Source organism: Eulemur rufifrons, chromosome 19 (assembly GCF_041146395.1).
Source record: "Eulemur rufifrons isolate Redbay chromosome 19, OSU_ERuf_1, whole genome shotgun sequence".
Taxonomy (NCBI): Eukaryota; Metazoa; Chordata; class Mammalia; order Primates; family Lemuridae; genus Eulemur; species Eulemur rufifrons.
Window position 1 is genome coordinate 48,063,123 of NC_091001.1, and position 71,749 is coordinate 48,134,871.

A 71,749-nucleotide genomic window follows, 5' to 3' on the forward strand; every position below is an offset into this window, starting at 1 on the left:
GTGAGCCTCCTCTGCCAACAGACGGCCTTCCTGTGATGTTTTTGCGATGTCTCTTTCCCTCCTTTGTTTTACTCCTGCTTCTCTCCGTGATTGCTCACAGGAAACATTCCTAGAAAAACCTCAAGGGACCGACTTCCTTTGTGCTTCAGGGCAGCAGACGGAGTCTGTGTTCTGTTGGCTGCAGCTGTGCCCAAGCCCCTGGCGGCCTGTGGAAGGGACAGAGCCTCTGGAGGACCAGGCGGCAATCCAACAGGAGGTGAAGCCCACCATGAGAAAAAGACAAAGACCATGCTTCAGTCTGTAAGCCTGGGCCTGAAAACCCCACAGCAAGGCTGTGTTACGGGGTGAGGGACTCCTCACCCCTCCTGACACACAGACATCCTCGGGCTTGGCTGCTACTGACACCTTCCTTCCTCCTTTCCTTCTGGCCACCTACAAAACAGTCACATCAGCAGTGCCCCTAACAGCTTCAAAGACACCAGGCCCTCGGGGAAGGCACAGCTTCTGTCTTGGCGTGGGATGAGAGCCATTTGGCAGGCAAAAAGAAACAGGCCATCTGGAGAGGCCTCTGAGACCTCAGTAATTTGAACCAATGACTCCCCTCATTTTTATTTATTGCAAAAAACAACATTATAACAACATTAAAGGAAATTTTTTAAAAAGGAAGAAAAGATTACTCACGATCCTACCACCCTAACACAACTGTTTTCTTTTTCCAAGTTCTCTTCCAGTTTTCGGCCACGTGATAGGAGTTGGCACACAATCTGTCCTCTTTTTTATTTTTTTCACTTAACGTTGTATCTTAAGCCTTTTCTGGTGTTGACATATAATCTGCACGTTGGCCTCTTTTTTCCCCTTGCAAATATTCCAGCCAATTTAATTGAGGCATAATTGATTCCTTAAGCCTTGGGGATTTTTTTTGTCCCCTTGAATCTTTGAGGTTGGGTCTTAGCAAAGCTGTAAATGAATGGAAGTTTATGTTTTGGGCCCACGTGCATCCCTCACAGATCTTCCTTCTTCCCTGCTAGCAATTTTAGCCCACGAGTTCTCTTGCCATATCCCGGTCCCCAACCTGCTCGCTAATGTTGTGCCTCTATTCAGTGGGCTATTAAAAAAGTAGTAATATAGGTTCTATTTTTTTCTCAATGTGAAAGCAATACATGCTCATGTTGTCCAATTGGGAAATACAGAAAAGCAAAAGAAGATAAAAATCTGCTATAATCTTGCTACTCATGATCATAAGCTGCTGTTTTGACCCCACTTGTGGGTCCTAGCTCCTTTTCTTCCTAGACTCCACTCTGTCTTCCAGTTTCATTTCAGAAGCTAAGTTGGGTTGCACTGATGATGGCTGAATGAGTAAACCCTAGAAAGTGTATGATCCTGAAGCCTTAGGTACCTATTTAGGTAAAAAATATGCACAAATAGGTACACAGTGGATCAGCTGGGGCACTTGACGTTGGCTAGTTTAAACCACAGAGGAACCACTAAGATAATAACATTTAGTTATGTAAGATAATAACATAACTAAATGTTATGTAAGATAACATGAGGAAGGATGGGGTTCTGGGCTATTTGATCTAATCTAGTGACTCAAAAATGTCATAAAAGAAATGGTTTCTAACCTCTCTCCTCTGCTTCCCACAGAATTACTTTCTTCCTAAAGTAAGCTCTTCTTGTAGCCCCAAATGTCTGTCTTATCAGCAGTTCTGAGGCTACTTACTGCCTGGCTCTGGGCTAGTAGGAAATGAAAGCATCTCTTCCCCACAATCCAGTAAATTCCTGAGACTTCCTCCAATTGGATTAATCTGGTTCCTATAGCCACCTAGGAACCAAATCTACTGGCAAGGAGCATGGGACTACTCTAGGTGGCTTGGACCACCAGGCAGGTCTCAAACCCCTGTCTCAGGACCACTTTACACTCTTAGGAGTTACTCAGGATCCCAGAGCATCTTTTAAACATAGGTTTTACCTCTTGGTATTTGTCAAATTATAAACTAAAACTCAGAAATTTTAAAAATATTTATTAATTCATTAAAAATAACAAATCCATTACATGTTTGCACAATATATTAATAAAAATTAACTTTTCCAAAATAAAAAGATTAGTGAGAAGAATGGCTTTTTTCTTTTTAAATATTTTTGCAAGTCTTTTTAAGTCTGGCTTAGTTGAAGACAGCTGTATTTTCACATCTGCTTCTGCATTCAATCTGTTGCAAATTATAAATATTTCAGTTGAAGTATATGAAGAAAACCTGGCCTCACATTAATAAGTATTGGAATACATATTGGATGTGTAGTGGAAATAAATAATTGGAAAGGGATGAGTATTTTAATAATCTTTTGTGGATTAATAACCTAATTTTGGATATTCATCTTTGATAATATACCAAAACTCTACAAGAGGTAGTTTCTTAAATGTTTGTTGCACTGTGGAATCTGAAACCTTATCTATAAACTTCTCATACTTTTAATTATAACCCATTGTCTGCCTTGTGCCTTAAATGGATCTTTACTCATGTATGATTTTGTAATATTTGCATTAACCATTTGGAAAGCAATGATTCACTGAGTGAATGTAGGTCTTCCAGCTGTTAATGTTATACATTATCCAATATCCAAAAATCACATTCATTAATAAAAACCATTGATCTCATTAGAAAAGTTCTTAAATATTGAGAAGCTGTCAAGCTCATGGTGATGCAGGTTTTCTAAAATTCTAAATTTCTCTTGAAAGTTGGATTTTTTTCATCATTGGCAACAAATAGTCAATTGTTTTCTTTGAAGACACAGGCTCACTTAGTTCATTTTCAAGATACCTACAAATACTCAAGTCAGAATAATCATAGTTTATCACACATTTTCTCAAGTCAAAATGGTGTTCCATGAAGAAAAATAGCTAGTTCAGCTTGCAATTCAAACAATTAATGCGTACTTTTTCTTAGAAAACCATCTTACTTAGACAACCATCTTACATCAGTTTGTAGCAAATATATTATGTATATTTTCCCTTTTGTCATATAAAATATTTAAAAGATACGTACTCAAGGGTAGAGATTTTAATAATTTTGGTGCCATTGCTTTGATTTGTGAGGGTGCCAGCCATTTTGCCCACCTTCGCTTTTGCACAATGAGAAAGGTAAATAATATCTTAGATTACTATGAGAGAGTTTTGACTTCAAAGATTTCCTGAAAGATTCTCATGGATTCCCAGGGGTCCTTGGACCATATTTTGAGAACCCCTGGCTTAGACCAGAGCCCACTCATAGAGCTGAGAGTGGGGCAAACTTACCTAGACATTATGCTAAGAGTTGTACCACATGGCCAAGCATGGTGGCTCACACCTGTAATCCTAGCACTTTGGGAGGTGGAGGCAGGAGGATCTCTTGAGCTCAGGAGTTTGAGAGCAGCCTAAGCAAGAGCAAGACCTTGTCTCTACAAAAAATAGAAAAATTAGCCAGGTGTGGTGGCACACACCTGTAGTCCTGGCTACTCAGGAGGCTGAGGCAGGAGGATCACTTGAGCCCAGGAGTTTGAGGTTGCAGTGAGCTATGATGACACCACTGCACTCTGGCCAGGGTGACAGAGCAAGACTCTGCCTAAATACATAAGTAAATAAATAAATTTAAAAAGTTGCGTCACAAAGGGGGGAGGGTGGATCGATGTTGGGAGCAACCACAACACCTTCTATGAGAATGACCAAAATAATCAGCAAAAGTAAAGTATTACTTCTGTATTTATAAGTAGCCTGAGTGACTCTTTACTAGTCAGTGTCCAGAAGCTTCTCTGAGACCTGCCACTGACTTGGAGAGACACCAGTAAGGCTTTGAGAGTTGGAAGCTGATCCCAGTCTACAGTTTGGAGATCTCTGTTTTAAACCAGAATAGTAGGTAAGGATGGCTCTGTGGCTGGTGGAAAGGTAGGTTGGAGGTAGGGCTCACCTTGCTGTACAAGTGGGTCAACCTCTTCTCCCACCAAATGTGGGTGGGGGGAATGAGGTAGTGGTTGCTTAACAGAAGTCTTGTGAGGCTGGGACAGGAGGAAGCCTCAGGTTCCCTTTCTTCCTCACCCTCACCTTACATCTGTCCTTCCAAGCCGGGGTACCGCTGACTCTTTGGCAGCCATAATGCTACCAAGGCCTGGCTTTACTAGCAAGGGGTATCTGGGAGAGAAGGGGAAGAGCAGGGGAGGCAAAGAGAGGTAAAGTGTTGGATCAAGCAGGCAGGCCTCGGACTGGTCTCCCAGAGTAAGAGCGTGAGGTGGTCAGGAGTCTCCTTGCAGCTGTCACTGGCACAGGCAGCTGCTCTGCCTGGCTAGCCTTGGCCGACCCACTAGATTTAGATCGCCCAGTGACAACTTTTCCTTCAGTATGTTCAGAATGCTCCCAGTGTCCTCAACTTAAAATAATTCAGAAATATTTTTTTTTTTTTTTTGTTAAAATCCCTTTGGGAGGTGTGAAAGCAGAGTCCTCCCATTCTTTCTTTTCCAAAGCTTTCGCTCCTTACCTTGATTACCCAGGTAGCACTCTTTTTTACAGCACCCCTGCTCCTACCCAGCAAAGAACAGAGACATCTCCAAACCAGCTGTCCTGTGCAAGCTGTTGCAAAAAATAGTGACGAAGCTGTCGGTTTATGCAAATATATTTGGCTCAGGGTCTAGGATTTTCCATTTCAAACTGAGCAGGGTCCCACAGGCACACGCCCCACGGTGCTCTGCGTCCTTCTGAAAGGAAATTCTGAAAGCAGACCAACTCAGCTGGCTTTCACTAAAGAGTCGTCAAGTCCTAAATCACAGGAGTGTTGCAGGCGCACAAAATACGCTCAGGTGTGTTTTAACATAGCAGTGGTTTAACTATTTTTAATGCCTGAATTTTGAGATTCACTAATATTCATGCTTTTAAAAATTGTACGACATTTGCCCCTCTCTGTAATCAACGGGGGGCTCGCCCTAGCCCGGCCTCCGTCCCAAGCGCGTCCCCGCTGGGGTCGCCCTGCTCCCCCTGCACCGCGGGGCGTAGGGGCCGCGTGCCCTGGGGGCGGGGGCGCCGCGGGAGCCCTCGCGCGCTCCGATTGGCCGCCCGCATCCTCGTGACGTCAGGCCCCGCCCCCACCCCTCCTCCGCACCCGAGCTGGGGAGCGGACTGCGCCGGGCTGAATGGGCACGAGCGCGGCGCCGGGGGCGGGCGGGGGCGCGGGGCCCGGGGCTGGCTGCCGGCCGGCGCCCCCTCCCTAGTATGCGGAGGAAGGCAGCGGGCGGCGTGGAGCGGCGTCCCCTGCAGCCGCGACCTGAGGCGGCGGCGGCACCTGCTGGCCGAGGTACGTGGCGCAGCCCCCTCCTCGGCGTAGCGGGGGCCCGCGGGCTGGGGGCTGCGGCGGCGACCGGTCCCTGCCCCGCCTGGCCGGGCGGGCGGCTCCGCCCCAGCCCCTGCGGGCAGCGCCCAGGGCGCGGCGCCCCCAGACGCGCAGGGCTGGGACGCGGAGAAAGGGTCGTGGCCCCGCGCCGCGTAGACCCGGCGGGGGCGCCGCGGCCCGAGCAGGTGTGGACGCGGCTGAGGGGCAGGGGCGAAAGGCCGGGGTGTCGGGTCTCGCCGCAGTGGCCCTTTTCCCCACCGCTTTCCGCAGCGGCTTGGGTTTAATTCATTGCTGGAAGCTTCTGAGCCAGCGGAGCCGAGTTAACTCATTTCCCCGGGACGGGCTTCGGGGACCCTCTGCAGGGTTACTAGCAGCTCCCGCAGCCGCTCCCTGCATCCATCGGAAGGCGTGATACGGTGTCTGGCTGTAGGAATTAGCCAGTGACCTTCCCCCGCCCCTTCTCTACAGCCAGCCCTGCGGAAGAGACGCATTTTGGCGACCTTTTGGTTTTTCGGAATTGTGAGCAGTGAGTGCCTGGACACGGGCGTGCATTCATTAAGCGCCTTTCGTGTGTAAGTAACGCACGGTTTTCAGAGTATCGAGGAGTCTAGCGAATAAAGAGAGATAAAGAGAGGCGGGTTCCTGCCCCTGCCCCACACCAGCTGGATGACCTTGGGAGACACTGATCCCCCTGTGAGCTTGGTCTCCTTCTGTGTTCTGGGAGGCTTAGCCTGCTGATGGCCCGGGTCCCTTCCAGGCCCTGGGTTTTTTGATCATAAAAATAAATTTGTAAGTGAAGAGGGTCCCGCAGAATCTCTAGTTGACTGGAAAGATGAATTTTATACCTCGTATCTTAATTCTTCATGTATGTGGCCTTGGCTTAATTATGATTAGAAGGGAAAATGGGTTTATGTGCTGCACTTCATCTGACACCCATGGGTTGCCTGCTCCTCTTTGCGCCAAGGGCCATGCTGGGTTTTGGGGCCGCAAAGAGGAAGGAGGTTTATCTCCTGCCCTCTGGTGTTTAGCGGAGCCCTTCCCTTGGCTTATGACTGCTAACCCTCTTCTATGGAAGGATACACCGTCCTGAGACTGTGGAAGAGGAATCTGTTTCTGCTGAATGAAGGGGCACAGACTCAAATATGGACAGGACAGGTTGTGGTTTCGCTTGTGTAATCCTGAAAGCTTGACAGCTCAGAGGTGTGTGACATTGCTAGTCAAAGAGCCAGGAATCCCATTGCTTGGACAGGGAGAAACTAATATGAACTGTAAGAGCACTGTATTCAGAATGTTCTGAGTCTTTTGACATGTATGTCTATTATATGGGTTCTGCTGTTTCAGTAAGATGAAATGATCCTTGGATATTCTCTGTTGTAATCAGTGTTTCTTCCTTTATGCAAGAAAAGAAATGGGTGAGATAGGAGGGCACAAAGGGGCTTTTGGAAAACAGAGAGGTAGAGAGGGCTGGCCAGAATAAATCCTAAAAGCTCGCATTTATGACTATTTTGAAAATTATAATTTTGGCACAAACTGAAAATTGTTCCCTGTTATCAAAATAAATTGGTGGTGAATTTTAAGGAACTATTGAAGGCAGAATAGGAACAAACTCTTTGTTCTTTGTTTTGTTGCCTCCAATTCTTGCCTCCTTCCCTTGCTGGGCCGTTTGCAGCAGTAAGGCGAGTTTATCTAGCAGGTTGGTTCTTGGGAGGTGGACAGGCAGTGAAAAGAGGTTCAGGGGTCCTCTGTGGGAGTCCATCCCAGGTGCTGTGGGACGAGATGTGTGTCTTGGAGCCAGCAGTTCCTGGGAGAAGGGGGAGGCTCACTCTACACACCCTTCTAGCTCCTGAGGAGCAATTTAATCTGTACTGCCTGTGAACACAATGGAGGATTGAGATCGCTCCCAGAGGGCATGCTCTGTGTTTTTAGTCTAGCTGGGAAGCTTTGGCAGAAATAAAACAACTGGGAATATGCCACGTTAATGATGCTACAAACTCCCAAACTGCTGAGGAAGGGGAAGCAAGGGTTGGATTGGTGTGGGTGGTGTAAGTTAGCAAAGGCATCGAAGGGGTGGGGGTGGTGAACTACAGGCCCTGGTATGGGAGGAAACCATAAATATGTTGGTGACACACAGGTTCTCCTGGGAAAGAGACCCAGTTTAAGGACACGTGCAGAGGATAAGCAAGTGAAATGCTTAAGGGAGCAGCAGAAAAATGAGCTTAGAGGGGTTTAAGGACACTACCAGGCTTGTCTTACCTGGATACCAGACAAAGTTACTTTTTAAGTATAGTATAGATACTAGAAAAGTAGATGTACCGTGAGTGTACTGCTCAATGAATGTTCCAATTAGAATATGCCCTTGCACTCAGTACTCAGATCAAGAAACAGGACTCCAGGAGCTCCCCGTGCTCTCCCCTCAGTCACTGGCTCCCCAGGGCCACCCCTGTACTGACTTCCTGCACTTGTACGGTACATAGATGGACTCCTACAGCATTTGTCTTCTTCCTTTAAGTGTAAGGTTCCTGAGAGTCACTCCTGATGCTGCCTGTGGTTATAGTGTGTTCACTCTCATTGCTGATAGTGACCATTGGGTGTATTGACCTTATTTATCCATGCATTGTCACTGGACATTTGGGCAGTTTCCAGCACGTGGCTGTTGCAAATAGTACTACTATGACCACTCTACTGCCTGGCCTTAGTACACGTGTGTATGCATTTCTGATGGGTCTGTTCCTGGGAGAGGGATTGTTGGGTCATGGGTGTGTGTGTGGTTCAGATTGGGCAGACACAGGCAAAGCTATTTTATTCCAGTTTTAGAATGACATTGGTAGTTCCTTGCTAGTAGCCGATATGGGCGACAGTTCTGAAGAGACAGAGGCAGGAGTCGTTGCAGCAGTCAGGATCAGTTTCTACCTGGCTGTGCAATGTATGATCTCAGTGTGGTCACCTGCAGGCCCCAGTCTCCTGGCCGGTCAGGCAGCAGGGCAGGCTGAGCTGTGGGGAGTCCTTAAGGAGGAGTTACTTTAGCCAAACGGCTTGACTTGATCTCAGCTCCCAACCTTCTTGCTGCAAAAAAACCTCTCCTGTCTGAGCTCTGTAATGTTGTACTTTCTGTATTTTGTGTTTGCTTCTCTGACCTGCTTTCCCTGTGTCTGCATTTCTGTTTAAGAATTCCCCATGACTTAGAGGGAAAGCCCATTTCTTGTTTGGGCTTTTGAGGTCATATAAGACATTTTTATTCTCTCGTACGGCATGGAAAAATAGCCAAGATTAAGTTATTGAATGGCTCACCCACTCCTTTACCCATGAATTCTTTCCTTTTCTCCTTCAATTTTTAACATCTAGAATTATAATAGTTAAATATCATGGGATAGGATTGGATAGGCTTGATAAAAATAACAACTTAGGTTAAAAAAAGCTCCACTTTGATGGAATAATACTTTTGTCTTTTGGATGTTAAGGCTGTTTTTAAGACGATGTGTCTTTTTCATAATTAAAGGCTTATGTGTATTGAGTTCTGAGCAGGGGCAGTTTTTCTAGTAAACATAAATAGTTTCTTCTTCCCTGGCCTATGCTTTTTCATCCTCTTCTGTCTTGTTCTTCACCCCTTTCTGTTTTTCACAAACATCTTTTTCTCATTTCTTATCTAGACTCCAGCAGAAGAGAATTTGCTTGTCATTCTCTGCAGTCAGGTTCTTAAGTCACCCAGGACTTGGTGACTGGTGTGGGCTTGTTGCTTATCCCTCCTCTGGATCAGCACTGTCCAATGGAAATACAACCAGACCCACACATATAATTTTAAATTTCCTAGTAGTTACATTTAAAAAATTAAAAAGAAACAGGTGGATCAAAGTTTCAATTTCCCAGAAAGTTTCCATTTCTAAACTCTTCTGCACCTAATAACAACTTCAAACTATATAAAATAAATTATTAATGAGCTACTTTATATTCTTTTGTTCAAACTAAATCTGCTTCTTACCCCGTACGAGTGTTCCCGCATGCTACCAAAAATAGGACAGAAAGAGTTAGATGCTTTACTAACTCACTTTATCCTCACCTATTATAGACATGTTATATGTATTAACTCAGTTTTCACTGTAGCTCTGCGAGTTTGGGACCATTACTATCCCCATTTTATAAAGGAGGCTGTTGAGGCACAGAGAGGTTAAGAAACTGTAGTGGGCAGAGCCGGGTTCAGACTCAGGCAGTCGGGCCTGGAGGTGGTAAATGAGGCAGTTGTATCCATGTCTTTGCAGCCTGTCATGTGTTCCCACCCTGCCCCTCAGAATGGCTCCTGTCACAATTGGTGAGGTGTATCTGAGGTGGCTCTGCTCCTTGTCAGGTGTGTGCACTCCCAGGTACCACCATCATCACTCGCCTGGGTCTTCACAGCAGCCTCCTAACCAGTCCTGCCTTGAGAGAGGTCTCTCCAAAATCCAGTTCCACTTTAAACTACCCCTTCATTTGCTCCTTCTTATTCTTAGTGTAAAATTCCAGCCCCCTGTAGCATGGACTGCTTCCTTTTCCAGAACTCTCAGTATATTGAGCCCTCCTGGGCTGGGCCCTTCAGCCACACTGCACTTGGAGTTCTCCTATGGGTGCCTGCTGTCCCTGCTCCGGGGGCACCTGCCTCCCCTATCCCACTCTCATTCCTACTCAGACCACTGCAGAAACATTTCCCCTTCAGGGAAGACGCGCGCGCGTGTGCGCGCACACACACACACACACACACACGCACACACCGTCTTCTAAAATGTCTTGTAACACTCTGCCCTCATGTCCAACATAGAATAAATTCAGAAGAAAAACTATGAGAATAATTATGTTGATGAAAGATTACTTCTCTGTTTTTAAAAATGAGATTATGAGTGTTTTTTGGAAGGAGGGACAGTGTCCGTGGTGCTTATGGCTTTATCCTCAGGCACATACTGCGTGTTTGATTAAAAACTGGTATGTCTGTTTGGGAGCCTGCCCAAATGCTGCTTTCCCAGATTTTTGGAGCCAAGAGCACAAGAGATGTGTGTGAGTGGGGCGTAAAAGGAAATCTTGTGTTTTAGTCATGCCTCTTACAGACCTAAATATATGTTTTTGGTTTTTAGAAATTTAAACATGTTTAACTCGTTCGTAGTTTAAAGTGACCCAAACAAAGTCTTCCTTTGCCTTCTGTACAATTCCTCCCTCTCCTGCCATCCCTGAATTACCAGGTCCTGTGAAACTCTAGGTTCCTCCTAATCACTGCCCCTCCAGTGCCTAGGATCATTGCTACTTTGCGGTGTGGGGTTTTATATGACTGGTGGTTCAGTTCCTGCAGGACAGATGGGATTATTGAATACCACAGTTGTTGTGAAAGCCGACTAGCAGGTTCCCCTCTTTCCCTTCTCCACCCACTTGGCCAGCTGCTCCCGCAGGGATGTTTCTAAGGTCCTGTTTGGTGATAACACTTTCACACTCCAAAATCTTAGGAACCTTTTACCTTTACCTTTTCTTTGTGGGACGGTGGGATCTTGGTTATTTTAGAATTTGCCTACAGACTTCCCTATCATCTCATACCCTGTATTTCCCATTATACTAAAGTTTAGAGAAAGGTCCCCACATTGGAGCCTGTTCATAGTGGGTCCCAGAATTGCTTTTGTTAACCGTCAGTTCTACTGACTTTCACTTTTTCCTATTAAATATTATTTATTCACCCCAACTACATGTATTTCCTTTAGGTTGAGAGGGAAATTTTCCATTAAAAATTTGGCTTCTAGATTTTGCTTTCTTTGTAGCATTCATGGGGTTTCCACAGACTTGTTTCTCCCATAGCGGATTCTGCATACACTGTATGCTGTCACATGGGCCCACCTGCCTGGGGAGCTATTACATAAGGAGTTTAGTTAAAGTTTGGAGGGACCCAAAGGGGAGGGGCAGTTCTATGGACAGGTGCTTTGGTTTGCTCCTAGTGTCATGTCTTGCTCCCTCTGGCCTCTTTCTCTTTGAGAGGTACCCCCGCCTCTGCCATTGAATCATCTTGAGAATGATGGCAGCATTTGTGAAGCCTTTCTGCATGCCTACCCCACACCCCCATTAGCGACCTGAATGTGCTATGCAGACTGGGTCTTGGATGGCCCAGTACTGTAAGAACAGCGTTCCCCACCCCCTCTCCCACCCCCTGCCAGCTCAGTCACTAAGTCCTGTGGCATCTTCCTCTTCTACATCTCTTGGTCAAACCCCTTCTTGCCTTCCTGGCTTTGGCTGATCTCCTCCATCACCCCTCACTGCAATGATCTCAGTGGCCTTATGAGCACCCCCCCCCCCTTGGCCTTCTTCATCCCAGTATGATCTCACCATTCTCCTGCTTAAGAACCATGTAGGGCCGTCCTCCTTTGGGCTAAGTTAGGAGGGCCTGGTTCCTTCTTAGCTACATCTTCTGTCCACTCTCCCCCAGGCCCCCTGTAATTTGTCCTCCTCATACCTCCCTCTCTGGGCATTTAGCATGCCCTTCCCTCCATCTGGAATGCCTGCTACTCTCTTCTTTCTGTCTCTAAGTCTTTCTCATCCTTCAAGGGCCCATTCATACATCACCTCCTCAGGGAAGCCTCCCCAATTTCTTCGGATGGAGCCTCTCGTTCTCTGCCCAAGATGCTCGAGGCATACTGTAGCTTCACTATCATAATGTTATTTGGTATTTTGAGTATTTGGGTATTTTCAGTTTTCCTGGCTAGATTATTCATTTAAAGAGGAAAAGGGCTGTATCTGATTTATTTTTATATTCTCAGTGCCTGGTCTATGGAAGGTGCTTATTAAATGTTTATTTAAAAGATTGCCATGTAAACAAAGCAAATTGTACAACAATACAGACTACCCTTTCTCAAATGAGGTTCTACAAGAGACTCTCAGGTAACCATTGTATGTTATAAATTAACTTCTGTGCTTCTGGAATGATTTCTAGTTATAGAACATCCTTAGGAGAATTGAGAAAAACAGATATCCCAGTCCTTTTTTGTGGTACTTCATTTCCCAGTGGAACCCATCTTGAAGAAGATTGGTATGAACAGCATGATCCCAAGTGTGACAAAATACACACGTGCGAAGAGTAGAGGCCGGTAAAGTATAGACCCGAATGTTAACAGTGAGTATCACTGGGTTGTAGGATGACAGTGATCTTTAAATGTTCTTTCTGCTTTCATATACTTTCTGAAGTTTCTAACTTTGTGATAAGAGTTTTAACAGTGTTTCTCGAGTAAGGCAAATCGGAGTTTCTAAACCTGGTCATGCCAGAGTATGAGGCGGTTGAGAGTTGAGTTTTGTTCTTAAATGTAGCTCCCTATGCTGTACCATGTTGGGCTGGGAATCACCAAGGTGAGCCCCTCAGCGTTGCCCCTGGAAAATTAGGCACTGGTGTGAGGATGACTCTAGCTGTCAGCTCTCAGGACCTGGGTGTCTCTTCTTGCTGCCACTGAGCACCTTGTGAATTGAAGGGCTGCGTTTCTAACACAGAGTATGATAGAGAAACTGTCATAGCAGCATACTCCCAACTCATCTATGCCATGCTCTCAAAAGCAAATCTAGAGGTTTTGTTTTTCTTCCTTAATAGCTCAGAGGGAACATAAACTGGAGTATTTGAATTAACTCTGATAGGAGTCTTACATATTAATTCTTGCTGATCAGCCCTAATTTCATTCCTGAGGTTTGAACTTGTTTGACCTCACACAGAATTTTATCCTTCTCCTGCAAGAATCTAGCAGGGGGCACCTGAACAAGTAGATTTGATGAGAAACAGGGTATTTACTGAGTCCCTAAGTATCCCTTGAAGTTACTTATTAATTACAAAGGGGAAATAGTACCTTGACAGTGGAGAAACCTGGCTTACACCACCTTAACCAGTTGACCAAATTAGACATCACCAGTATGGGGTCAAATCAACATCATGTGCCTCCTGAGAAAATGCTTTGAGAAGGGCACAGCATCACTTCCGTGATATTCCAGCCAAAAATGTGTAACTTGAATCTAATCATGGAGAAACATTAGACAAACCCCAATTGAGGGATATTCTACAAAATAATTAGCCTGTACTTTTCAAAAATGCCAAGGTCATGAAAGATAAAGGAACTGTTTCAGATTAAAGGAGGCTAAGGGGACATGTCAGTGAATGAATGCCACATGATTCTAGACTGGGCCCTGGAAGAGGAAAAAAAATTTTGTTGTCGTTTTTGTTCTCATTGGGACTACTAGAGAAATTTATATAAGGTTGTTAGATTAGACAATAGTATTGAATCAGTGTTAACTTTCTGATTTTTATCATACTGTGGTTATATAAGGGAATGTCTTTGTTTTTAGGAAATACTAAAATATTTAGACATAAGTGTTATCACGTCTTTAACTTTCAAATGGTTAAATAAATAATGTGCATAATTATATGCTAATATGACAACTCAAATGTAAAAATCTTAATAATTGGGGAGTCTAGTTAAAGGGTAGATGGGAATTCTTTGTACTACTTTTGCAGTTTTAAGTTTGAAATTATTTCAAAAAATAAAGTTTAAAAATTCTGCAGCCTCCAGGTCAGAAGTGCCATGGCCAGTCCAGCATCAGAAGCCATGATGGGGCTTCCCAGTGTCTGCCCTTTCTGTGGTCGGCGGCACTAAAGTCATTTCCCACAACACTGAGCTCTCTTCAAAATTTGTTTTACCGCCTCTGGTGTCATCAGAAAACAGGATAGAAGAACCACTAATGGTGTGGCTTCACTGGACCAGAAGGTTTCTTTTTCTGATGGCCTGTTTTGCTGCTGCTATTCTGGGAGACTTCACTCCTTGTAGTTGTCCTCAGGCATCTGGTCAACCAGCCCTGACCCACACATTTACCTGTTTAGACCTATAAGCTACTTGGTGAAAAGAGGTTTCCCAGGCAGAATGTAAGTTTTAGAATATATTTAAATGCAATTGAGGGTATTTATGCACAGAGATCAGGGCATTTCACCAAGGTGCTTTGGTGGAGCCCTTGACAGCAAATAATGCACAAGCCCTTGGAGGGTGCCTTTTACGCTCAGCATTGGCCAGTTAAAGGTGGATCCCTCTTTCCTCTGGTTGTATGTTTTGGCAGAAATCCTACATTTACTATGCATGCGGAAAGAGTCCTTTTCCAGCCTCCACTTTTTAATCCAGTTTAGGGCAACCTTCTACATATTTGGCTGGACTCTCTCCCGTGCCGAGGGGTGGCAGGGATTCTTGAATTCAGAGGATAATCTCTAAGTTGGTTTGTGGGTGGATCTGCTTGTCAGAATTTCCAAAGAGGAGTTTGCAAAGTTCCTCTGAGACTCCCCAGCCCCAGGGAACAGAATGTGGTAAGAATAGTGGCATGGCTTTTACTCCTCCTTCCTGTCTTTTCCTTCCATTCTCCCTCCCCAGAATTTCCTGTCCCCCAACCTCCATCCTCTTTTCTCCACTCCTGTTTCCCCCTCCAACTCTCCCCTTTTGTCTTCTGAAATCCATCTTCTCCCACTTGTTCAGCTTTCTCCTCTCCCCTAAATGTCTATAACATATTTGCATCCATTGAATATAAGCTTGTTGCCTGTTCTTACTTTGAAAAATAGATGAGTGAGGATCATAACATTTTAGTGGTGGAAGGGGCGATAGAAATGTTCTCACCCAACCCTGCTTTTTATGGAAGAGCAAACATCCTCAAAGAGGTTAAGCGATTTGGCTATTATCAAATAGCAAAACAGTTGAGTAGTTTTATGTTTCCTCTTTTCTTAAAGAAAAAAAAAATCAACAGATTCAGTTGTTTTTTTCATGGTGGTGGGTGGGACAGTCATTTAATTTTGTTCACCTCCCTTTCCCTCAGCATACACATACAGTGGGTCTTGTTTGAAAAAGAACCTTAATCCCTGTTCTCCATTTGCCTGGTGTGGTCTGGACACTTAATAAATGCCCAGTGGTTGTAATATTTGGACACATGGAAAGTCTGGTCTTCACATCAGCCTCTTGTTAGGATGGTGGTGAATTTTGGTTAACTTTTTGTAGGGATCTAGTTGCAGGCCATTTATCAGTGCATTCATTCATTCATCTGTTCAGTCTACAGGTGCTTGTGAAATGCCTTTTACATGCTAGGCACTTTTTAGGTTCCTGCATTATAGCAGTGAACAAAACAGAGTCCCTGCTTTAGGAATCTTATATTTTAGTGGAGAGAGCAGAGAATAGGCAAATATGTGTCAGTAATAATGAATGTCATGCAGTAAAGTAAAGCAGGAAAGTGAATCACAGGGTTGAGGGGTGGGAATGCTGTATTATAGAGGGTGGGTGGTCAGGGAAGGCAACTTTTTTTTTTTTTTGAGTTAGAGTCTCACTCTGTCACCCCAACTAGCGTGCAGTGGCATCATCATAGCTCACTGCAACCTCAAACTCCTGGGCTCCAGCCATCCTCCTGCCTCAACTTCCCAAGTAGCTGGGACTATAAGTGCACACCTCCACACCCGGCTTATTTTTCTATTTTTTGTAGAGATGGGGGTCTCACTTTTGCTCAGGCTGCTCTCCTACTGACCTTAAATGGTCCCCCACCTCAGCCTCCCAGAGGCTAGGATTACAGGTATGAGCCACTGTGCCCGGCTGGAAGACAACTTCTGAGTGAAAGCCAGAACAAAGATGGCAGGGAGACAGCCAGTGGAGGAGGGGCAGAGGGAAAGACAAGTTGAGCAAGAGGCCCGCTTGACTGAAGTGGAGTAAGGAGGAACGAGTAAGAGAGGTGGAAACGGGGAGAAGGCTCTGATTGGACCCTGAGAGAGTAGCTGCCCTCTTGACATCTTTGCCACTTCTGTAAAATCTTGGAGAAATACCATCTGTAGTTGCCAGGCACATTCTAGTTTTGGGAAATGTTTATGTATTTCAAAGGTTCAGAATTAATTGCCTTAATGCTTTTACACTTGTAAAAAGACAATTGAATGATACTGATGATGTATTCTCAACCCTGGAGGACTACCGGTTGATTTGAAGTAGATTAAAAAGCATACATCAGAATCACTGAAGTGCTTGCAGCTTGGTTGGTCAGAATTAGTGCAGTATAGATTGTGCATTCACTGAGCAACATTTTTTTTTTTTTTTTTTTTTTTTTTTTGAGACAGGGTCCTCACTGTGTCACCTAGGCTAGAGTGCAGTGGTGTGATTGTAGCTCATTGCAGCCTTGAACTCCTTGGCTCAACTGATCCTTCTGCCTCAGTCTCCCAGATAGCTAGGACTATAGACATAAGCCACCATGCCCAGCTAATTTTTTTTTTTTTTTTAATATTTGTAGAGACAGGGCCTTGCTGTGTTGCTCAGGCTGGTCTTGAGCTCCTGGCCTCAAGTGATCCTCCCAAAACACTGGGATTACAGGCATGAGCCACTGTGCCCAGCCATAGAGCAACATTTTAATTTTTTATTGCAGAAGATAGGTCCTTATAACTTTACTTCATTTGTAGGAGAATCTGAAAATCTTTAGGCTAAAATCTTTTGTTCATATATTTTTCTCCAGCTGTGAGAAACTTGCTGGTAAGCAGAGTTTCTCAAAGTGCTGCACCCACATAACTTGGGGGAACTTGCTTAACATACACATTTGGCAGCTTCACCTGGTCCTACCAGGTGGGATATTCTGAGGATAAGATGTGGGAATCTGCATAGTTTACAGCCTCCTCCAGTGGTTCTTGTATATGGTCAGGCTGGAGAATCCCTGGTGGAGACATTTATAGTTTAAACTGAACAAATATTAGAAACTGTTGGGAGATGGTTGGGTGTGATCTCAGCACCAGTGTTCTCACCAGCACTTTTCCTGTGGTTTTGATATCATGGGAAATTTCACGATCCTAAAAGACAAGTGAGGCCCTGCCCATCCAGTTGAAATGGAAAGTGTGATACAGTGGGGTATTTCCCCCTTTGGTGGTGGTGGTGGAGTGAGATGGTTAAAGGACCTCTGCTTGAGTTGTGCCGATCCAGGAATGGGTGTTTTCCCTCCGCGTCCATGCCAGCTGTTGACATGCTGCTGGGGCTCTGGCTTGGTGTGTTGGTTCAGGCCCATGTGCATCTCTTGGCTCACATACCATTGTACCAGTGAGGACGTGACCATGTATCTTGATGAGTCAAGATTTTTTGAGATTGTGCAACCCAAACAAAACAGAAAAAGATTAGATATTAAAACTCAAGTGTCGTCAGTTTTTAGCCCACAAGCCTTGATTTCAGTTTTGCAGTCTAAGTATCTTTATTGAGTTTAATAATAAGGCAGTGTTGAAATTTTGATATATATGATGACTTTATACTTTATCCCAATGGTGGTTAAAGTCAGGGGTGATTTTGCCTCCCACCGGACATTTGACAAAGGACACATTTTTGGTTGATAAAACTGGAGTGGAGAGGGAGGACCAGAGATGCTACTGGCATCTAGTAGGTAGAGGCCAGAGATGCTTCTGAACATCCTACAACGCACAAGACAGCCACCCACCACAAAGAATTACCTGGCCCAAAATATTGATAGTGCGAAGATTGAGAAACTCTACAAAAAGATTAATTGAATACCTTGTATCTGTTATATGTTAGGATTTTAAGTGAGCTGTAATGTTAAAAAAAAAAGAGTTCCACTGCTAAAACTAGTTTGAAATTAGTGAACTAGCTTGTACAAGGATGACAGTCTGCCTGGGTAAAGCAGAGAAGACAGGCTGACTTCCAGAATCACAGGAGAGAAGTAACATGTTAGCAAGCGCTCCCTAAGCCACATTTTAAGGCCCCGGGCTAGTGTGCTCTTGAGCATTTCTAACTAAACCTTTGGAGAAGTAAAGGGGGCTTCTGAGGAGTCATGAAGGTGATAGGTTAACATTCTGAGAGGCAGGCGCCAGTGGCTGGACTCGACCTGGGAAGGTAAGGCCTTTCCTGCCCCTTCTCACGACCCTGGAATGGGCACCGTCCCTTCCCCTCTGGAATAAGGACGCTCCTCGCTGCTCTTCTCAGCTTGTCAGAAGGAGAAGGAGCCTGGGACTGGGAGGTTGGGACCTGACCTTCAGCCTGGCCCCTGGAGTGACCCTGGGGCCTGGTGCTCGGTGCCTCAGTTTCCCCATCTAGGCAATGGGCCATATGTCCAGTGCTTCCAGTGTACCAGCTGGTCCAGAAGCTTTTAGACTTTAGAGGTCATTGAATTCAATCGTAATCTCCTCATAATCCCAGAATTTACAGATAGGGAAATAAAGGAACTAAGCACTCAGGTGACTAGTACAGGGTCACACAGAGTAAAGGGCAGACTGGGACTGGATTCTTGGTCTTTTGGTTCAGATAGTGAGCTGGTGGGTGAAAAGAACCTAAGCAGCCCTGAAGTGCTGTGGCATACATGTTGAGGAAAGTCCCCTTTCTAGAGTCCACCTGTATGCCACACAGGTGAAGTGCAGGAGAGCTGAGATATTCCGGGGTGGGTGATGGAAGGAGGAAACTTTGGAGGCAGAAAATCCCCAGCCACAACCTTGGCCTGGGTTTTGCTGAGTCTGCCTGTTACCAAAAGTTCGGTACTTGTCCCCAAGGCCGAATCAGAATGAAGAATGGGGACAAGTGGTTTGAAGAAAAGGAAAGAGAAGTTTATTCTAATAATTTGCCAGCAAACAATGAGGGTGGCAGACTAGTGTCTCAAAAGACCACCATCCCCACTTTAAGCAGAAGTACAAAGTTTCTAAAGGGGGGTTTTCAGCTTCGAGCTGTTTAACTATAGTTGGTGGTTTGGGTTGATCTTGTCTCTGATCAAGACAGATCTTGTGACCTTTGTCCGGATAATTCTGTTGAACCATCTCCTGTGGTTTAAAATACTAGAAAACAAAGAACATTTTCTGCCCCTTTGATTACTGCACTTGGACAGTAATGCAGATTTTAATTCCCAAAAATGGTGAGGAGTTTTAAAGAGACAACTCGTAAAACATTTTGCCCTTTTTCAGACCTTTACCTGTTACATTCCTGTGAGTCCTAAACCAACATCAATTGTTGCCAAATCCTCTGCCTCCAGTTTCCACCTTCTCTGTATCTTACATAAGTATTTCTTTGGTTAACCTGGTATCATTCTTGGAACAATCTTGGTGGGGGGGCCTGGCTTAGCCAAGGTATGGATAAGCACAGAATGCCCCAGTGTAGCTTCCATTTCCACAGATCTCACTGGAGTTCTTACACTCGGGGCTTCCCCTCACAATCAGGTTGATACTCCACACAGGTGTCCCCTACCTGAATGTTTTACTCTGTTAGCATGAAATTGAAGTGATTGGTAGCTCCCTTCAAGGGTACTTTGCACTTCTTGGCACATCCCCTGTTCTGCTTTTTATTACAGTTTGCATACTGCTAAATTGTAAGCCTTTGTGCCCATAGTGGGGTCTCATAATTATTTATTAGATTGAATAATGGAATTCATCCTTGATCTCAAGTTTGAATTAAGCATTTTTATTTGTTTTGCTTAAGCACACAACTTTTAGATATTTTCATAAAATGCATTGACCCCTTGAAGTTTGACCATGAAGCAGAAGTTTTAACAATTCCTTTCAGCAGTTTTGCGACAGAGATGACAATCTATTTATATAATAGAAGTACACCCGTACTAATCTATGCTGGTGAGTGCGTTTTAAAATTAATAGTATAAAATTACAGCTAAGTTATATCATAGGTGTGATGATAGGGATATGAATTAAAATATAGGTTGTGGGAGATTGACACCACATTCTATTCACTCAGTTACTGAAAGCAGAGTTTTAGAGCCATTAGTTGGTTAACTGAAAAAGTAAGGTAAAGCAGGGAATCATACAGATACTAGGTACGTGCATTTCTTAAGCATTTCATTTTAACTGAAAATGTAAACATTATTTTGCCATTCTTTTAACATAAGACCTCAGCCTTTTCTTGGAGTGTGGGGTCAGTAAACTCCAGCCTGCAGGGCAAATCTTATCCCAGCATGCTGCCAGTTTTTGTAAATAAAGTTTTATTGAACGTGGCCTTGCTCATTTGTTTGCATATTATCTAGGGCTACTCTCGCCCAACAAAACAGAGTTGAGTAGTTGCAACAGAAGCCTCATGGCGTACGACACCTAAGATGGTTACCATTTGGCCCTTCACAGAATCTGCCAACTCCTGGGCTATACCATCTATGGTGTCTTTAACATGGAGTACATAAAGTCATTTGCAAAGCTGTCTGAGTGCACAGTCTTTCTAGGTATTTATGAAAATTTCCCCAGCCTTTACCGTTGTCTCTCCTACACCTAACAGCAATTTGCGTGACTGACTTTCATCTAGTGTTTCTAAAGCATTCAATGTGGCTTTTACAGGAACAACTACTAGAGAGGCTACATAGTATAGTAGTTAAATTCTTAAGCTCTGGAGCCAAATTGCTTTGTGCGTTGTTAGTTGTATAGCCCTTGGGCAATTTCCTCAGTTTCTGCCTTTGTAAAATAGGGATAATGAAACTATCCATTTCCTAGGATCCTTGTGAAGATTATGTGAGTTAATTTCATGTAAAGCACTTATGTTGGGTGGTAGTCGTAGTCTGTTCTGGTTTCTTGGTGTGCCCTTGGCTGGAGAATGACCAGACACACCAAAAGCAAGGCAGGTGTGAAACAAAGTGTATTTAGGAAGGACAAGATAGTTTTATAGAGCAAGATGGGATTCTTATGAGAATTGGATGAATTAAGGCATGGTAAACACTACTTGGGGCACTGGTGCTAATATGTTAAACATTTCAATTTAGTTTTCCTTTGGATTATAATGTCAATTTTGAATTGAGAAAGATAGTTTCCAGACTGAATGTGAATTAAATGAAATGACGGCTCTGAAAGTAACAGTTTATACTATATTCCTAAGAGTCTCTGATTCTTGTTTCTCTCCCTCTTATTTCTCACTTGGCTCTACTGTTGATTCCTCTTTGCGTCTTCCCCACCAAAACTGCTACAGAGAGAAAGAGATGATATAATCATCACTAGGAAAGCAAAGTGTTTACAGTGACAAGATGATTTCAACTACTAGATGATGTAGGATAAGTCAATGACCAGGTTGTACCTTTTAAAGTTGACAAGGTAGGTGTTATGTCGGGGCGAGGGAAAGGGAGGGAGTTGCTATTGCCTGTACTCCTGTTAGGTAGGGATGAGGGGTATGCAGTCAGCAGGGCAGGTGATAGGGGATGTGGTTAAGGATTGAGGGTTGGGACCAATAAAAACAGAGAAAAGAAACCACAACAGCAAGAACTTGAGGTTAGGGACTTTTCCTGACTGGGAGCATGCGCAGAAGCTCGGAGCTTATGACGAAAGATGACCTTGCCCTCATTAACATAGTAAAACTCATACCCCCAGTGCCATGACAGTTCTGGAGCCAGCCATACAGGACAGGAAATGGGAGGGCCGCATGATTCCAGGAATCTCCATCCACTTCCCCAAAAAGACATGAATATTCTACCCCCAGCTTAACATATTATTAGGGATTAGCATAAAGGACAGACTCTAACCCTGGGTTGATGCTGTTCCTTATTGGAGCAGTCCTCTCTCTCTACTGACCTTGAGAGTGTACTATACTTTCTATACTCTGTCTTTAAACTCAGGGTCATCTCCACTCACAGGGACAGACTTGTTCCTCTCTCTAGAACTTATTTTCGCTTTGCAATAAAAGCTGCTTGTGTGGCAGTGGTTCGTGTCTGTCATCACTCCCTTGGACCAACCCTGCTTGTGATTCTTCCAAGCAAGTAGTCAAAGAACCAGGACAATTCTCTGTAACCACCCCTGACACTCCCACATGTAGCTCTTAGCATAACAAAGCCATTTGACTTTTTTTTTTTTTTTAGACAAGATCTGTGTCACCTGGGCTAGAGTGCAGTGGCATCATCACAGCTCACTGCAACCTCAAATTCCTGGGCTCAAGCGATCCTCCTGTGTCAGCCTCCTAAGTAGCTGGTACTACTATAGGTGCATGCCACCATGCCCAGCTAATTTTTTTTTTTTTTTTTTTTTTTGAGACAGAGTCTCACTCTGTTGCCCAGGCTAGAGTGAGTGCCGTGGCGTTAGCCTAGCTCACAGCAACCTCAAACTCCTGAGCTCAAGCGATCCTCCTGTCTCAGCCTCCCGAGTAGCTGGGACTACAGGCATGCACCACCATGCCCGGCTAATTTTTTTCTATATATATTTTTAGCTGTCCATATAATTTCTTTCTATTTTTTTTTTAGTAGAGATGGGGTCTCGCTCTTGCTCAGGCTGGTCTCGAACTTCTGAGCTCAAACGATCCGCCCACCTCGGCCTCCCAGAGTGCTAGGATTACAGGCGTGAGCCACCGCGCCCGGCCTAATTTTTGTATTTTTAGTAGAGATGGGATCTTGATCTTGTTCAGGCTTGTCTCGAACTCTGGAGCTCAAGTGATCTTCCCTCCTAGAGTGCTAGGATTATAGGTGTGAGCCACCTCGCCCGGCCACAATGCCATTTTATTATAAAAACTCAAAAGTTTTCTGTAGTTTCGTGACTTAAGTATGACAAGTCATCAGAAGTCTGATACTTAATACATTACAATGAGCCGTTTATGCCAAAAGAAATGTTATAGTAAGAACTGGGAAGGAAATGCTTTTGAAGTTCCATTGCTTTGACTAATATCATTTCATGATTTAGGTAACATCCCCAAGCAGAGGAGGGGCCCATCCTTAGGAATGCAAAGCCCCATACAGAAAGAAAGGGTCAGAAAGAGAGGGTTGAGAAAGGTCCACCCTACCTCTTTTCCTTTGCACAGTGGCCCTAGCAGGCACAACCTGCTTTTGGAGACTGAGGACATTATGCAGTACAGCGTAATGAGGTCGAAGCCTGCATCTCAAAAGTAAATATGAGAAATGATTTGTAGGGAACATCTGAAGAGAGCAAAACTCTAGCAACCAGTGACATGTTAAAGGACCTTTTTTAGCCAGGGTGAGTCTTTCCCTAATAGTAGAGTTATTGTAGAACTATAATGAGTGTTTATGTTTTTGAAGCAGTTTAGAACACTTAGGATGCAGTCATTCAATTTATGAAATGAAAGAGAAATGCTGTAACTGTGTACCCATAGGCCCTCATTCCTCTCTCCTGCCTTTTCTGATGGCTTTTGATCAGCTTCCACACAACCCTATGCATAAGGTATATTTTAGTGCATTTCATGTTATATTTTAATTATTTACATGTTTCCCTCTTCCACTAGATTGTGCTTCTTGAGGATCGGGGTTCATGGGTTCATCATAGTACCTTCATTCAATAGATGTACAATAAGGCCGGGCGTGGTGGCTCACGCCTGTAATCCTAGCACTCTGGGAGGCCGAGGTGGGCGGATCGTTTGAGCTCAGGAGTTCGAGACCAGCCTGAGCAAGAGCGAGACCCCATCTCTACTAAAAATAGAAAGAAATTATATGGACAGCTAAAAATATGTATAGAAAAAATTAGCCGGGCATGGTGGTGCATGCCTGTAGTCCCAGCTACTCGGGAGGCTGAGACAGGAGGAGCCCTTGAGCTCAGGAGTTTGAGGTTGCTGTGAGCTAGGCTGACGCCACGGCACTCACTCTAGCCTGGGCAACAAAGCGAGACTCTGTCTCAAAAAAAAAAAAAAAAAAAAAAAAAAAATAGATGTACAATAAATATTGAATGAATGAATGAATCGCCCAGGTTCCTTGGAGTCACACAGCTAATAAGGCCCAAGAGCCAGATCTAGAACATAGGTCTTTCAATTCCTAACCCAGTACTGTTTCTGCCAACCATGCAACGTATCTGAGATATTAAACAACTTTTCACATTTTCATTTATATTCTCTTACTGCATTTTCATTAAATCATAATTTATTAATGTTTTCATGAGACATACGTTCCCATTATGTTATGTATTTAATTGCATTTTCCTACTGCATTTAAGAAAAGCAATAGTTCAGATGTTTTCTAGTTTCTGCCTTATACCATATATTCATAGACAAACCCACATTATGGTCTAGACAGTTGAAATACTATATAATATAACTAAAGGAAAGTTTAAACAAGGAAAACCATAGTCTGCAGTTGCTTATAACAAGAAGGCAGTTAAACAATGCTTTGCCAATATATATGTCTCCGACTAGCTAGTGTTCTTCAAATCAAACTATGAAAGGCTGAGTACTTTAAGAGATATGAAAATGAGCCCCACATGTGATTGGACATCTCCTTTTAGAGATTAGTTTTCTCATTTAATGAGCAAGCAAGATATAATTAATATTTCATATTTACTGTACCTTAGAAATAGAAAATATTTGACATATATTATTATAATTTGATCCTTACAATCCTGCGAGGATGGGAGTATAGGAATTTTTCTGTTTTGCAAATGAAGAAAATAGCTCTTACTGGTTTGGGTGATTTGCTTAATGTCATATGGCCAATATGTGACAAATTTGGGTGTAGAGCTTTGATGCCTAGTGCAGTGCTTTCTCTATTTTAAGATACTGGCTATAAAACACTCTGAGATCTTTACATAAATCATACTATAGCATTCATAGTTAGCAGACTGGAAATGTATCAAGGCTACAAAAGGATCCAGCAAGAGGAGTATGAACGGGTACCTCTTTATTCCAGAATGTGGCTTAACCAGCAAAAAAGCCATCAGGGAAATGTAGTATAGGAGTTGGGAAATCCACTCCCCGCTGTTGACTTAGGGTTGTGGAGTTGCCCCTGTCTGAGAGCCCAATTGAGGGTCATTAAGAGGAAGGGGCTGAAAGTGGACGGTCTTAAAAGCCAGAGTAGAGGCGAGATAGAGATTACGTTGGAGGGAAACAGTAAGGGCTTTAATTTTGGTTTTGTATGAATATTACTAAATAGTGGAGAATGTAGGGTCTGAAAATGTGTTAAAGTAGAGCTGTCAGGGGTCCTAAGAGAGGTGTTAACCAAGAGAACCATAGCTACACCTGGAGTTTAAAATTGCACCAGTCAAATTCACCAGTTCTTTGTTTGTGAAGTGTATTAGTCCTTTTTAAAATGTCTTGAAGGTTAGTTTGTATTTTTTTTTTTTTTTTTTTACTGATTAGTAAAGAAACAATCATTTTCTTTTATTATGGCATATGTGTCTCCTTGACTGGCACGTAGGAGATTCAGAGCCCGTCTATTTTGTAAAACAATCCCCATCAGGGAATTTATTTGTTGTTGTAATATAGTAATTTGTTGGGCTGATTCTATGGCTAATTAGCTTGTTTTTAAAGATAGTCTTTATACTGAAGAGATAAGTAAGTTAGTTGTGTCAATAACAAGTCCAAATATTATTCCAATTATTGTAAGAATGATAAAGGCTCCACACTTGGTTTGAGGGTATGAGGCATAATATTATTGATAGGAGTAAGGTTAGGAATTATATGTGTTAGACTACAAGTTTTTGTTTAGTTTGTTGGGAGGCATAAATAAAGTGTTTGATCTACAGAGAAAGTAAGTTTGATTTTTGGGATGTAGACAAATATCTATGGATATATTGAAATAAGGTTTTTTAAGGTAGGTATTATCATGTTTTATGTCTTCATACTTAGAAGCTGAAGTCATTTCAGCCAACGGAGGTAGGAATAGTGGAGTGATTGTGTGTCTAATTGAAGGAAATAATAGTAGGGTTTTATTTTATCTCCTAGGTCTCAGGGTTGTTTTTGACATCCCTGTTTGTTGATACTATTTGGTTGGAACCAAAAGTTATGTCCCTTGAAGGGGCATGATTGAGGGCATGGGGAACAAATGTTGGTTTTTGAGTAGCTTGTCTGGGTCCACATAATAGTGACTCTGTGGGGTTTAGGAAAGTTGTGTTATAGAAAGAGGACCAGGTGGGTAGTTTGACCCAAACGCCATTAGTGGATAGATCGAAAGTGTGGTTGTAAGTCGGGGAGTGATCAAAACATTTTTTCATGAAAGGACCTGGGCGAGATGGAGTAATCAGGCACAGGGAAGTTTATTTTGTAAGTGAAACTGAAGCAAATATGGTTACCTGGAGATTAAGGCAGGCTTTGCTATACAGAGAGTTTAAGAGGAGGTGATCTACTTTGGGTCAAACTGTTGGGTTTATGGCCCACCCAAGGCGATTAGAATATGAGAGGATTACATAAGATTTTAACTGATTTTATTCAAGAGGTGGGAAAGGGATAGTGACAAGCTCCTTCTGTGGAGAAATATTGGTACACATCTAACAATTTGTGAGAAGAGTCCACAGTTTTGAGAAGTTGGAGGGCCTCTTGAACTGTAGACAGACAGGGATGTTGTAGGACGCCCGTGGTGGGGAATATGGAAAGTAGGATGATTATTAGGGTTTTCGGTACGGGCAAAGGGGGACAGGCCTGCTATGTTAAGTTGGGTAGAGATATAAGGAGGAGGACTAGGAAAATAAGAAGCCGTATATACCACAATATAGTATTGAAGCTCACTGTTTTGGGGCTTTTTTCAAGTGATAGCAAAGTCTGGTATTGGTGATGGGCTGGCAGGTGTAGGCCGGTGGGTTTCTGGGGAGTTCATGGTGGGTGGAAGAAGGTTCCTCTGGAGGATCAGTGGGTTTGAGTCAGGAAGATGAATCCAGGACAGAATTTGTAGAAGCTTAGCTGTGGTGAGAGTGGTGAGAATTACTTGAAAAGGACCCTTTTATTAAGGTTGGAGGGGCCCAATTTGTCCTGGGAGATTTTTGAGTAAAACCCAGTCTCTGGGCTGTAAATGTTGAGGTCTCTTTAAATTAAGGGGTTGAGGAAGGTGGGTATCTGTATATGTCCAAAGACTGTTGATAAGTAAGAGTCAAGTGTAGGTGGGGAAATTGAGGTGAAAGAGGAGAACCGACTTTCTATACAAAAGTTCAAAAGGGCTAAGAAATAAAGGCATTCTAGGGGAGCTATGGAGTTTTTGAAAAGAGTATAGGGAAGGAGGTTTATCCAGCTTTGTCATAGTTCTAAGGAAGGCTTTGCAAGCGCTTGGTCTCACTAACAGTCAAATCTAGTAAAATTTAAGATATCACAGAAGTAGTAGTTTTATGACCTTAAGATATCTAAACTTTAATAATAATTTTAAAATTAGTTTTATTTACCAAAGGTTACCAAAGTCACATGAACTAAAAGGCATTTGAGGTTTTTTTCATGTTTTTGATAAAATATTTAAGTGTTTACTTTTTCAAGCCAATTAATTAGAGCTCTTTTACGTATTTTGGTAGTAAAACATCACATACATATGACACATATAGACACACAGACATACAGATAGAAGTAGATATTTGTAGGTGTACCAGGTGGAAAATTCATATTAATAGTTTGAAAGTATAGAGCTAGGGCTTTGGACGTAAATATTGTACCATTATTTGTTTATACCAAGGGGAAAAGGCTGTATATAAAATCCGAGTTAAGTCTTTTCCAAGAGCCCGAGAAAGGAAGTCTGGGGTGATAGAAGGAATTGGGTGTCTAACTGCACCCTAGGATCTCTTTACAATAAGGGTGTAGGGCAGTTGGAAGCACTAAAAGGAACGAGTGAAGACCTGATCTCCCAGTGAGTAGAGGAGCTATGGAGAACACAGGGGGTTTTGTATTTTATCTTTAATTCTGACGATGGAGATAGAGGAAGGAGGTAGAGGTATTGAAAATTTAGGAAGAGCAGAGTAAGTGGCTCCAGTATCAATTAGAAAATCGACTTGTTTACCTGCAACAGAGAGAGTTACCCAAGGCTCAACCATCTCAGTGTTGTGAAGTGAAGTTGGTTTTGAAGCCAGGGTCCATCCGTCAGACTAAAGCAGTCCCAGAAGATTCGTGGGTATTGAGGACGTTGGCTCGGGTGGGGTGCCCACCGGTTCTGGAAGGCAAGTGTGGTCCCCTGTCTCGAGGAGAGGGTACTCCCGCTTTCAGCGTCCCTCCCTTTTGTAGAGAGGGCATGGTCCTGGGGAGCCTACTTCCTGGGGCATTTTTTATTCCAGTGACCCAGAGTTGGCTGTAGATGAAGTAGGGCTCAGTTTTCGGAGAAGGGTATGGTCCTGGTGTCTCCTTGTATGGGCCTCTAGGGTAACTCTGTCTCTGAAAAGCTCCTTTTATAGTGGTAGCCACCATTTGGAAAACTTTATTCTAGGGCCTCCTGCCGGCCTCATTCCCTCTTTTTCTCTTTCCTCTCCTCATCTCAGTTATTGAAGACCTTGAAGACTGGGTCGAAAAGTTCTACTTGTGGAATTTGAGGCTTTTTTTTTTTTTTTTAAGTTTTTGGAGTTTATGTCAAATATCAGGGGCCAACTGGGAGATGAAGTGTATTGTTAAGATGGTTTTTCGCTCCCCTGTGCCAGGAGCTAAGTTAGTAAAGAGGCAAATGGCCTCAGATAGTCATGAAAGAAAAAAGACTTGATTTTGATTTTGGCTCTGAGTAATTTGTAATGTCTTTTGACCCAGTAACCTCTCAAAGAGGGAGCTGGTGTGCAGGTGGGGAGGGATTTTGGAACAGCTGGCTGGAGGGAGTGCAGCTAGGCAGAGTGGTGAAGAATAGGAATGAGGAGGGGCAAGTGTATCAAAGGAGGGAGGTGATGTGGAGGGGAAGCAGGGGGAGCCAAAAGAAAAACATCATCTGGAAAGTGAAGACGGTGGGAGAGATGTAGGGGTACAAAGTAACACCTTTTGTATAACATGTTATTGATAACAGGAGACAGCTGTGCTTGCTTTTCTACCACTTTATCAGTCTCCTTGGAATATGGTCTGGAGGATGTGGGAGGGAGCCCACACCTTACTGTCTGCTTGGTAACTCTTCAAATGCTGTTAAAACAAACTCTTAAAGACAACAAGTTAAGCCCCACAGGTGGTTAAACAAACAAAGGGACAGTTGTGTACTGTGATCTTTTCTCTTTTTTTCCTCTGTTAGTTTATTAACAATGCCATCCTTTCACCACACACATATATGCATACTCAACAGTTGTTCCAAGTCCTACCCTTTCTAACCACCCCCAGGTGGGAGCCCACAGATGTGGAGGTGGATAGGTGTGGGGTGGAATTCTCAGCCCCTTTGGCTATCCGTGTGTCCTTCAGCAGGTTAAATGCAGACAGCAAGCCAGTGAAGTAGGTGTTTTTAGGATTCAGTGAGATCATGTGTAGGCTTATCCATCCCAATAAATATTAGTGCCTTACTCACTCTTGTACCAGTAATTATCCATGCAGTTAATTTGGCATTCATCATGCACTGCTCTGCAGCGTCTATTCTGCTCTTGTCTTGAATGGTTAATTCTTTTTTTTTTTTTTTTGTGGAGGCAGGGCCTTGCTATGCTGCCCAGGCTGGTCTTTAACTCCTGGCCTCAAGGGATCCTCCCACATTAGCCTCCCAAAGTGCTGGAATTATAGGCATGGGGCACTATGCCCAGGCCTTGAATGGTTAATTCTTAATTTTGTAAAAGTTAGATGTTCTACAAGTGGGCTAAAAGCCCAAGCTTGCCCTTAGATTTCTTCACTGGGGCCTCAATAAGAATTATTAAAAATACAGGACTAAGTTCTAGTGTTCAATAACACAGTGGGGTGACTATAGTTAAAAATAATTTATTGTATATTTCAAAATAGCTAGAAGATTTGCAATGTTCCCATCACAAAGAAATGATAAATGGTTGAGAGAGGGGTATCCCAATTACCCTGATTTGATCATTACATATTGTATGCATGTGTCAAGATAGCATATGTACCAAATATGTGCAATTATTATATGTCAATTTATAAAACAAAAATAGAATTTCTTCAACAGGCATATAGACTGGTAAGAGAAATCTGTTACATTTTTATATGTGAGTAGAAAAATATAATCTTGGAAGCCAGGCCTTTTCTGCATAAAGGTGGTTAAGACGTGATGTGGAGACTGTTACCTGAGCAGCCTGAGTGGGAAGAGTGTCAAATTGATAATCCCTGGGGATCCTAGCTCTTAGGAGGTGGAAAAGGAGGACCAGGAGGGAGCCACAGACAGAAGACAGGCTAGCCCCTATGATGGCCTGCCAACAAAAGCCTTGGAGGAATACCCGTAACCACCATCACCTCTGAAACCCTCCTACGAAACTGAGTATTTATTCAATAAATAGATATTGGATGCCCAGGTCATGCCTCTTACCATGCCAGGCACTGTGAATACAGTGGTGTGTGAACCAGAGACCCCTTCTTGCATAGAATCTACATTCTGGTGGGGGAGACAAGAGATAATGTGTAATTAAAAAGTAAAAAAAGTGTGAATAATATGTCTCATGATGATAAGTATTATAAAGACAAAATAAACCATGTGTTAGGATTATATAAGCAGTTTTGATAAGTGGGCCATATCTGGGCCACATTATCTCTTGTCTCCCCCACCAGAATGTAGATTCTGTGCAAGAAGGGGTCTCTGGTTCGCACACCACTGTATTCACAGTGCCTGGGATGGTAAGAGGCATGACCTGGGCATCCAATATCTATTTATTGAATAAATACTCAGTTTCGTAGGAGGGTTTCAGAGGTGATGGTGGTTACGGGCATTCCTCCAAGGCTTTTGTTGGCAGGCCATCATAGGGGCTAGCCTGTCTTCTGTCTGTGGCTCCCTCCTGGTCCTCCTTTTCCGTCTCCTAAGAGCTAGGATCTGTAGTTCTTTTGTTATTCTAGCTCAAGTGTTCTTCACATTATGTAAATGAATTGAGGAGAGGGTCTAGTCTGCTGAACTGAACGGAGGCTGTGTGTGTACATGCACCGCAGTGGCTGGGGGTGGCTTTAGTGTGGGGAGATGTTTGTGATACTCTGCCTCTCCACCTGATGCTGCAGTGCCAGACCAGGGCAGGTGAGAGTATGAGCCCTCCGAAGGGAGGGGCCTCTGTCATCCTTTGTCCTTCTGTTCATACATTCACCAGCTCTTTGGAAAACCCTGTGAAGCTTCCATGAAAGGGGAATGACCCAGTTTCTGCCCCTGAGGCGACCTGGACTTGTTGAGTGTCAACATCTTTTATTCTGCTTCTCCATAAATGTATTTTTCTAGCTCAGCATTCACATGGTCGTTTCTTAATGAAGTTCCTCCTGAAAATCTGGTAACTTAGTTTCTGCTTTTTCACTGTATTTTTATCTTTATTTATTTATCTTATTTTTGAGACAGGGTCTCACTCTGTCACCCATCATAGCTCACTGCAACTTCCAACTCCTGGGCTCAAGCGATCCTCCTTCCTTAGCCTCCACAGTAGCTGGGACTACAGGCGTGTGCCACCATGCCTGGCTAATTTTTCTATTTTTAGTAGAGACTGAGTCTTGCTCTTGCTCAGGCTGGTCTCGAAGTCCTGAGCTCAAGCGATCCTCCCGCCTCAGCCTCCCAGAGTGCTAGGATTACAGGCGTGAGCCACTGCGCCTGGTTTGCTTTTTCACTCTTAAATGCTTGATTTATGGGATATTGTCCCTAATGTCCTAAAGAGATGATCCAAGGTTCCTAAATATATTTTGTTCAGGTAGTTTTCAAATATCTTTTCATAGCATAAATATCAATCATAGCTTAATGATTTCCCCCCAAATGGAAACGGTTTCAATTTTTCAGAAATAAAACTAGTTATGTGCAGAATTCAAATATTATAAAAAGGAATGCAAAAAGAGAAACTCAAAATTGTACCACCTGTTGATAACATATGTGTGCCTCCTTCCAGATGTCCTTATACCTATAATTACCTATGCCTACATAAACAATTTTTCCCTACATTCTGATCATTTTTGTTAGTTAAAAGTATAATTACCATTGAAATCTATGGCACACAGTTATTCCAACAGTTAACAAAGCATGCCCCTGATTCAATGTTTATATGATTGAACCTTTAATTTCAATCTCTTTTCCACCAAATAGAACATTAAAGACAAAAGAAATGAATGAAAACAGTGCAGATGGTATAGAGGTGATCGTGACTTTCAGCTAATAAACCCTGGGGCAGGCTGTCCGAGGGAGCATCTTAAGGCCACCTCATTGTTTGTCAGTTGTTCATCTGTGAAGGTGACTCAGGTTGGCCATCCTTTTGTGATGTTGAGGGGCATGGAATCCAAATGGTCCCTTGTAAATCAGAAGAAATAAATACTACTGAGTCCAATGGGTAGGGGGGTTTGAGGAAACTCCTGGGAAGTTGAGCTCTCATAAGTAGATACATCCCGGAACATGACTGTGTGTGTGTGTGTGTGTACACATTTTTACAGAACTGCTTTTTTCTTCTTTCTGTCAATAAATGTATGTACCCAGTACTTTAAGCTGGTGCTTCTCAAATTTTAATATGCCCATGAGTCCCCTGAGGATCTCATTAAAATGCAGGTTCTGAGTCAGTGGTGCCTGGGTGGGGCCTGAGGCTCTGCATTTCTAACCTGCTCTCGGGTGACACTGATGTTGCTAGCCAGAGACCCCGCTGTGTAGCAAGATTTTAATGACTGCAGAGTATTCATGTGGTTTGTGCCATAATTTACCAACAAATTTCCCATCATTGACATTTTAGATGGCCTGATGGATTTTACACTTTAGTCTTACAATCATAATTTCTGTTAATAGTCAATTTTGGCTTCAATCTGAACCAGTATTGAGAAAATGCTCTTTTGGGGGGAAGTTTATCTTGTTCGATGACAGGACACAGACATGTCATGCATATTCCGTTCCATTTGAGATGTTTCTTAAAGGCCTGCTGTGTGCTATCCTCTGTCCTGGGTGTTAAAGATACAAAAATGAACAGAGCCCTGGCCCTGCAGCTCAGCCCTCCAGAAATTTGCAAAAAAATTTTAGTTTATGTGGTAAATAGATAAAGAAATGCCCAGGGATGGGTATGATGTTGGAAAATGACCTCATAGGGAAGGAAAGAGATGGTTGAGCTGGGTTTAAGGATGAAAAGTAGTTCACCAGGCAGATTGTTGGAGTGGGATTCCAGACTGTGCAAAGGCACTGAGGCAACTGTTTGGCACATCAGATTTCTAACAGTATTTATTTGTGGAATGTGACAGACAAGTTTGTCACATGGAATGACAGAGCCTGAGATGTGCTGGGAGCCATTAAGCAGATAAATATTTTAGAAAGATGGCTTTGAGGAAATGAAATTGAGACAAGGAAGTCCAGGTTAAGTGCTACTAAAGGAGTGTGGTGGGCAGGGGAAATTCAGAAGTAGTATTGACAGGTCCTGGGGATTGATAGGGGTTGAGAATGAAAGTCTGGGGTTAATTTGCAGGTTTTTGGTTTGAATGGCTGAGCAGCTGGTGCGATAATGTAAGGAATGGGTGGAAATGTTCTGCTTAGGGATGTTGCTTGAGATGAAGATGGCAAACAGGTTGTCAGATGTACAGGTCTGAGCGTGGGTCGGGGGCTGCATCAGAGAGCTGGACTTGGGCGTCAGGAAGCCATTGTCATGGCTGAAGCTTATACTTTTCACAGAGTTGCTAGAAGTGCCACAGATGTTGCTGGAGTCATAGGTAGGCACCCTCCATTGCCTCTGATGCTGCTGCTCCTGTCAGAAGCTTCAGCAAGTCAGGAGAATGGAAACAGGACTTCTTTCTCTTGTCTTCTAGTCTTCCACCAGCACATCCTCGGATCACAACAGGAAGCAGCTGGCGAGATAAAGTCTGGGAAATGTAGTTTAGAGGCTATAGCCAGAGGGGCAGAGTAGAGCTGAGAGCCAGAGCACTGTCTTGCACACAACAGATTCTTTCTCATGTTCTAGCCACGGTCAGCTTTGTTCTCTGGAGGTCCACTTTGGTGTGAACTGTGTCATTCTGGTTATCCCCAAAACTTCAGATTTATGTGTGCACTGGCCATAGGTAGCCTGCTGGTTCCTGCCACATGGCTGACCATACATTAGGTAACCACAGAGTTGTGTTTGAGAACCTTCCAGGGTCTCGGTTGTCCTAACTTCTCATTTAAGAATTCAATAGATTCTGCAGCAAAGGTTTATTAATAAGGGCCTTGGCACTATTTTTTTTTTTTAAACTATTCAAATAGAAAGATGGGGATAAAAATTCTTTAGAATTGGTAAAATTCTTGCTACACAGTTAGAATTGGAGTTGAGGGAGAGATTGTTTATGGGAGCAGAAAAAGAAATACTTGAACGTCTGTTTAGTTTGAGATAAGATTTTTTTCAAAAAAAAAAAAAAAAGGCAAAACCCTAATGGGAAAAATAAAGTGCATAATGAGATATAACTTCTTCCTCTGACTGAAAGACTAAATACAGCGAAGGCATCATTTCTTAATATGTAAATTTATCATAAAAAGTAAGTAGTGCCAGCCGGGCATCGTGGCTCACCTGTAATCCTAGCACTCTGGGAGGCCAAGGCAAGAGGATTGCTTGAGGTCAGGAGTTCAAGACCAGCCTGAGCAAGAGCAAGACCCTGTCTCTATTAAAAATAGAAAAATTAGCTGGGCCTCATGGCGAGGGCCTGTAGTCCCTCCTACTTGGGAGGCAGAGGCAGGAGAATCGCTTGACACCACTGTACTCTAGCCCAGGGCAATAGAGTGAGATTCTGTCTCAAAAAAATAGATAATTTTTAAAAAGTAATTGATGCCTATGTTAGTTGAGATATGACTTTGCTTTTAATTAACAGTTGCTTAAATTAGACAGAAGTGTATTCCTCTAAATAGAACCGTCCAGAGATGGAATGGCAGCTCTGCCCTATGGGGTTGTGCCAGAGACCCAGTCATCTTCCGTCTTCCTGTTCCACTATTCTTGGGTAATATCCTTTCTGTGTGGTCCGAAGTTGCTCATCATGTTTCTGTATTTCAGCTAGGAGAAAGGGGGATGAAGAGAAGCTGGGAGTATGCCAAGGGATGCGCCCTGGAAGTTTCCCAGGATGCTTCTGCTCATATCCCATTGGCTGGAACTTAGTCATGAGGCTATACTAGGTCCAAGGGAGGCTGGGAAATGTAGTCTTTATTCTGGGAAGCCATGTGTCCCCCAAAAATCTAGTGTTCTATTAAGTTGAGAGGAAAAAGAAAACTAATATGGGGGGAGACATACGAATTTTTACTTACAATACCCTTAGAATATGATTTAGACCTTGAAAAATTGAGACTAAAGTTAATTGAAAAGAATAAGTAGGCAGGCATACCCAAGAACATATATTTTTTTAAAGAAAAGTTTCATTTAAAATTGCCATACCATATTCTCTTTTTTTTTCTTAATGTGACACTTTTCTACTGCTTTTAATGTGTAACAGTTTCTTTATAAACTATAGCATTATGGAACATTTTAAATATACACAAAAGTGGACGAAATTACATAATGAGCCCCATGTACCCATCTCTCAGCTTGGGCAGTTATCAGCTTAAAGCTAGTCGTCTTTTTTTTTTTTTTTTTTTTATATAGGGTCTTACCTGTCGCCTAGACTGAAGTGCAATGGCACAATCATAGCTCACTGTAGCCTCCAACTCCTTGCCTCAAGCAATCCTCCTGCCTCAGCCTCCTGAGTAGCTGGCACTACAAGCGTACACCACCACGCCCAGCCAGTTTTTCTATTTTTTGTAGAGAGAGGGTCTTGATATGTTGCCCAACCTGGTCTTGAGCTCTTGGTTTCGAGTGATCCTCATACCTCAATCTCCCAAAGTGCTAGGATTGCAGGTGTGAGCCACGATGCCCGGCCCAAGGGTCTTTTAAAAAAAAAAAAAAAATTAACTTGGGGATAATTGTAGGTTCACATGCAGTCGTAACAAATAATCCAGAGATATCTTGTGTACCCTTTACTCGTTTTCCCCCAGTGATAGTATCTTGCAAAACTATTGTACCATATCACAGTTGGGATACTGACTTGGGTACAGTCTAGATGCAGACAATTTCCATCACCACAAGGGTCCCGTGTGCCGCCTTTTTATAGCCACACCTGCCTCCCCATCAGTAACCTCTGACATTCCCTAACCTATTTTCCATTTCTATAATTTTGTCATTTCAAGAATGTTAGGAATCATCATATAATATGTAACCTTCTGGTATCGGCTCAGCATAATTCTCTCTAGATTCATCCTAGTTGTTGTGTGTATCAGTTCATTCCTTTTTACTGCCAAGTAGTATTCCATGGTATGGACGCATCACATAAAGGCTCTTTGAAAAACATAATCCGCCTAACTCTTCCCTCTGTTTTCCCCCGTCTTCTTCCCCTCTCTTCTCAGCAATGCCGAGTGAGTATAACTGTGTGAAACAGAGAAGTGATTGCTTAAGGCCTTCCCTGCAATGGTACAACCAAGCTCAAAACAAGATGAGAAGACCCAGCCTGTTAAAAAAGATCCTCAAGTAAGTACCACTCCTTGGGCCATAAGATACCCCGGATTTGGGTTAACTGTGTAGAATTGGGAGAAAAATTCCATTATTGCCCTAAATATGGCTGATGTTGGAGAGGCCTACTTGGTCAAAGGATCATGCAGAGGCAGGTCCGAGTCAGGATTCAGTGCGCAGGTGGAGTGGGTTCATGTGTCTAGCCGTGTTTGGGAAGAGTGTACCACCCTGTCCCCCGTGCCTCAGCCTGGGTGGCCGAGAGAGCAGCTCCTACAGGGCGCTGCTCGTCATGCCATTATTTAACAAAGAAGAGCTTTTTCCATGAGCTATTTTAAGTTAATCTAAAATATAGTTCATTGAATTTCCCTGAAGGCACTTGAATACTATTAAATATTGAATAATAAAGAAGGATGATAGGGTGTTTCAGCCAGGTCACCCTTACTTATATCCTAGTAAGTGATAGAATTAGTAAAAGGAGGAACTTGTCAGTTGTTTTTTTACATACCAAACTAAGTTGAAAATTACCTTTTTCCATGTCTAAAGATAGGAATCCAACCTTGAACTCTAGTCTCCCATCTCACAGAGGGGGAAAAAGGTGAGAATAGGAAATTTATATGAATAAAGACTTGCATCACATTCAGTCTCCTTTTACTCATCAACCCGTATTTAGAGGCCCACAGCGTGTCGGACATCGTTCTGGGTGCTGGCCGCAACAAGGGAGACCGGGGCCCTGTGCCGCTCCTGCAGTGTGGGTGAGGCAGCCTCACACCAGGAATCACAGGACCCTGTGCCAAGTGCTGTAGATTCCGGGCTTGCCTTTAACGCTCTTTTTTTTTTCTTTCTTTTTAAATCAAAATAAGCGAAGTATTACATGCCCTGAACGTGACCCCATTGCTAGGGGCTGGGGAGAGGAGTAGGTAATGCTAAGTTCCCAAGATATTCAAAAGTTACAAAGGGACTCGGTGAAACGTGTTCTCATCCCTACTGCCCACATTTCCCCTCCACACTTAAAGATAACCAGTGTTACCAGTGTTTTATGTAGATGAGAAATATTTTGTGTGTGTGTTTTCCCCCACCCCACCAACCTGCTTTTTTCACACAAAGGATAGCATCTTGTTCATTTAACATTATACTCAGTCCCAGGGAAAAATGAAGACGCTTGTGCAGGTTTCATGGGAAGCCTGTTGAAGTGAGAATTGAGAAGTCTTGAAAACACTCCAGCAATACTTCTTGCATCATCAGCTCAAGTCTCAAGAAATATTTAACATCTGTTATATACAATATATTATGCTGGATGCTGTATTATTTTTAAAGCTGCCCCTTTCTTTAGAAAATGGATTATTTTCCCCTTAAGCTTATTATTCCTTACCTTTATTTTTTCAAGAACACGGATTATTTAAAGCAATGGTTTCTAAACTTTGGTTTAAACTGGGGTGTTTACTTTTTTTTGTTTTTTGTACTTTTAATTTGTCAGTGTCACTGGGGAGCTTATTAAAAATGAGATTTCTAGAACCAAGACAAGACACAGCTATTTTCTCCAAATCCTCTGTGTGTGTGCAAACTGCATAAAAGCATGAATTATCTTTAAAAATATTTTTTTAGATGGTCTTAAGGGTAGATAATGGTACTGGTACTGTTTCATTTCAGTCAATCTCAATTCTGGGTAGAATTCTTTAGATATATGATGAATAGATTGTTTCTTTTGTTTTTCTTTTTTTTTTAAAGGACTGACGATATTTTGAAGTCACAAAACATCGAATCTGAGATTCTAGAGTTCAAATCTTACTTGATTTTTTTAAAGTCCAATAATTGGCATTATGATTCAGATTTTATTATGGTGCCTTGCAAAAAAAAAAAAAAGTTTTTTTTTTTATATTCACTTAAAACAAAGGCAGTCATAAATGGCCAATTTATCTTGTCAGGAAAATAGGAAATGGTACCTTCCTTTCACCCTGAGGTCAACTTAAAGATAGTACTTTTATGCTTCATGGCCAGCAAACTCGATTTGGGTTCGATTTTCATTTATTTCACATTATGTGTCGTGATTATCACATGACTCCATCATTATACCTAATTGATTTTTCTTCCAGGTTTCTATTGTTTATGTTTGGAGTGTGGATCTTTTATACCCTCAAGTTAAACTATACTGCCGAAGAATGTGACATGAAAAAAATGCATTATGTGGACCCTGACCGCGTGAAGGTTAGACATCCCATTGGTATGGTTTGAATGAAACCATTTCCAGGCGTACGCTTAAACTGCCATGGCATCTCTAATGTGTTACAAATAAATGGCAATGAAAGTTTGGAAACAGAGGGGAAAACACTTAATCTCAGCACTCCAAAACCAAATATCACCCCCTTCTAAAAAAAACAACTACCGATCCATCTCCCCTACAGTATTCTTCTCCCACTGACTGTGGCCGTGCTGTGGGGTGAGGTGGGCTCTGCTCGACACACTACAGTGCGTCTGTCATGGAGTTCATTTGTCCTGATGCTGCCCATGTATGTGTTGTTAAAACAGACGGGGAAGAAATTCTCTTAATATCACTTAGCCTTCTTGTGTTTTGTTTTTAATTTTAAAGATTTCAAATTACATTTCAAGGTTTTTTTCTTTTACTGTATATTTGTTTCTAAATCGATCGACATAGGAAGTGCTAATTTCACTGATGATGAGAGTGGCTCAGTGATCCAATAATGTTCAGCACCGGCTGGAAGAAGAGATGGTTACAAACAAGGTGGCGTGGTAGGACTGGTAACTACACGTATGGACGCCCCTTCACGTGTGTTATCTCATTCACTCTTTGGGACTGGGAGACATCCGGTATCATCTCCATCAGACTCACACAAGTGCACTCCTAGCTTAGTTAGCTGGTTAATCTAGTTTAGTGCTTACTGTGTGCCAGAACTGTTCCAAAAGTGTGTTAGCGATATTAACTCATTTAACCCTCGTGAGAGTCCCGGGGATGGAGGTGCTGTGATATCTGCATCTCACAGCTGGGGAAACTGAGGTGCAGGAAGAGTAAATAATTTCTCCAGTAAGTGGTGGCGTCAGGGCTTGAACTCAGTGATGTGGTTTCAGAGTCTGAGCTCCTGACCAGTCCACCCTCTGCCTGGGTAGGGAGTATCCACAGAGAAGCCGGGAGTTACAGACAGCACAGTACAGACAGGAAAGAGCTTACTTTTTTTTTTTAACCTAGATTCAAATCGGATTGCTACTTAGTAACAGTAAAACCTTAGGCAAGTTACTTGTCTTGAGCTTCAGTTTTTTCAGCTGTGAAAACATCTACTTAATAGGATAGTCATGAAAGTTGAATAAGGTAATATACACAAAGCCGCCTCTGCAGTCCTGATTTTTATTCACAGGTTTCTACTTTAATCTATACATCCTTCATAGTGCCTCAGGTTTTTTTGTGATAGAGGTATAAACAAGTAAATGACGAGCTTAGTTAAATGCACTGCTTGGCCTTTGCAGAACACTCCAGGTATACCCTCAAACTGTCATATCATCTCGATTGTGTTACAAATAAATGGTAAGGGAAGTTGAAAACAGAGGGGAAAACACTCTCAGCCCTCCAACCTGAACCTCAGTGGTACGTCGAAGCTCCTCAGAAACTTGCCAGACTCGGTCGGGTGTTGTAATCATTGATGGGAGTCTCAATTTTGCTGGTCACAGAGCCTTCCTTCCTGTATATCTGCCCTCAGACGTCCGTCCCATTTCATCCTGCTTTGGTGGAGCAGGATGTGTCCAGTGCCCTCTGCTTGAGTTTCCCTTTCCTCCCCACCCATCTGGCCTTGCAGACATCCCTCCAGTCCCTTTCAATTCCAAGGCCCTTCACGGCGCTTGTGGATAAAGGTTTCAGACGTCCTGTCTCTGTTTTTTGTCTCCTGAGAAAGGCCTAGAATAATGGCACTTGGCATGACTTACTGATATGCTGTGAACTCTTCCCTTTCTTTGCTGCACTTCCCCACTTTCTCTACACGTGCCCTTTGTCCTGTTCATTACCATCTGACCAGCTGCAAAATAATTGCTCTAAAGGCTGAGTTAATTGAGCAGAGAAGTGAGCTCTCTTGTGGAAGGGCCAAGCACACCATTTCACAAGCACAGGGTGGAAAAGATGTGTTTTAGTAATACCTTGGGGGAAATCAACTTAGTAGTTTCACTGTCCAGCCAGTGACATCTGCATTAATGTGCCCTGACACCTTGCGATCGTTTGTAACTTAAGCTACATTAATAGACCAGGGATGGTCTGCTTGTCCCTGCAGTGGCCAAACAAATGCTCTGGTTGTTACGGCAATTACTCTTTACGGGGGCCTGTAGGTGGAATTCAGGCCTCAAACAGGGAGTGGTTCCAGGCCTTTCTGATCCCTTCCAGCCCTGAGATTTGGGGGTTCTCTGCAGCGTGCCAGTACCTGGCTGGAAAATGTAGGCTGGTTCTGCAGCCTAGGGCTTTCCCCGTTCTGAATTCTGGCTGTAGCTGTCTCGGCTGGAAGAGTCTCGAAACACCCCTGCCTGTGGCACCCCTGGTTCTTAACTCAGTGACTTTCAGTCTGAATCTCAGTGGTGCCTCAAACTTGAAGCTCCACAGAAACTTGCCAGACTCTGTCGGGTATTATAATCATTTATGGGAGCATCTTGTCTTGCCATCTAAAGTGTGAGTTATTTGAGAGTGGTGACTGTGTTTATAAACATATATGGCTTCTGAGATTGCAGGAAAAGGAACAGTGAGCCAGGGTTGCTCTTTAGAATCCTCTGCTCTTGTACATTGCCCTAGTTTGACTCCTCCTCACCTGCCTTCTGCATCTAGGCATGCCCCACAGTGGCCACAGATTCTGAAAATTGAATCTGATGTGTTGCTTCTCTCCCTAAACTCTGGTGTCTGTCCCTTACCTTCAGGAGAACATCCAGGCTCATGAGTGTGTCCTGTGTGAGTACGTGACTTGGTTCCTCCCAGCCTCTCCAGCCTCCTTTGCCACCCCCACCATCTCAGCACTGCCCGTTTCAGACACACTAAACCCCTCACAGGTCTTTGGTTGAAGCTCTTTCTTTCAAAAACATCTGTATTGAGATATAATTGACGCACCATAAAGTTCACCCATTTAAAGCAAATGGTGCAATGGTTTTTGTGTATTTACAGAGCTGGGCAACCATCGCCATAATCTAAGTTTAGAGCATTTTTATCACCAAAAGGAGCCCCATATCTATTAGCAGTCGTGCCCTAGTGCCCCCTCCCCCCATATCCTGAGCAACCACTGATCTACTTTCTGCCTGTTCTGGACATTTCGTGTAAATGGAGTCATACACCACGTGGTCTTTTGTGTCAGGCTTCTTTCACTTAGAATGATGCCTGCAGGGTTCACCCGTGTTGTAGCATGTATCAATACTTCATTCTTTTTGTTTCTTAATAACATCCCATTGTGTGGATATCCCACATTTTGTTTATCCATTCATCAGTGGGTGGACATTGGGTTGTTTCCACTTTTGGCTATTAGGAGTAATACTGCTGTGAATATGTGTATAAGTATCTGTTTGAGTACCTGTTTTCAGTTCTTTTAGGAACATAATTGCTGGGTCACATAGTAACTATGTTTAGCTTTTTGAAGAATTGCCAAACTTTTCCAGAATGGTTGAATCATTTTACATCCATGGGAGCAATATAGGAGAGTTCCAGCTTCTCTACCTCCTCACCAACATGTGTTATTATCTGTCATTTTTCGTTATAGCCATCCTGCTAGATGTGAAGATAGCTCATGGTGGTTTTGATTTGCATTTCTCTGAAAGCTAATGATGTTGAACATCTTTTCATGTGCTCATTGGCCATTTGTACATCCTGTCTAGAGAAATGTTTATTCACATTCTTTGCCCATTTTTTAATTGGGCTACGTGACTTTTTATTACTGAATTGTACAAGTTCTTTACGTGTTCTGGATATCAGGCCCCTGTATCACGTATATAATTTGCAAGTACTTTCTGCCACTCTGTAGGTTGCCTTTTCCCTTTCTTGATGATTCTATTTTCAGCACAATAGTCTTTGGTTTTGATGAAGTCCAGTTTATTTTTCCTTTTGTCAGTTGTGCTTTTGATTTCGTATCTAAGAAATCATTGCCTAATCTTGAGTTTTCTCCTAAGAGTTTTACAGTTTTACCTCTAACATTTAGGTCTTTGATCCGTTTTGAGTTAATTTTTGTATATCTTGTGAGGTCAGTGTCCAGCCTCATCCATTTGCAGGTGGCTCTCCAGTTGTCCCAGAACCATTTGTTGAAAAAACTCCCCCCGCCCCCGCCCCCGCCCCCGCCCCCGCCCCCGCCCCCGCCCCCAAGACCTGGCGCTGCGGCTCATGCCGGTAATCCTAACACTCTGGGAGGCCAAGGTGGGAGGATCGCTCAAGGTCAGGAGTTCGAGACCAGCCTGAGCAAGAGCGAGACCCCGTCTCTACTAAAAATAGAAAGAAATAAGCCAAACAACTAAAATAGAAAAAATTAACCGGGCATGGTGGTGTGTGCCTGTAGTCCCAGCTACTCGGGAGGCTGAGGCAGTAGGATTGCTTAAGCCCAGGAGCTTGAGGTTGCTGTGAGCTAGGCTGACGCCACAGCACTCTAGCCCGGGCAACAGAGCGAGACTGTCTCCAAAAAAAAAAAAAAACAAAAACAAAAAACCAAAAAACTTTCCCCTATGTTTGCTACATTCTTTCTCACTTCTCTTCCTGGAGCCCTTTCCCACCCTTCATCTCTCTGTTACTCATATTTTAAGTATCAGCTCAGGGGTTACCTCTTTTAAGAAGCCTTCCCTGATCATTCCCTGTCTGTGTGATTATATCTTAATCCTGTGTTTATCACCATAGCGTTTCAACTGTTTGCCTTCCCCACTTGTCTTCCAGGCCTGCTCTGGGGAGACAGGGGTTATGTGCTTAACATCGTACATTAGTTAATAGGTACTTACGTATATTAAACTCTATAGGGAGGGGGAGATACTACTTTAACCACAGTGCAATCTCTCACTGTCTTTGAACTCCAGATTATATAGCAAATCCAGTTATAGCAGGCAATTCTTTGAGTACATTCAGTGATGCATGTTAGGTTTAATATCCCTTTGAGGAATAGGACTAATGGTTCTGTTCAACTCTATAAACATCCTCTGGTAGGCAGAGAAAAACCCAGACTCCCCCAACCCTACCCCTTCTCTCGGAACCATAGAATGTAAGTCCTTTCATGTAGGCTTACGGGGTGGGTTTTAAGACCTAAGTTCGCCACTGGACAATAACAGCGGGTGCTAGTGCCCTGCCTTAACTGGCTGCCGTGAGGATTCCTGACCAGTCACTGACGAGGGAGGGTGGGCGGACCTGCCGGTGAGTCAGCCTCCCGAGTCCCACTGCCTGCCCCGGGCAGGGCCAGAGCTGTCTGCACAAAACTGAGAAGGCGGCCCACAGTGTCCATCCACCGCATCTACCCAGTTCTGAAAGATTTCTAAAAGGTTACTTTTTCTAATTATAAAAGTAACACCAAAAATTTAGATAATACAGAGATGAATAAAGGAGAAAGCCCCCTGTAATTGTTTGAGGAAAAGAGGAAGGAATGGGACGCAATTATGTGAATCAAACATGTTTCTAAAAGTCTGTCAGTTTAGAAATTAATAAAGTAGAAAATGAAGGACTACTGCAACTCTGGTGGCATTGGGGTGCCCTTTATTCTGTTACCTTAAACTTTTTTTTAAAAAGTAGCTTTTCAACCCTGTCAAAATGCCCCACTTTTCAAGATGGTCCTCGTAGGACGTGCCACTTCCTTTGAGGCAGAAGGGGCAGCTGTGCCGAAGCACAAGCATGAGCGGGCTTTGCACAGGAGAGAAACAGCAAGCGTTGGATAGCAGAGGATCCGGGGCGGGGGAACAACAGAATACAAGACTGAAAATGAGAGCGAGCACAGGATGTGGTTTCCAGGGCGACAGGTGGTCTTAGCTCTCTGAGAGAAGAGAAGGCCAAATTCAAAGGTGTGGCAGTGACAGTTAGGGGTTTTCTATTTTCTATTTAAAGAAGTCCCTTAATGTACCAGCTGTTAAATGACTAACTATAGTCTGAAGGGATATTTGTACACTTCAAAAGTATGGTTCCCATGTGAAAGTGCACTTAAAAGATGTTTGAGAGACAAGGGCACATTTGCGTCCACTTAGGTTTGGGCTGCATGGTAGCAGCAATTTGAACTTGGCCCTCTCTCCTCTCAGAGAGCTGGGGACCACACGTCACCCTGGGGCCCGCATCCGGTGCAGTGCAGTTAATTATAACCAGATCAGCTCAGCTGCTCTCAGAGTCCTCCCTGCGGCTCACAGACCTGCACCGCGTGTGTAAAGTAGGCAGGCCACGTCATTCATGCCCCCGGCAGTAGCACCTCCAATCCACGTCTTTTCTCTCCTTGGTGCTGCTGCCCCTCTCCCCAGACTGTCCTTGGACATTCCCATGGCCCAAGTTCGTTCCCTTGAGTCCCTCTGTAGTCAGTCCCTGCCCTCAACCCCTGGCCCCCGGCCACCCCTGACTGGTTGAGTTTTTACTGTGGTGTTCTTGCCGGGACTTGGTTCTTTAAATTTTTTCTGCTCTTAACTGGGTAAACGTTAGAGACAGATAATTTAAATGTGAGTTAGTGTGTCAATAACTTCAGCCTCAGTTACTGTCCTTGTATGATGTCGTACAAGTCTCCACGTGTGTCAGGCACTGGCCTAAGTGCTTTGGGCACGGCCACCCAACCCTGTGGGGAACAGGCCCATGCCAGGGTTTGCCCATGTGGGACTGAAGTTTCGCACGGTCACTGATGACCCCAGATCACATGGTCCTGGCGGAGTTGGGCTCCTTCCCACATTTGGTTAACTAATCCAGACCTGAAGTTTTTCTTTAACCTGAATGCTCTGCCCTGTCCTGGATTTTTTTTAAAAAAATAAATGCAATAGAACATTGCCTTTTACTAAGACTATGCCATTTACCTATATTCCTGAAAATGATCACCGTTAAAATTATGGAGTGGAAATGAAAGTGGAGATTTTGCTGAGGAAAATTACTTTTCTTTTTTAACCCCATCAGTGAATTTTCCCATTGTGGTTTTCCGTGGCAAGTTGCCACAGCGTTGACAATTGGTACTACCAGACGTCTTTTTATTCTTAATTGTGGGCAGCCTGCAAGCTTGGCTTGGAAGACTTTTAAAACCGAAACCTTTCGTTTCATCCCTGGATGTGAGACAAGTGGGAGTTCTCGTATCTTGCGGCCGAGTCGCCAGTTGCCTGCTTCCCAGTGGGCCTCTCATTCCTCGCTTGGCTGCCTTGGCCTCCAGCCTTGGAGCCACCCGCGGAGAAGGGCCAAGTCACGCGGCTCCCTCTCCTCCTCACAGCTCCGGAAGCTGCGGCCGCCTCCTGAGGCACTTTTCTTCTGAGCTTTGAACCACGGACAAGCGGTGAAGAGGGAGGAGAGAGGCCAAGACAGATTCCAGTTAGAAGACCTGATCCCTGAGACGTTCTCAGAGCTTGTTCCCCATCTTTAAATGAGTTGAAACAAAAGAGGGAACAGGAACTGCTGTGCCTGTAGACATTTCCCGTGGCATTTAGAACATTTATTCACTCGGGGTTTGTTTATTACACCCGCTGTGGATTAGGCACAGGAGGGTTACAGTCCGAAGAGGATGACTGGGCCTTGTGCTCTGCTCACAGTCTAGCAAATTAAGTTTGAAGCCTGAAATCGAACTCTTTGCCAGAGTGGAAATGGAATGAAATTTCACTCCTTTCCAAAAGAGACTTCTGAAGAGAAGATTTGGCAGCCCCAGAGAGTGGTGTACACGTTTCCAGCTTGCTCACCTGCCTCTTTCCAGTCCCGGGTTGATCGCCAAGCTTTTCTAGGTCTCTTTTGGCACTTCCGTTCTTTCCTAGGAGATCCGTAAAACCAGATGCTTGGGATGTCGTTCTGTAGTGAAGAGTTAGGCCTTTGGGTCTCTAAACAAACTGTTGTTCCTGACCTTCGGGCCTGGAGTCTAGAGAGGAGTGTGCATACTGCGGGTGGTCCCTCTGTCTGCCCTGCCTCCACCAATTTGGCACTAAGTGCCCACTGGACTTGGAACATCACCCGCTCCATTTAGGGGCTCAGAGCATGACAGTTCCTTGCCTGGCTTTCCCGCTGATTCCCATGAAGACGCCAGTCCGGATTCAAACACTTGCTCTCAGTGGTGCTGTTTGTGTGCTGTTCTCTGTAGGTAGAGGCTGTTGTTTTAGGAGCCGGGGAAGTAGCCAGCACAGGTTGATGTGCCAGGTCAGACCTCTTACAAAGTGAAGATACTAATGACCGTCTTGCAAGGTGCTATAGGTGTCATGAGGGTAAACTGAGGCAGTGAACTATGGCAGCATCTGTAAGGCATTTCAGAAATGGGGCCAGAGCCTCAAGATGGAAACAATGTGCTCTTCACAAGTGCTAATAACTTTTTGAAGCTATAATATTATTTTAAAGTATTTTCTGCTATAATAGGATAAACATGTTCTTTTTTTTTTTTTTTTTTTTTGAGACAGACTCTTGGTCTGTCACCTAGGCTGGAGTGTAGTGGCACCATCATAGCTCAACTCAAACTCCTGGGCTCAAATGATCCTCCTGCCTCAGCCTCCCAAGTAGCTGGGACTACAGGTGCACGCCACCATGCCCAGCTAATTTTCCTATTTTTTGTAGAGACGGGGTCTCGCTCTTGCTCAGGCTGGTTTCAAACTCTAGCAGTTCTCCCGTCTCAGCCTTCCAAAGTGTTAGGATTACAGGCATCAGCAATGGCACACGGCACCCAAAACATTTTATTAAAAATCAGACGATAAAAATAACAAGGCTTTGAGAAGAAACATAGTTGGGGCAAACATTTAAAACTGTGCTACAGTAATAATCCTCATAATAAAGATACTGACAGAGTTCAAAAGACATGTTAAATTCCTAAAAATATCCCAGTAAATATAGGACTTCACACACACACACCGGCACTCCCACATACACCTGCACGACGGCAGCTGGGTGGGAGGAGGTGTGAGGCCTGGAGACAAGGACAGAAAACACAAAGATTAGGGAGAACTCCCGACAAGTAGCTCTGAGGCAGTTCTGAGGCAGCGTTTGTTCACCTGAGCCAAGAGGAAGACTGTGAGGCAGATGGGCATTGGTACCGTGCAGGGGTGGGGAACCTGTGGCCTTCTGGATCCTTGAGCGTGGCCTTTTGACTGAATCCAAATTTTACAGAACAAATCCTGCTGGGCTAGCGTCCTTGGCATTCAGCAGCAGTTCCTTGCTGATGCAAAACATTAACATGCTGGGAAAATGCATTTCAAACCAACACAATTTCTTGGTTAACAGGATGTTGTTCCCTGATTACATGTCAGATAATTTGCGTTCCGGACTGTATGAAGCTCAGTACCTCAAATGATAAGTAAGCCTGTGTCTCATCCTGCTAGATGGGATCCTGAAATATGAAACCCTTTTTTTATTATAGAAAAGAAAGACATAACCTAAAATTTACCATCATCATTATTCTTAAATATACAGTTCAGCAGTGTTAAGTATATTTACATTGTTGTGGAACAAATTTCTAGAACTATTTCATCTCACAAGACCAAAACTCTGTTCCCGTTAAACAACAGCTCCCCTTTTCCCCTCACCTCAGTTCCTGGTGACCACCATCTACTTCCTGTTTTTATGAATTTGACCACTTTAGATAGTTCATGTAAATGAAGTCATACAGTATTTATTTGTCTTTTTGTGACTGGCTTATTTCACTTAGCATAATGTCCTCAAAGTTGTTCCATGCTGTGGCATGTGTCAGAATTTGATGAATCATGAAATCATAAACACTACAGAGTGTATTTTTCACCCCAAATTTATTTGAACAATGTTAGGCCAGGGGTAGGAGGTGGGGGTCCTTCCGCTTTACTTGTGCAAGGAAATAAATACCCTTGTTGAGTTTATCTACTTGTCATGTGATCCTCCTGGGTTGTTTCTTCAAGTTTCTGAGCATAAATTAATCCTAACAGGCACATGTTCTATGTTAAAGGTAGTATTCAATAAAGGAGCTACATCAGACATCACAGGACAAAATGTCATCTTTAAGAGTATATTTTTGGCTGGGCGCGGTGGCTCACGCCTGTAATATTGGCACTCTGGGAGGCCGAGGCGGGAGGATTGCTTGAGCTCAGGAGTTCGATACCAGCCTGAGCAAGAGTGAGACCCTATCTCTACTAAAAATAGAAAGAAATTATCTGGAAAACTAAAAATATATAGAGAAAAAAAATTAGCTGGGCATGGTGGTGCATGCCTGTAGTCCCAGCTACTTGGGAGGCTGAGGCAGGAGGATCGCATGAGCCCAGGAGTTTGAGGTTGCTGTGAGCTAAGATGATGCCACGGCACTGTAGCCTGGGCAACAGAGTAAGACTCTATCTCAAAAAAAAAAAAAAAAAAAGAAAGAAAAGTAAGAGAAAGAAAAGAGTATATTTTTAATGCTGGAGAGTTTTTAAAACTCAGATTGATGTGATTTCGTTCCAGAGAGCTCAGAAGTATGCTCAGCAAGTCTTGCAAAAGGAATGTCGGCCCAAGTTTGCGGAGACGTCAATGGCACTGTTATTTAAGCACAGGTATAGCACGGACTTACCGCCTTTTGTACAGAAGGCCCCCAAAGCAAGTGAAGCCGAGGACAAGTATGATCCTCCTTTTGGATTCCGGAAGTTCTCCAGTAAAGTCCAGACCCTTTTGGAACTGTTGCCTGAGCATGACTTTCCTGAACACTTGAAAGCCAAGAGCTGTAGGCGTTGTGTGGTTGTGGGAAGCGGTGGAATACTGCACGGACTAGAACTGGGCCACTCCCTGAACCAGTTCGACGTTGTGATAAGGTACGTTGCTTTGAACACCAGCCTTCTGCCTCTAGCGCTAAGTGCACTGCCCTTGGTCAGTGCAGCTCCAGGGACAGTGAGGGAGACAGGACGCTCCTCATGGTCCCTGCCCTCAAGGGACTTACTGCTAGAGAAGTTGAAACAAAAACCACAAAATGATGGGATGTCCCAAAGTGTGCCATGCTGCCCTTAACTTTGAGGAGCATGCTGTGGATGGCAGGAAGTGGCAGATCCTTTTCAGAGGAGGTGAGGTTTGGAAGGATGGGTAGATCCAGGTAAGCCAGTGAAGGAGCAGGACGCAGCGGGAGAACTGAGTTGGTGGGAGGCCGGGCTTCCGGGGCAGGGGCTGGTGAGCTGCGGGAGGCGGTGCTGGCTGGGACACGGAAGAGGCTGAACTCACCGTGACAGGCAGTAAACAATCATCCTAGATTCTTTTTGGTTTAGCCATTTAAAAATTTGTTTTTCTGATTACAAAAGTAAAATATGTTCCTTACTGAAGATTAGAAAAATACAGAAAAATATAAGGAAGAAAACGATCACTCATTTTCAACACAAATAACTACCCACTATGAATTGGCTATGTTTCTTCCACTTTTGCTCTATACACATACTTATAAATGCATTTATAGTTTTATGAGGTATTTTGCTTTTTTAACTTAATATTATGAATACGTTCTGAGGTCATTAAATATTCTTGTTAAACTGACTTTAGTGAGTACTTAATATTCCTTTGAGAACATTTTGTAAGTTATTTAGTTCTGTTGCGGGACACTAATAGAATGTTTCCATTTTTCTTTGCTATTATGATTTTATACATCAAGGGCTGTCAAGAAAGTATCCTTCTCCAAGGAAATAATCAAAGATATACAAAAAGACATTTGAGGGCTGTCCAGAAAGGATGGACAGCCCTCAAATGTCTTCCTTAAAGAATTGTTGGCATCAAGATATTTGGATATTTTTCAGGCCCTTGATAACATTATGTCAGACTAATTGTCTTAATTAATCTTAAGGATGTGCAGAGCTGGGAGCACGATGAGAGCAGGCTCTTAATGTTCAGCAGTAGCGGTGGATTTGATTGGAGGCAGGAGAGAATAGGAGTGGGGGGGCCTGGGTTAGAGGCCATGGTAATCAGGGCATGAATTGTGTGGGCCTGGTGCGAGACACAGGAAGTGGAAATAGTGACTAGAGATTGAATCTGAGAGGTGTATTGGAAAAGCAGATGACAGGACTTACAGTTTCACAACTCATGTCAGGAGACACCAAGATTTCTAGTCTGGGAGTCAAAGCATTCGTGGAACCACTGTCAGAAACGGAGGTGTAGAGAGGCTGGGCGCCATGCTTATACCTGTAATCCCAGTACTTTGGGAGGCCAAGGTGGGGAGGCTCGCTTGAGCCCAGGAGTTCAAGACCAGCCTGGGTAACATAGTGAAATCCTGTCTCACTATGGAGGAGTGGGGAAAAAAAAATGGAGGAGTGGAGAAAAATCTCTGGTTAGTGAGGGAGAATGACAAGATCCATTTTGGACATTTTGAGTCTGAAAGTGGTGATGTGTTCACATAGTACCTTTGTCCTCAGTAGCTGTGATTTGGGGCAAGTTTCCTAACTGTCCTGTGCCTGTTTCCCCATCTGTAAAATGGAAGCAGTAATAGTGCATCCCTACAGGGACAAAATGAGTTAACATGTAAAATACTTAGATCGTACTAGATGCTCAATAAGTGTTTGCACCTATTTCTGGAGAATGTTTCGGAAGGTGGGGGCTCAGGAGGAGGGTGCAGGGGGTGCAAGGTATTTTTAGGTAAGAACCAGGCTTTTGTAAGGGACAAACAGTAGAAGAAACAGGTAAGAACTGAGTTTGAAGGGAAAGGGGATGCCACAGGCCACAAGAGAGCAGGAATGGTGCGAAGTGAGAGGGTCGTGAAGGTTGGGATGGGGGTAGAACAGCCGTCTTCGCTGGGCGCTTGTTGTGTGCCAGGACTGTGTCAAATGTTTTAGATGTTCTCATTCCTCAAAATAACCAGTGGGTGAGGCTCTCACAGTAGCCGGGGTTACAGATGAAGACACAACGGTAACGCGGCATGCAGGGTCCAGGCCAGGTGCTAGCAATCCAAATGCAGGGCTTGGAGGCTTCCAGAAGCTCATCCCTGCGCCCATGCAAGCAGATAAATGACCTCCTATATGCAGGTCTGCAGGGCCAGGGTCCCACACCCATTGGATAGTACGTGACCGGGCTGGGGAAGAGAAGCGGTGAGAACCAGGAGTGCCGGCAGTGCGAGAGGCGGGTGGAAGAGGAGGGCGGCTCTGAGCTGGCCTGAAGAATGGTGGACTTGGCGCTTCAGAGGGGAGGCAGGTGGGAGATCTGGGTGAGAAGCCCCACTGGGCAGGAGGACGAGGGGCCCTGGGAGAGCTGGAAGGGTCTAGAAGGTGGCTCCATGTGCAGGGATGGTGGGCGCCTGACTGGGGAGTGTGGGCTTCGTACACAGGCACTGGGAAGCTGCTGTCACTGGGACAGGGAACGGTGGCTTCAAGCCTGATTAGAGAAGGAAAGATCAGTTTAAGAAGCTTTTTGATTTTTCTGTAACTTTTAAGTTTAAAACAATTCTAAACTTAACAGAAAAGTTGCAGGAACAGCACAAAGAACTCCCATCTACCCTCTTCCCAGGTTCCCCGATTGATAACACTTCATCACATTTGCTTTATAATTTTCTCCTTGTGTGTATACTATTATTCCTTTCTGAACCTTTGAGAGTTAGTTGCAGATATCAAGCCCCGTTACCCCTAAATACTTCAGTGTGCATTTCCTAAGAACAAAGACATTCTATTATATAACCCCAGAATAGTATTTAGAAGTAGAAAATTAATGCAATTAATAAATCATTAATAAGTATTAATAAATTCATACAATACAGGCTTTATCTACGGACCTTATTCAGATTTCACCAGTGATCCCAATGATGTCCTTTATTTTTAAAAAGAGAAGAAAGAAAGAAGAAAAAGGAAAAAAAAAATTTGGGTCTAGGACCATACCTTGCATTTACTTGTCATATCTGCTAATATCTTTTAAGAGTCTCATACTCTACTGACTGAGCTAGCTGGGCAGCCTCCTAGTAATACCTTTTAATAGTCCTGGGGTTAGGAGTTTAAGATCTAGAAGAGGAAGTGGCAGTGAGATAGAAAAGAAAGGTTACATGCAGGTGGGATATTACAGGTGAAGAGCTGGACAGACTTATTTTTGAAATTTCAAAACTGTGTAACTGGGTGAATGTTGTTGCTTCTGGAAGAAGTCAGAACTTCCCCCAAGACAAGTGTCTTTCTTGTTAAAGGCTTAATTGACCTAACAGTTGTAAGTGCCCTAATCTTTGCTTTCAGACCAGCTGGCACACCTGGGGCCTAGTGACCTCCTCGGTCCCCCGCCCCACAGAACTGAGGTTTGTATCTCTGCCTCGCCCTGGGTCCTAGGTTTTCTTTTCTTACTACTTTTTGGAGATTTTAGCAAGTATCTGAGCACGATAGGAAATTTTCAAGGAGACTTTACTGGCACCCAGAGAAAGCCCAAAATGTAATTTGTCTGGACTGGCTGAAAATATCAGGACAGATGAAATTGCTTGACATTCAGGAATTAGATATGGGTGTTCAATCATGAACTGAAGGCTGCATTCTGCAAACACTAGTTAAAACAGCTGTGAGGCGGGGATGAGGCTGCTGGGAGGGACGGCCTACCGCCAACCACATCTTCATTCCTAGTCCTAAGAGAATGTGAGGACTTGACACGGGGTGTGGATGGTATGATAAGGTAGTTGACAGCGTGCTTTGTCAATGTGTCTTTGTCCATTTTGTTTAAATAGGTTAAATAATGCACCTGTTGAGGGATATTCGGAGCATGTTGGAAATAAAACGACTATAAGGATGACTTACCCAGAGGGTGCACCACTGTCTGACCTTGAATATTATTCCAATGACTTGTTTGTTGCTGTATTATTTAAAAGTGTTGACTTCAACTGGCTTCAAGCAATGGTAAAAAATGAAACCCTGGTAAGCCCTAGACATTCTTCTATCAAATGTGCCTTAGTAAAAAGTGAGGGAGTCTCTAGTTGTAATTATAGACTTTTATTTCTAAACACGCACAATGGAGTGCATACCTTTGTGCTGTCTTTCACGTGATAATCACTGTCTTGTAGAAACCCTTCAGAACTCCTTGCTGCAAACTGCTGTCAGAACCTGATTAAGAGTCGCACGTGAAAATGGTGATCATTACTTAATGGGAATGATCAAGATTGGGAGCAAAATTGCTATTACTGAGGTTGACCACCCACCTTACTCTCCAGATGTGAACTTGCAGGGCTTTTGGTTAGTTCCAGAAATTAGATTTCCTTGGATGAATATAAACCATTGAGGATATTCAAAAGAATATATGTAAAATTGCTATGGAATATTTTCAGAGAGAGTCTCCGAAAATGCTTTGGTCAGTCAGTGGTTCCCTTGTTGGAATAAATTCACAGCATTCCAGAGGGGCAGATGTGGAGGAGATGGCCCTCATTCGGCCATATTCCTTTTGTCTGTCTTTACCATAATAAATCATGTTACTTTATAGTCCCACCTGTTATATTCAAATAAATTGCAGAGGTCAACTATGGAGGAACATGTACACAAACTAGCAGGACATACTAGACTTCTCTGTGAGACTAGTAAGATGTATTAGACTTTTCGCATAAGCTCGGTGTGGTGGAGAATTTGTATCTCCAAAGCTTGATTCTATACAGGTTATCATGGTCTTCTGGATTTTCTGTTGGGTAGAAGTTCTAGTTGGAAGATGAAGCACATATAAGGTGACTCACAGTCAGTTGCCTAGAGACTTCATGGGACTAGGAAACAGAGTAAGTAAGTGGAGAGAGGATGCAGGGTGAGGGCGCCTTCCGATGGGTCGGTCACAGTGCTTAATACCCGTAAACTGGAACTATTTGCTTGGTCCTCCCTGGACAAACTGATGGCTTTAGATACTAAAAAGGCTCACCGTTGAGTAATTTCTACCTCAAACAGGTAAGAGTTGGTTCTACGATTCCTCTTTTTGTCTTTTGTAAGTTGGATCTTTTAGAGTTTCTTTTTGAGTTGAGGTACTGGATCTGCATAGATATTAGTGACTCTGACCCACTAGGGTCACACCCATGGCCTTGGCCAGATGAGCTGGGAATGCCTGCTCTGCTGATAAGAATAACTTTATTAAATACCCCAAATGATTGCTTGCTTTCTTTCCTTAGCCATTTTGGGTGAGACTCTTCTTTTGGAAGCAGGTGGCAGAAAAGATCCCACTACAGCCAAAACATTTCAGGATTTTGAATCCAGTTATTATCAAAGAGACTGCCTTTGACATCCTTCAGTACTCAGAGCCTCAGTCAAGGTTCTGGGGCCGAGATAAGGTATTTTTATTGCTACTCAAAGTTAATTGTTCTTCTCTATGTTTGAGGGGAGATGTGTACAAATTTCACTTGGTCTTATGTCTAGTGAGAAACCCAGCCATTGATTAGACACCCCATGGGTGTTCACCACTCTGCACCTTGACTGTGGGCTCTTCATGGTTTAATTGGCCTTCTCCTCCTCTGACTCATCTCTTCAGTATAGTCAACACATTAACACTTACGTCGCTGAGCTATTATTTAAGGTATTCTTACTCCAGGACTCCCTATAACTGCAGGGCACTGAAAGGCACTTTGGTAGTCTGAAAAGATCTTTACATTTTAACTCTGTGGGTTGCTCAGGTGAGAATTGATTTTTATCGTCACTTTATAGGTAATAGTAAATAAAATCAACCCTCCAGAACAGTGCTTTTCAGTTAATGCTTGGGTCCCACCTCAGTCATTCTGATTTAATTGGTTTGTACTTTGGGATGTTCAAAATTCCCTGGGTGATTTTATTTTGCAGGCTAATTTGAGAACTTTGGCCCTAGCCTGGTCATTGCAGTAGAGATCCTTTACCTGCAATTAGCATGTGCTGCCACCAGGGGGTGGGGTGGGCATGCCTTTATTACTTGTGGCTTCATGATCTAAATAACTCAATCTGTTGTCTTTAAAACTTTTAAGACCTGTGGGGAAATCTTAAGCAAAATTTATCACGTATATGACAGGGTAAACACTCCCAAAACACATAGAGCTCTTATTAAAAAGACAAAGATAACCCAATAGAAAATGAGCAAAGGATCTGAACAGACATTTTACAAAAGAAGAATTAAAATAATCAAAGAATACATGATAAAATATTCAATAAATATAAATAAAATATTCACCAATAATCAAATAAAAGCGAATGAGAGCCACAATGACATTTTTGCCCACTTTGTTAGCAAAGACATAAAGGTTTGATAATATCCTTGTTTGGTGGGAGTGTAGGTAGGATAAGTTCGCACTTTTTCTGGAGGAAAGTTTGGTGGTATAAATCAGTTTTAAATGTGAATAGTCTCTAATCCAGCAAGTTTACCCTAAAAACTTATTATAAGGAAATTAGAGAAATCTGCAAAGACAGATACTCTAGGATGTTCACCATAGCATTAATAGCAAAGGACTAAAATCAGCCTAAATATTTATCATGATGAGATTGTTTAAACAGATTATGATATAGTCAGAGCAATATTGTCTGACTATTAAAGATGAAGAAAACCTGATGGATATGAAAACACCTCCACAATAAATTAAGCAAGAAAATCAAGATACAGAACACTTACATGATTCCATTTTTGTTTAAAAATAAAATGTGTGTTTATATGTAAAAGCTTGGAAACAGACACCAAACTATGAAGAATGTCCTTCTCTGGAGGGGAAGTTTGTAGAAACCTTTACTTTCTACTTTACAGTCCATTTCTTTCTATTTGAATTGAATATTTATTTTTAAAATTGATAAAATGACATTTTTCTTTTAGATAAAAACAGTAACTTAACACATGGACTGCCACACTAGAGAAAAAACATTTTTTTCCTTGGGGTCACAATGTGTTATTACAAAAATAGAATAAGAACTTGGAAAACAAAAAGATCCTTTCTAATTTAATGAAAAATGTGTTATTTTTTGTTTTCTGTGCAACTTGAAAAGTAGTTCTCATGGCTCCCAAGGTAAAGATATGTGTGAGTTACATATGCTTCACAAGGCCCCAGGCTCAAAACTAGCGTGACTTAAATACAATTCACATGGCTGTTACTGTGTTAAAAAGCAGACTTCTGATCTAAAATTGCAGCATCAGACCCTTCCTCCTGTATGTACCCTTCCAGCAAAGGGAGAATTCTGTTGGACAGTAAGGAGGTGTGATCTTAGGGGGCATATTGTAGAGATAACATGCTTTGGAGGAATTTTTAATCGTTTTGAGTTCTGTCCACGCATCACCCTTACAAACAGTTGATGTCACACACTCCTTCCACATACATTGAGTATTCCCTGGTGCTGGCTGCCAAGCTGGTCGCTGAGATGCAGGGTGGAGAAGACAGAACAGGGCCTTAGAGCCCTGTGGCTAAACAGGAGGAATGCTTCTGCGTTCACTTCTCTTGATTTCTGTTTCCAAACATGTCGTATGGCTGTGGAGTTCCTTTCTAACAGGTGGGGTTGGCCTTGAAAGGTGGGTGCCACACACCAAGGAGCAGGAAGCAGATTTTAATGAAAGGTGGATTCAGTAGATGTTCCCTAATCCCACCTAAATCTGTGGACCCTGGAGAGTCCGCTGTCCTCCCAATTTACAGACAAGGAGAGTTATTTATGGAAGTCACGGGTTCAACTAAGGGGAATGAAAAGGAGGTACATTTGTACATGGAAAACTATACAAAAGAATATTAATTAGTAGATGGGGGCAGCCTTCAGAGAAGGCCTGGTGAGCTGCGGGGCTTGCTGTATTCCCCTGTCCCATGTACTGTCTTTACCCAAGATCGGGATGGAGATCTGGAAAGTACGATGCCAGGTTTGGGCATTCCAGGAGGCATGGTGAGATGCCAGTGTGAGGAGAGAGTGGTGACACAGAAGCCAGGATGCATTGGGCATTCTGGGCCAAAGTCAGGTAGGATACATGTAGAAGTCCCTAATTCAGATATGAAAATTATTTGCCTGAACAGAGAGTGGGGAGAAACTGGCTTAGCAGCTGTGCATGTGAAAATGGCCTAGACGTGTTATTTGCCAAAAAGCAAATGGGGCCCGTATGTGGGATGTAGCTGCAGGCAGGGACTGAGCAGCGGGGACTGAGGACCCTCTGCTCTCAGGAAGGGAGGGCTTCAGAAACCATGCCCTGGGAAGGACTGTGGAAGGTCCTGTGGCTGCTTATTCCAGAGCAGACCTTGTAGACATTTGTCGTGCAAGAGAGGAAATAGGCTTGTTTTGTGATTGTTGACATATTATGTAGGACCAGTGGGTAGACATTTTAGAAAGAATATTTTTTAACTTGGTGTAAGAATGGTCAGGCTGCCCCTTGAGGGGTGTTAAAAGTATTCCTGTCACAGACCACGTTTTAGAGTCTAGATTCCTGATTTGCATGGAGAGTTAGACTTTGAAATGTTACGTAAAATTATGTGATGTAGAAAATTGCAGCCTCCAATGCAGCTTTTATGACTCTGCATAGCACATGCAGTACCTGCAAAGCAGTGAATTGTGCTAAGACTTGTTTTTTCTTTTGGGTCTTTTCCCTTTTTCAGAACGTCCCCACCATTGGTGTCATTGCTGTGGTCTTAGCCACACATCTGTGTGATGAAGTCAGCTTGGTGGGTTTTGGATATAATCTCAGTCAACGCAGAACACCCTTGCACTACTTTGACAATCAGTGCATGGCTGCCATGAACTTGCAGACCATGCACAACGTGACAACGGAGACCGAGTTCCTCCTAAAGCTGGTCAGAGAGGGACTGGTGACGGATCTCAGCGGAGGCATCTACTGGGAATTTTGAACACGGAAAACCTCACTTGGAAATGCAACTCTGACCCTGAGGGCTGTTGTTAACAGCCTTCTTGTTGCATTTCATCCTGCAAATACTTTGAAGTGCAGCTGGTATTTTTAACTTTTAATTTAAAAACAAGAATTGTTTAGTTCTTCCCACTTCTCTTCCCTATTTATTCGAAGTCAGTGTTTGTTTTTGCACAGTATTTTGTAAGTTAATTTTAAGAATTGAATTGGAAAGACTTCTCAAAGAGAATCGTATGTAATGATGTTTTATTGAATTTTAAGAAAGTAATTTAATTTGTAAAAACTCTGTCCATGTATACTGCATACCGAATACGAGGTAAGCAATTGGAAGGAGAGGAGAGGTCACGCCTTTGATGACAGCCCTGAACCCCTGATTCTGGTCCCCCGTCTGGTGGGACTGGTGGAGGAGGCACTTCCGGGATGACATGCTCAGTAGCCAAGCTGCTGATACTGGGTCGGCAACACGGCCCCTGAGGCCTGGCAGGTCGGAGAAGTTCACGGCCCTCTCTGTGGGTCTGCCCTCTGCAGGGACACTCGCAAGAAGCAACCAAGGGAGCTGTCCTGGAGGTCCCTGGTTGGGGTGGGACACAGGAGACATTCTGTGTCCTCTGACTACTGTGAAGCTACCCTGGGCTGCAGAAGCCACAGTCTTCCCAGCAATTATGGCAACTCTTGAATGTCAGGAGAATTTTTTTTACTGCTCTTCCAAAGCACTTAAGCGTTATCTAACGGCTCCAGTGTCTGAGGTGGCTTATAAAAATTAGGACAAAACCTCTATGATCCAGAGTCACCGGGGAATATACCCTTTCCAGGAATAATCTGAAACACTGAAATGAAATGCTCCCAGTGTTATAAATTGCCTATTAAAAAAAAACGTTTTGAATGCCATCCTGGCAGTGTGAACTAGGCGATGTGCTGGTTGAAAAGTAAAGATAAGTAAATAAAAGCATTTGAGGAGCTCTCATAGTCTAGTTAATTTGAGTACTTATTTCTTTAAGAAAATAAATCTGTAAGTCTACCCAGAATGCCGTTGGATGCTGCTGCTGAGACCTCGCTGCGTGAGGTCTCAGTGGTAAGGGACAGAGGACTAGGGTGCCTGCCCCTGCAAGCCGCATGATCCCAGACAGCTGCGAACTCCTCCGCAGAGATGGCAGGTGCTGGTGGCTTCCTCCCCAGGACGGGTTTTCTCTCACTTGTGTGTCTTAATGGCTCTAGTCCCTGATGTCGGAAGATCTGCCGCTGCTCCACTGCCACCCTGCCCCAGACTTGGCTGCTGTCATCTCTGTTCTCCAGCTCTGGCCACTGCCACCGCTGCTGCCACCTCCCTGGATTCTCCTTTCCTCTAATGGCTCGTGCAGCCGCCATGCAGCCCTGACCCCCAGCCTGTTCTCATGTCTTCCCCATCCACCACCTCCTCAGTGTATCCAGGCCACGAGTCAGGTCATAGCATTCCAAACAGAGTCCCTTCCATCTCCAGGGCTCGCAGGTCGAGCACAGAGTGGGCAGCAGAGCAAAAATAGTGTTTCTCTGGTTTTGTGTCTTTTCTTAAAATTTTGTATGGATTTTGCTTTTTACTCTAGGATACTGTTTGATTAAGAGAAAATGTTTTAAAATTGTCACCCGTTAAATGACTTAGTTTTGCAAATTGAGACTCAAGAAGATGGTTCACAAACAGCTCCTGGGTGACTCAGGCAGTACCCAGCTGGCACCACACAGCTCCACCCCCTCGTCCCTAGAAGCCTGAACTTCCTTAGACAACTTAATACCGTGAGCACCTCCTCACCTGTTCCTGTGGACTCTTGTCCCACCACTTTGCAGGGCTGCTGGGATGTGTGGAGCTCAGCGCCTGCACTCAGCTTGCAACCGCTCTCCGGCCTGGTCCCCTCCCCAGCCCTCCACCCTGTGCATCCTTTCTTGCATCCTTAGGGAGCTTTGCCCGTGCCTCTCAACTTGTACTCCTTCACCCACACTAAGTAGGTGCCCTAAATGGATAAAAAGGCATATTTTTGTAGATCTTTTATGGAGTCCACCAGCCAGGAATTCACTGGAGATCACCTTCAAGAACTTTGAACACCTTGGCATGCATTTGTTGGAAGTTTTGTCTTTGCTTCAGAGTTGCTCTCCCTTGCCCCACCCCACCCCACCCACACCTGCTTTTTTTGGGAACAGACTTTCTCTAGGTGCCCCAGGGGGTTCTAAGATTGATCTCCAGTAACTGAAGATTTACTGTCACTCCAACAGCTTTGAACGGCATTCCAGGCACGCACACACACACACACACACCCTCTTATGTCGATGGGACCATTGGTTTTGAGGCAACTTAGGAGGACTGACTTACACATGATCCACATTTTAACATGTTTCTAAAACTCTGAGCCACAGAAAATTTCCTTGAGTTTTAGTATTTTGTTTTTTCCCACAGAGACCATATTTTCTCCGGAAACCTAGGCTGGCCTTAGAAAAATGCTTTTGGGACTGGAATGAGTCTATCATGGTGAGGCAGGCATCTCAAGGTTGGTTTCTGGGGGGTCGTGTGTTTACTGCACATGAACTCCAGTTTTTAGACAAAGCTGAACTAGGATCTTACAAACATATGTTCTAGGTATTCCTTTGCTTTCCTCGACACTCCAAGAACATATTAATAAGACATTGGCAATGTCTTATTTTCACAAATTGTGGGGGGTGTCATCATTTTTTGGACCCATTAGTTAAAATAAGTTGTCCAACCAGTTTTTTAACTGGACTGCTTTTATTGGACAATGACCAAGAGGTCACTAGTGGTTTGTGTGGCAGATAAGGCCTTAGTTATAAACAGGAAAAAAAAAAAAAAAAAGCAATAGTCACACCATAGTTTAGGTTATTAAAGATTTCTAAAACACAAGGATCACTTTGTTTTGGCTACCTACATTCTAACTCTAGCACTTTGGGACTTCGCTATATATAAAAGGGATTGTAAAATGTGCCTTTTTTCCTGTCTCAAGAGAACTTTTAGACTAGCATTGTAGGAAGAGTAAGGAAGGGCGACATATTCTCCTCCTTGTCAGGTTTACAGAATCCAAGTGTGGGTTATTTTTTCCTTTCTTTGGGACACATCAGTGAGTCCATTGAGAAAGAAAAAAAAAAGGAATAGTTCCCATAATTCAGCAGAATTCCCCTTAGGATGAAGTGAGTTTTTAGTACATTTGTGTATAGCAAGTAAGATCTGTGGGACACTGGGCCCTTTCCTGCTTACACTCGGTGACAAAATGCTTCCCTCAAACAAAGGACCCTGTGTTTCCTGCTGTGGTATCAATGCTCTCTTCCCAGGCACTGACCCTTTACAAAGTGGCACCCAGATGACTGCACACTCAGCTCCTGGACTGGAGCGAAGCAGATTCCAGTGCATCAGAGCACACCCGAAACACATCCCAGTCCCTGCCCCGTCGGCACCTGGAGGGTGAGACACCCAGGCCCAACCTGCTGACTCTATCCTCTCCTTTCTCACCTTGCAATGGCATTTTACACAGCATGGGTTTATATACCTGAAACAGTACGTACCTGGGTTGAGGTAAACCTTAGCTACAACCAACATTCAATATAAGACAAGTAAATTAGAAAGAGGACTAGGCATTAAAGATACACAAGTTTTATTGACTAAAAATTAATGTTCCCCAGATGAAATTGCAGGCTTAGTAATTTAACTTTCATTATCTGAATGATTAAATTGGACTAATTCCCAATATTAAAGTTCAACACATTTAGCAGAGAAGAAAAGCATCCATATTAATATGGCGCAACAAATACGAAATTTACTTTCTTAAAAAGCAGATTTTTCCAATGGGTTGTGTCAATAAAACATGTAGGAAGGAAGACACGTTTATAGATTTCCTTCTGTCTGAAAGAAGAGAGATGTCAAGTTTTACGTTTGTGTCAGGCTGCCATCCAAGACTTGGCAGAGGCAGCAGTCACAGCCTTTGTGTAGCTGGAAATGTAACAAAATGACTTTTCAGAAAGCACAAAGAAACTCAGTAGATACCTCATAGCTGCAATACTAACAGCTGTGCACTAAAAATTTGGAAGTTCTAAAAGAGCAATATATTTCCATTCTATCGTCTGTTACCTGGCTTAAGTTTAACTTCTCAGATAAAATCAGTTCCAATAAAAAAGTGCTATTAATGACAAGTTCACTTAAAATGTTGGTTAGATCCCTGATATGGAAGACCACCCTGAATTACCAAACAGTGGTATGACCATGACAGATGACTACACACGGGGGCATGTTCAGTGAAGGCCTGTTGAGACCAATTAAGAACAGTAGTCAAATGAAAAAGTCATTTGACATCAACTATTACTCATCAAGATACTCTATCAGGCTGGCTCTTTGGGAGGGGGAAGAAACCACTAGCCCTACAGCAATGAGGATTCAAGTCTACATCAGTACGCTTGATATATAAACTTTTTAGTGACAGAATTTTATACATTATTTCATCTAAAGCACCTATACTAAGGCCTTGCCTATTGTAGGCATTCAATAAATATGTTTTGATTTTATTTGATTTTATATCTTTGATGGAACTTAAAGATGGACAGTTGATGGTCTAAGATTGAATATAATGAGGAGCTGGAGTCTAGAATCTGGTTAAAGGAGTCTTTTACGCTAAGAGGAATGATGTATAGGTAACTGAAGCAATAAATGAGCAGTGACTTCTCTAAAGGTCATTGTCCTAGTGATTTAAATGGCATCTTAAGAGAATCTGTCAAATGCCAAATAGGCCCATTTAATGGTTGTATACATATCCATACGTTCTGGAAAACCAGCTTATTGCTAAAGTTTATAAAATGGGTACATACCCTACATTTTCAAAGACCTGCCACGGTGTATCAAAGTATGGGTCGAAGTTTCAGACTCTAACAGGGAAGCTCCGGAGTCAGAGGCTGTATGTTTTGTATTCAGTCCTAAATATACAAATACATACATTGTATGATAATAAAGATTATTTTTGAAAGATGACTAAAGATCTGATCGTTTTGAAGTGTGCAGCCATTTCTCTACTGGTGGACAAGAGACCTTTTGACTGTGCGGCTTTGTTCTGGAGCTGCATGCTCTCCTACTGTGACAGTCGGTACAAAGAGGGAGCGAGCTTCAAAACCTTCACACACAGACACACACACACACACACACACAGTCTTCATCTGTGCGGCTGCCATAACAAAACACCATAGCTTGGGTGGCTTACAAATAACAGTTAATTTCTCCCAGTCCTGCAGGCTGGGAAGTCCAGGACAAAGGTGCTGGCAGATTCAGCACCTGGTGAGGCCCACTCCCTGGGACACAGATGGTCATCTTTGCTGCATCCTCACATGGTGGAAAGGGCAAAGGAGCTCTCTGGGGCCTCTTTTGTAAGAGCCTTAGTGACATTCATGAGGGTTCCACTCTCATGAGCTAATCACCTCCCAAAGACCCGACCTCCAAATACCATCACGTTGGGGCTTAGGTTTCAACATATGAATTTTGGTGGAGACAGAAACCTTCAGACCATACCACACACACACACCTCAACCAAGTGAAACTATAGATTCTAGCCTAAACCAGAGTCTAGTCCTCAAACAAAAGGTTGAGTGTGATGTCGTATCAGTGGCCTTTCCCTCCCCATCTTTTGCCTGCGGCTCATCTATGTCACTTTTGTCTGTGAACTTGGTCTAAATTTAAGAACATGGTGTGCACTGTGATCCCAGGGAGTCAGGTAAAGAGAGGTCAGAAAGGACCGATCCTCTGTCCACTTGCTAAACTCTCCCAACATGGCCACTATTCATGCCACAGAAGCCTGACAAGGAGTGGAGAAACCACCTAATCCAACCTCCTGCTTCGCACACAAGCGTTTCCCTTCCACTTCATGCGCATCAGCCTGGCACCTTCCATCTGGAAGTGGTGAGCAGCCTAGTTCCAACCACATTTCCCGAGCAGCAGGTCAAATATCCTGATTTTTACTTTGGACAAAATGATCATCATACTCATTGCTTTATAGACCTATTCCTAGTGACCTATGCTGTGTTTTTTAAAGTATTTATCCCAAGATATTTAGAGTCACTTTTTGTTTTCACTGCCCTGAATTATATAGAAGATGGAGTTAGTTTTGGAAAGTGCTCTCCTGACCACTTCTATCGCAGCCTGGAGCAACTTCAAAGTGTCTCCAGAATCTTCCCCAGTCCTGATTTTCTTTCCCTCTCCCTCCTCTCTGCCCACCCCTCTCCCTTGCTCACTTCTTGTATTGTGCATTGGTTCATCCTCCCCCAACTAAAAAGAATAGGTTTGGCTTCCTCCGTCTCCAGGAAGACAGCAAGTTTGGGCTGACAATTTTGAGGAGATTCTGGCAGGAGCCAGATTCGAAGACCACAGCCTTGTTGCTGTTGGCCAGAGTCAGAACTTCCTGCAGAAACAAAGGACTGTCCAATTTTTGTCCAATTTTTAATGCTCCAGAAAAAGAATACAATTATACATATTATTTAATGTTGAAATATGAAATAGAAAAGCTTATTTAGATTTTTTATTTCTTTAGCCTTTTCAAAGTCTCTATGTACATAAAGGGACAGGTAACTTCCTTTGTGTAACAAACTTGCATTCAAGGAGCTGGGCAGCTGTCCTGCCTACACATTGGGGAAATTCAAAACCTCTCTTAACACCCACAGATGCACCTTGTTGCAAGAGAGAAGGGACAGGGAAATATTTTCAAGTGTTTGTCCCCTGGGCCAACAACCCTTGTGCCCACAGGAATGGCATGGCTGAGTGCTTGTCATCCTTCAGCTTTTGGGTCCCTCCATGTTGTTGTCATTGTCTGGCTCAAGGATCCATTGGCCCCAACTCTGAGAGAGAGTTCTGGCTGGGTCAGAACAAAGGCTCTGCTGAGACCCATCTACTGCAGATGCACCCCCACATTTCCCAAAATTTGGAGCTGAAATCAAACCCAGTGATTGCTTTATTTTCCCACACACTAAAATATACCAGGTTCTGGAATGTGGAAATGAGACTAAGAGTGGGGCTCCTTCCATGGGACACTCGACTCTGCTGCTCTGGGTAACCATCTGGCAGCTTATTCTGCTCCCAACACCATTTATGCAAACTCTGAGGACAGTTGGTGCTGCGCCCCCAGTTCTGGACAGACACTCCCGGTGTGTCCTAGTGCCCAGCAGGGCTGGCCCCGAGATACTACCCTGTGGCTCCTGGTGCCAGCTCCTATCCTGCTCTACCAGCAGGGCCACCTTTTGTCCCTGATGACAGGCCACAAGCAAAATGGACTCTGTCTGTCCTACTGTCCTGGAGCTTCAGTCCAGAGGGGAAAAGACATTAAACAAGAAAACACGACAAAGGCAGGTGTCAGAGCAAAGGGCACGTGCACCATGGAGCGCACCACTGAGGTCAGGCAGGTCTCACCGAGGCCAGGATGGGCGTTAGAGAGCCAGGCTGCAGGAAGAGTGCTGGGCAGAGCGGGCCGCGCTTGCCAAGGGCTGGAGGTGAGATAGCACGACACGCCCTATCAAGCCACACCGAAAAGCAGGTGCAGGCTCAGGGTGCAGCTTCTATGAGAGATGAAGCCCTGCAGAGCCTGCTAAGGAGACTGATGAATGGCCGGGTAAGGAACAATTTGGAGCCACTGGGGGATGTTAATAGGCGAATGACTCCATCCAGCTTAAACTGCAAAACATCATGTGGCTGAGGGTAGGAGAATGGAGGGTGTGGAACTGGAAGCACAGAGGGGACGGGAAAGCCAAGGAACGTTATGTCACCCGGGCCACACCGTAAAGGGGGCGGGGCTGGGGCCCTCACCACCCTCCAGGCTGCCTTCTGACTGGGGCTTCTGCCCGCCACTTTCTAGATCCGTCTCTGGGTGGTGACTGGAGAGAGAACCTGGGACAGGAGCCGGGAGACGAGGAGACAGCTCTACCATGACACCCCTATATGCTTTGGGGCAAGTCACAGCCCCTCTCCCGGCTTCTCATCTGTTAAGCAGTCCCAGCTCACATTAATTTCTCTTTAACGAAAAGCAACCACCGAGGCTAAAAGGATGGCTGTTAGCTGGTCCACGGCGCCCCCTAGTGTCGAGAGGCTGCCTGCGCAGCTCTCAGCGCTGGGCTGCCAGGCGGCCCCGCAGCGGTCCGACCTGTTCTGCAGGGTCCCGGCGGGCGGGCTCTCTCGCGCTCTTCGGCTGCTCTCCTTCCTGTACTATTGCATCTTCTCCTCGAGCTCCCCTTCCTCCTCACACATCTCTACCTTTGATCCCCTCTCCCTTTCTCTTCCTGGGAGATCATCCACTCCCGTGGGTCAAATTTCCTTCTTCCATACTGCCTTTTTATTCCCACACCTAGATCTGCAGTGGGGCCTGCCTTTAAGTCTCCAGAGCCCCAGTCCAGCCTATCCACATCCTTCACGACGTGGCCTCCTCCCCAGCGAGCTGGGACTTCGGACTCCAAAAAGCAGGCAATGCTGTGCCTCCTCAGAGCTGACACAGCTTGTCCCCTGAAGAACGCAGTTTCCTCCACCTGAGAAAGGACATCTACAAAATGGCCACAGCTAGTGGGTTTTCACTCAACGGTGAAAGACTAAATGCTTTCTCCCAAAGATCAGGAACAAGACAAGGATGTCTGCTCTCACAACTAGTCAACATTGTACTAGAGAGTCGAGCCAGGGCAACTAGGCAAGAAAAGAAAATAAAAGCCATCCAGATTGGAAAGGAGGAAGTACAACTGTCTCCACTTGTAGATAACATGATCTTGTACATTGAAAATCCTAAAAAATGCACCGAAAATGATTAAACCAATAAATCAGTTCAGCAAGTTTGCAGGATACAATGAACAAAAATGTTCAAAAATCAATTGTATTTCTATACAGTAGCTATGAGCAAACCAAAATTGAAATTAAGAAAACAATTCCATTTATAATAGCATCAGAACAAATACTTATAAATACATTTAACAAAAGAAGTGTAAAACTTATACTCTGCAATTATAAAACATCGTTGAGAAATTAAAGAAGATCTGAATAAATGGAAAGATATCCCATGTTCATAGATCAAAACCTTAACATCATTAAGACAGCAATGCTCCCAAGCTGATCTTCAAATTCAAGGCAACCCCTATCGAAATTCCAACTTCCATAATGGACAAACTGCTCTTAAAGTGAAAATGAAAATGCAAGAAAACCCAAATAGCCAAAGCAATCTTCAATAAGAAAAAGTTGAAGGATTCACACTTCCCAATTTTAAAACCTGCTACAAAGTGACAGTAATCAAAACAGTGTGGAACTGGCATAAGGATAGATGTATCCACAAATGGAATACAATTGAGAGTCCAGAAATTAATCCATACGTATTTGGCCAGTTGAGTACAGGGTTTTCACTTGTACTGGTTCTTTCCAGTTCCATTGTGATCTAAGGCCATACTTTGTATGATTTCTATTCTTTTAATCTTGTTAAGGTGTGTTTTATTGCCCAGAATGTGGTCTGTCTTGGTGTCTTGGTCTGCTTGAGTTGCTATGACAAAATGCCATAGACTGTGTGGCTTAAATAACAAAATTTATTTTCTCACAGTTCTGGAGACTTGAAAAGTCCAGTATCAATTTGCCAGCAAGATTGGTGTTTGGTGAGGCCTCTTCCCTGGGGTCACAGACAGTCACCTTCTTGCTTTGTGCTCATATGACCTCTTCTTTGTGTGTGTGCGTTCACACAGAGAGAGAGAGACGGAGAGCTCTGATCTCTCTTCTTCTAAGGACACTAATCTCATTGGATTAGGGCCTCACCCATAGGACTTCATCTAACTTCCATTACTTCCTTAGAGGCCCCATCTTCAGTTACAGCTGCACTGGGAGTTAGGACTTCAACATATGAATTTTAGAGGGACAAAAGCATTCAATACATAACACTTGGTGAATGTTTTGTGTGAGCTTGAGGAGAATGTATATTCTTGCTGTTGTTAGATGAAGTATTGTGTAAATGTCAATTGGATCCAGACAACTGATGGTGCTGTTTAGTTCAAGTATGTAATTACTGATTTTCTGCATCCTGGATCTGTCAATTACTGATAAGGCGCTATTAGCCTCTCCAAATGTAATGGTAGATTTGTCTGTTTCTTCCTGCAGTTGTATCAGTTTTTGCCTCGCATAGTTTGACATTTGGTTGCTAAGTGCCTGCATGTTAAGGATTGTTGTTTTCTTGGAGAATTGACCCCTTTATCATTATGTATTACTCCTATTTATCCCTGATAACGTTCCTTGTTCTGAAATCTGCTTTGTCTGAAATTAATATAGCTACTTAGCTTTCTTATGATTAGTGTAAACATAGTATATCTTTCTCCATCTCTTTACTTTTAATCTGTGTCTTTACATTTAAAGTGGATTACTCATAAACAGCATGTAGTTGAGGTCTTGTTCTGTTTTATCCACTCTGACAGTCTCTTTTAATTGCTATTTTAGACCATTCCTATTTAGTGATTATTGATATAGTTAGATTAATATCTACCATGTTTTAGCAGTTTTCTATTTGTTGTACTTGTTCTTTATTTCTTTAAGAAAATCTTCCTCTTTTTAAAAAAAAAAAAACCTTCCTCGTTTTTTTTCTGCCATGTTTGGTTTTAACTGAACATTTTACATGATTTCATTCTTCTCTCTTCTCTTAGCACGTCAATTATGTCTTCTTCAAATTTTTTACTAGTTGCCCCAGAGTTTTCAATATATATTTACAACTAATCTAAGTATACTTATCACAGACTATTCCCCATTCCTCCCTCCCATCCCTTATAACATAGCTGTCCCTCATTTCACTTATCCATTTGCTATAGTCACTCCACATATTGTTGCTATTATTTTGAACAAAGAGTAATCTATTAAGAATAAGAAAAATAAAATATTTTTATCTTACCTGATTTTTTCCTTCTTTGGCATTCTTCCTTTCTTTAGATCCAAATTTCTGGCCTATATCATGTTACTTTTCTCTGAAAAATTTCTTTTAACGTTTCTTGCAAGGCAGGTCTCCTAGCTACAAATACTCTCAGACTCTTGAGAAAATCTTATTTCTTCATTTTTGAAGAATAATTTCACTGGCTAAAGAATTCTAGTAGTTATTTTTTCTTTCAACACTTCAAGTATCTCGCGTCCCTCTCTTCTTGCTTGCATGGTTTCTGAAGAGAGGTCTGATGTCATAATTCTTAGCCTTTTCCTCCATAGGGAAGGTACCATCCCCACCCCCAGCTTCTTTCAAGACTCTGTCTTTGGTTTTCAGCAATTTGAATATGATAAGCCTAGGTGTAGATTTTTTTTGGTATTTATCCTGCCTGGTATTATCTGAGCTGATTGAATCTGTGATTTGGTGTCTGTCATTAATTTTGGAAAATTCTCAGCCACTTTTTACTTCAAATATGTCTTCTGCTCCTTTCTCTTTTTCCTCTCCTTCCAGTGTTCCCATTGTATGTATGTTAGTGACCCCTTTTGTAGTTTCACCACAATTCTTAGATATCCTGTTTCATTTAAAAAAATTTTTTTGTCTCTTTGCATTTCAGTTTGGGAAGTTTTTAATCGACATATCTTCACACTCACTGATTCTTTCCTCAGCTGTGTCCAGTCTAAGATGAACCCATCAAAAACATTCTTCGGTTCTGATACAGTGTTTTGGATTTCTGTCATTTTCTTTTGATTCTTTCTTAGATTTTCCGTCTCTCTGTTTATATCACTTACCTATTTGTTTATGTATACTTTTCCATTAGAGCCTGTGATGGTTAAAATGTGTCAACTTGAGTGGGCCACAGGGTGCCCAGATTGAACGTTATTTCTGGGTGTGTCTCTGAGAGTGTTTCTGGAAGAGATTAGCTTTGAATCAGTGAAGTAGGCTGCCCTCCCCAGTGTGGGTGGGCCTCAGCCAACCCATTGAGGGCCTGAATAGAACAAAAGGCAGAGGAAGGAAGAATTCCCCACCTTTTTCCTCACTGCCGAGCTGGACATCTTATCTCATCTTCTCCTGCCCTTGGATTGGGATTGACACCATCCACTGCTCCGGTTCTCAGGCCTTCAGACTCACACTGAATTGCACCACTGGCTTTGCTGGGTCTTCTCAGCCTGATGGCAGATCATGGGACTTCTCAGCCTCCAGAACTGCACGAGCCAATTCCTCATAATAAATAAATATTATTTGTTCTGTTTCTCTGGAGAACCCTGAGTAATGTAGAGCCCTAAACATATTAATCATAGTTTTTTAAAAATTCCCTATGTGATATTAATAATTCCAAAATCTGTGCCATATCTGAGTCTGGCTCTGATGCTTGCTTTGTCTCTCCAGATTGCGTTTCTTCCTGCCGTGTGCAGACCTGGTAATTTTTTGTAGAACACGAGGCATGATGTCTCTGTTTATGGTTCCAGCAGATTCTGCTCCTAGTTTCAGCTGTGCTTCTCTATGTTCACCTGACTCTTTAGTTTTGGGGGCTGGTGGGTTGTCCTAGGACCTCAATTCTCTGAGGGGTCTATGAAAAATGATTGATTTCAGTTTGATTAGCCTTTTTCTTCTTGTGAGGCTGGAAGCAATGACTTCCAAGCGCTTTCCGTATCATCGCTGAAATGGGAAGTCCCCCTGATTCACTGTTTTTAACCAGAGAAAAAGGGGTGGTGTTATGAATAAGAGGTGGAAAGGTGTAGACAGCCCCCTCCTGGGGTGCCCTTGGGAATGTGCATAGATGAAGTATTTCCATCCATGTGTGCTGGAGAGCGGAAAGGTTGCTCTTGGAGTGTGGAAAATAAAGACAGGATGAAATACGGAGAGGGAAAGAGGAGGAAGCAGCAGCCCTGGTCCGCAGTCCCAGGACCAGGAACAGGAGGCAGCCCGGTGTCCCCACAGGGCATCTAAAAGAGGGTTTGTAAACTCAGAGAGGTCTCAGAGCAGATGCATGAGGAAGCTCTGGGGATCCTGCTTTCTGTGTGCAGGTTGGATGCCAACCAGTCAGAATTTCCAGGACATTTCAGGGGTTTCTAGGCTCAAGCAGACAGAGTATTCAGTACTGAAATGGCAGCTACCCGCCATAAAAAGCTCTACCAGGCACTTTGCAAACATTATCTCTAATTCTTACAATAAACCTGTAAGAGTGTGTGATAACCCCACTTCACAGATGGTAAAACTAAGTTCCCAAAGGGAAAGTTTCCTTATCCAAGCCACACTGCTGATGAGTCTAGAGGCCAGGACTGAATCCCAGGTATGTGGGGTCTCCAAACCCCATCTCCATTCCCTCTGTCACCTTACCTTTCGTATGGACACCATATGAAAGTAAGTATGGGACAGGGAGAGGCCAGTCTGTAAGGACACTGCCAGTCCCCCGAGACTGACCACTGCCTTGGATGGCAGACTCTCCCCTTGGGGTCCACGTCAGGGCAGTAGGCTATAGTGTTGCTGAGAAGTATAAGAATCATAAGTACAAGTAGTAAAAGAAGTAGCAGTATAGGAGGCATAAAAAGTATAAGTATAGACAAAAAAAGTGCAAGTAAAACCATACATG

The 71,749-nt window shown here is 43.4% G+C and overlaps 1 protein-coding gene across 3 annotated transcripts; it reads left to right on the plus strand.

Annotated features, from left to right (window-relative positions):
• Nucleotides 1-3,761: 3,761 nt before the first annotated feature.
• On the plus strand, nucleotides 3,762-59,222 carry ST3GAL5 (ST3 beta-galactoside alpha-2,3-sialyltransferase 5). Of its 3 annotated transcripts, none has more exons than XM_069494323.1 (7): nucleotides 3,762-3,887; nucleotides 36,363-36,483; nucleotides 38,556-38,667; nucleotides 48,989-49,332; nucleotides 53,175-53,361; nucleotides 54,585-54,743; nucleotides 57,984-59,222. In XM_069494323.1, exons 2-7 carry the CDS (start codon nucleotides 36,365-36,367, stop codon nucleotides 58,230-58,232), a joined length of 1,170 nt encoding a protein of 389 aa, XP_069350424.1. In that variant the 5' UTR covers nucleotides 3,762-3,887; nucleotides 36,363-36,364; the 3' UTR covers nucleotides 58,233-59,222. The 3 variants fall into 3 exon arrangements, with proteins under 3 accessions (XP_069350424.1, XP_069350423.1, XP_069350425.1); XM_069494322.1 differs by lacking the exon at nucleotides 3,762-3,887 and adding an exon at nucleotides 5,173-5,312; XM_069494324.1 differs by lacking the exons at nucleotides 3,762-3,887; nucleotides 54,585-54,743 and adding an exon at nucleotides 5,173-5,312.
• The last annotated feature ends 12,527 nt before the right edge of the window (nucleotides 59,223-71,749 follow it).

Coding starts and splice junctions, on each gene's coding strand:
- ST3GAL5 (XM_069494322.1), top strand. CDS start 5,231: ATGCGGAGGAAGGCAGCGGGCGGCGTGGAGCGGCGTCCCCTGCAGCCG. Junction 36,484..38,555: donor CTGTTAAAAAAGATCCTCAA/GTAAGTACCACT, acceptor TTTTTCTTCCAG/GTTTCTATTGTTTATGTTTG. Junction 38,668..48,988: donor TGGACCCTGACCGCGTGAAG/GTTAGACATCCC, acceptor ATTTCGTTCCAG/AGAGCTCAGAAGTATGCTCA.